Genomic DNA, 72,089 nt, shown 5'->3' on the forward strand with positions numbered 1-72,089 from the left:
AGTGCTGAGAAACATCATGCCATGTCTTTCAGGTACAGGGTGAAAGTTTCCACAGCAAGGTGTGAAGAAACTACTGTCATAGCTGAGGAAGTTTATATCTGTAAAAGTGCCCTTATGAATATTTTTCAAGCAAAAAGAAAACGAATTGATCTCATCAATGCTCAGGTGAAGGAAGGCAATGTTACACCAAAGGACGATGGAAGAGGAAAGCACGCAAACAGACCAAACAAAATTGATGATTCACTAAAAGAGAACATTAAAACTCATATTAAACAATTTCCTAGGGTACAATCACACTACAGCCGTAGCCACAACCTGTATCGTGAATACTTGTCACCAACGCTTAGCTTTGCTAAAATGTACCGAGAATACGTCAATAGCTTGCCGCAAAAAGAAAAAGATCCGATGTTTGTAAAGCAAGAGTATTATAACAAGGTGTTCTCCGAGGACTTCAACTTGGGTTTTGGTTCACCAAAGTCTGACACATGTAGTGTCTGTGACATGATTGATAACATAACGAGCCATCTCGAAGATGTGAAACAAGCAGGCATTGAAATGAAAGCTGACCGGGAAGAAGCTAGGAGCAGAAAAGGAACGACTTTTATGTGTTTTGACCTGCAGCAAACCATGTCTTTGCCCAAGTTATCTACGTCCATTGCCTTTTATTTGCGACAAGTCTGATTTTATAACCTGGGAATACATATGGTTCAAATGAAAGATGATGGTGATGTGGAGGAAAATGGTTTCATGTTTTCCTGGGTGGAGAATGAAGGTGGACGGGGGCCTGATGAAATATTGTCATCGTTGCATGCCTTCTTTTTAGAAGCTGATATTAGAGGTGATAAACTTTTAGCGTGGTCTGATTCGCGTGGAGGGCAGAATAAAAGTTTTTTACCATCACGTTCTGGCAAAAATTGCTCCTTTCTGGAAGATTCAAGGAGATTTATCACAAATTCCCTGTTGTGGGACATACATACATGGACTGCGATTGAGATTTTGGATCGATAGAGAAGCAACTTCGACGACACCAGACTGTTTATTTACCATCCAGTACAAGGAAATTATTCGTGACACGAAGCACAGAAACAAGTACATTGTTTATGATATGTCAAACAACTTCTACCGCTTCAAAGATCTTCCTTCACGCCTTGGGTTGGTGCGGCAAAAGAAAAATGAGAAGGAGGATTTCTCTATTCAGAAGGTTTGCGCTTTGCGCATTTTAGCATTTGGCAAGATTAATTAGAAATACAGCTTCAACGAAACAACTTGGAAAACGGTAAATATCCAACACAAACGAAAAAGCCAGAATCTCTTGGACACCATTGACATGGCAGCTCTTAAAAAGAAACAAGATTTCTCATACCGGATTGCTGCGAAAAAATTAGCAGATATACAAAAACAAATGCCTTATATCCCAGAACAACACCGCTGGTTCTACGAACGCTTGGTGGAGCGTGACAGCCATGAGGATCGTGAAGATTGCTAAGCAGTTTCTGTTATATTACTTCGATTACTTTTGCTGTATCATGCAGTGTTTTTTAAACAAATCACGTTTTTCAATAAACAACACTTTTTTCAAAGTTTGTGAAACACTGTGGATAAAGGTGATATGTCAATTTATGTTCAAATAAACAAACAGTAATTTAACCAAGATGTCATATCGATGTGAAAGATAGTTCTAATCATCACCAGCTATCGAAAGATTAGAAAAATATAAGGAATTGGGCAGATGCGTGAACAGGGTAACTTTGCAAAGTTACGAAACTTCAAAAGGCTTTTTCTCGAAAACAACTTTTTTGACGTATCACCTTTTTACACTAAGGGCTTCAATTGCAGGCTTGCTCTTCACCATTCAACTGCGAACAATAAGTGTTGGACTTTGCCCTTTTTCTTGGACTTTGTTCCGTTGTGGGATTTCACGTCTCGTAGCACTATTGCGAAACTCAAGGTGGATCGAATATCACGCCACTTGCTTTGAAAAGAAAACGTGGTCAAACCCAGATGTTCTCTAAATTGTCCAATTTTCGGGTGCTTTTATTTTTTGAAAAAAATTTCTTACCGACTTCTTAAACACTTTTAAATTAGCAGTGACTTTAAATTATGGTGTAAGAATTTAGTCACGTGCCTCTTCAAAACCGAGAAAATGCAACATTCCGAAGCAATAAATTTATTTATTCAACATTGGCCCTGCCTGAATAAGGCGTCAGCTACCGTGATTCTCCACAACGATCGATCGTCCATTGTTCCTAATTTACAAAATCCTGGTTTATCCTTTCTAAGGATTTCCAGACTTGGACGCCTCCTCGTGTTTCTGATCAAAAAGTAGCCCCATCATTATCGAATGTTCGGTTCCGCGCTTGCCATAGAGATGCCCAATTCAACTACAAGATAATTGAATTAACTGCTTGGTGATGATATCATGTTGATTTATGGTCGTTAACAAAAACGTTTGTCAATCTTCGAGCTTATCTGCTGATCAATGACTGCGAACAGATTGATGACCTCACTTTGAACATGCACAAGATTTGTGTGGCAAAAATATTACGTGATCTAAGCTTAGTCAAAACTTAAAAATTTCTAAAAGAGAAAAGGCCAACTTTTTTTCTTTGTTGGGAGTACCGGTAGGCAAATCATGATGAATAGTGTTCACTATTCAATTAGATAGTGCTCATTTATGTGAGATTGTGTAATACAGTAGACTACTTCTACTTACGCTCGAAAATAATATTTGCAATCCTGTCACTCTCTGGAGCCTACTTTATGAGCAGTAAAATGCATTCACGCTTTTCTTTTGTACATTCATAGAACTTCAGCTTGACCCTATCCCAGGGGTCACCAACTGGCGGCCCGCGGGCCGCATGCGGCCTGCCACGCTGTTATGTGCGACCCGCGGAAGGTATCAGCGTACAAGTATAACCAAAAATACTTTTCTTAAGGAGTTAAAGAGCATGAAGGCAAAAAATACTTTCCGGGAAACGTATTTTCGCTTTGCATACGATTCCACCGACTGACCAATCAGATGGTAGTTTTGGGTGGGGGTCGCTTAAAGTTATTCCAATGCGATGTCCAGCCACACTGTCCCAGTGGTTGATAAAAACGTCTGTTTTCGAAATTGTCTGTGAGCATAGAGTTGCTTATTTTAAGTTTGTAAATGTCATGTAAACACTAGCGTGCGTTTCACCGTTATTGTGTTTCACGAGCAGTGTTCCCTTTTTGCAAGTTTTGTTGGCAAAATAGGCCGGTGTGCCAACTCAATTTATAATAAATTGGCAAAATATTATATATAAATTTAAAGACTTTTTTTGGTTGTAGGCTATTATGAAAATATTTATCTCAGTGGCCTACTGCAAAATGTTGTTAATCAACAATTCTTGACATGCTGATAAGCACCGCAAGTGACAGTTGTCTAATAGTAATCAAAGAAAGACGGTTTTATAGACTCTCACAAAAAGGATGAAAAACCAAATCATTGCTTTTTTAGAGGGAACACTGTTCATGAGTTACGATAGAAACGTTTTTTCGGTGATTATTTCCACAAGCGTTTGTTTCATGATGCCTAGTTTCTTTTTTTCTTTTATTGGAGCCTACTTTTCGCTGATATGTTTGCAGGTCACTATTGTTGCCTGTATTGCGATGTGTCAAACATTTCCTTTTTTACTGAAACTATTAATTGCAAGATATCTTTTGTAAAGCGTTGTGACAACACCACTCTTGCTTTGGCGATGAATATTCTAATGAAACCACTCGCCTAGTAGGCCTATAAGTGCTCAAAATAAGTGGCCTCGTTTATTAGGTATTGTAAAAAAAGTCAAAAGTGTTGTTAAAGTAGCTTGGCCTGGCAGTAGCGTTGTTCGACTAATTTTGTTGCTGCGGTATTCTAGGATAAATATTAACAATATGTAACTCTGGATACTGGGTACGAAATGCGTTCTTTTCTTGCATAAGAGTCAACCTGCCTAAAATTTTATTAGTGCGGCTCGCCACAGCTCTCCTCAGTGACAAAGTGGCCCGCATGCAAAAAAGGTTGGTGACCCCTGCCCTATCCTATACCCACAGACGCACATTTTAAACCTTGTTTTATAATTAATTCAAAGTAGGCGATTGTCATCACTAACTTACAAACAGTAAGCTTATTCCACGGCATGTCCTACAGCGGACATTGAACTGTTCACAGTGTCTAAAATTAATTTGTGATACAACATACAACATTTTTCAAGACAGTTAAACGGCTGAAATTTTTTAAAATTTTCCACCGTAAAAATTTCCATGGTGCTTAAAGTTATTTTCTGTCCAAAAGTAGGCTATTTGTATTGTGGGAGAAAGGCGAATCAGGCAACTATAGAAACATATTTCAGGAGGGATTTTAACGTACATTCTTAGGTGACTAATTACAGAACTATTTATGCAATTCACTACACCAGATAGAGGTCAGCCTGTGGAAGTTTCGAAATGGATTTCAGATGGATGTGGTTATATTTACGTCGGTGTAAATTTAGCCAGCGTAATAGAAAACTCCAAAATACAACTTTGTAGCTGAACTTTCATTAAAAATATTGCTTTGACTCTACCAATAATCTAAAATCTAAATGGATGTGTAGTGAGATAAATAATAATAAATCAAAGAAACAGAGAGTAGGCTATCACACTTAATTGATGAATTCAAGTGTCTTTTGTCATGGATCACTAATTCCGTGATCCATGGTTGTGTAGAGCTTTGGCAGCACAAGTGTGGCTATGATAGTAGCTACAAAGAAGAACGTAAAAAGTTTTACATTGTTAAGAATAATATGCATTGACGAAGCCAAACTTGTGTGACGAAAGCTCCGAGTTACCATTGAATTTACCAATTTAATGTGAAACTCTCTATTTTTTCAATACAAAATACCAGTACCACGTCACATCCTTACGCATACGCGTAGACATGCGCACAAATCTTAATGATAACTTTTTCCTCTTTCTGCGAAAAGCCCCAAACGAGATAAAAACAAGCTTACGTAAACTCAAAAGGTAATATTTGAACTTTAAACGCTATAAACAAAATGTGACGTAAGCACAACAAAAGGCAACTTTTACGCGAAGTAATGTCTTTTTATTGGGTAATTTTCTGAGTAGGAGGGAATAAAATTTTCAAAACATTACACCAGAAGTGTAGAAGTGCGGTGGGATGGCGCAACGGATAAGGCGTTGGCTTTCCAATAATGCAAACCTGGTTCGACTCCCGGCTTCAGTTGGTTGTTGAAAACACCGCTCACCTCTACCCAGGCTGTAATAAATTGGGTGGGCGTAGTCAGGCTCGGATTTATGGGGGGGCCCGGGCCCGCCCCCCAAAATTTTGTGAAAAATTGTATGTTTCCGCATCAAATGGTTTGATATGCTTCTAAACAGCTGATATTAGTCCCTCGGCATCACAATTGATGAAAATGGTTGTTTTAATGTCTATTTTCTAGCATATCGTATATGTCGTAGTATCATTGTTCATATCTGTTTAGCTTTTTCTTTCTTTTTAATTGATTTTCAAATTTTCTGGCCCCCCCCTCGAAAAAAACTCTTAGATTCGCGCCTGGGCGTAGTTGCTGAAGTAAAGGCGGCCGAGAGAAAGGAACTGGCCACCCTACTCTCTTTAGTGCCAAAGGCTTAGTACAATGAATCTTATCTTATGTACAATAAACCTTATCTTAACCTTATCTTCTCATATACCCGACACTTGAATCAAGTATGGGACCCCCCTTTACCTTTTTACACCAGAAAGGTTAGAATATCTTGTTGTAGCCTAGTAAAGGTCCCATACTCTGTTATTGAACTTTGGGAAATGAGAAGATAAGGTTCTTATTGAACTTAGCCTTCGCCACTAACGAGAGTAGGGCGGTTAGTTTCTCTCTCGGCCGCCTTTCCTTCAGCAACTACGCCCACCCAATTTATTACACCCTGGGTAGAGGTGAGCGGTGTTTTTCAACAACCAGCTTAAGCCGGGTATCGAACCTGGTTCGCATAATTGAAAAGCCAACGCCTTATCCTCTGCGTGACCCACCGCGTTCCAAGTACCATGGATGCAATTGAAGTTGAAACAGTTGACACGAATTTTCCCAATTTAACGGGTGCTACGTAAAACTCATGAAAGGTGGGTCATGTGTGAGTCCATTACAGATATAGTTTGTGTTCACTGGGTTGCAAAATCATTGTAAAGAATAAAAAGGAAATGAGCAAGACGTTTCCCTTACAAATCTTTTAAAAGAGATTTAAATGACACTTTTATATATTTCCACATCAAGCATTTGCTTTATCTCGCTAATGAATATCGCATTGACAGGTGTGGTTCAAACGGCCACGTGGCTAAAGATGTTATCACGCTATTGGGTGTCGAGGGTGGATTTATGAAGCACGTTACATAACCGGACAGTCTAAATATCATGACTGGCAAAATTAATGATCAAGCCTACACCTAAAGTTCATTAATAAACAAACAAGATTTAATCGGCAATTTTAATATATTGGAAACCTCAATATCCTGTTGCAGATATTTATTGCTTAGTCTTAGCCTAATGGGTCTGCCCGCTTATATACAACCGCAACATATTTCACTCCAAATTAAAAGCGCTCAAAAAGCTTACTGCAGTTTGTGAAACACTGTGATGTGGACTACTAAACTAACAGGCCATCATTAGCAAGACTTTTTAATAAGCTTATCTCACACGTTCAATGTAAGGTCATAGCGTCTGTTACAAAAAGGTAAAAATATCACAATCTTGTTACCGCGATAGTTGCATGCGCTCCATAAGTTTGTTCGTTTAGCTTTGCGTTGATTTCAATATTAGAAATTAAATGTTGGCTTAAAAAAAAATTAAATAGTTTACTTAAACTATAGCCTACTAATTTAAGCGATTTTTTTAATTTGTTTGTCTGCCTCATTAGATCTAAACCTTCTTTTACAAAAAAGTATGCATTATACCTTTCCAAACAGCAAATCAACCCTCTGCAGACGTAAATCAATGTAAAAAACGGTTAATTTGTTGTTTAGGTTATGTGCCATACCGTACGGGGTTTAGACTTCGTAACTTGACAGTAAATTGATGTACAAACGAAGTTGTAGCAATTAAGGACACTGGAAAAGTATGTCAAAGAAATTGATTAATAGCCTACAACTTACAAAAACAATCTTCAAACACTTTCAGCTCAAAAGGTCATTGCCTCATATTAATCGGAGAAACTTTGAAACTTACCTACATTGTTTTCATATTCTGTTGAGGTCGAGTATAGGAAACGAGTTCTAGAATGCATTTTCAAATACGTGAAATGCGTAAAGCAGGGTTTCCCAAACTTTTTTGGGCCACGGACCACTATTTGTGAAATTTTTTGGGTCACGGACCACTAATTTTTCGTAAACAACTTTTTAACTGCAACGAAGGTGCAACAAGTAAGATTTACGATATTGGATAGCAAAAGCTTTCGAAATCATTTAAGTTGTAAAGAACTGCGGCAATTATCTTTGACAGGGTACGTACTGTAGGCTACAACGTATATGTGTGACGACTTTTTAATTTCTTGTCATATCGCCACGGATTACCTGTGCAGTCGTCGCGGACCATCAATGGTCCGCGGACCACAGTTTGGGAATGCCTGGCGTAAAGCATCTAATCGTTGTGTATGTGTTGCTTTGTGTTGTTCAGCATGATTGTATTAGCATTTGATCACAAACAGAAAAGGGTCCCACATTTCACCTAGCATCTAGCAATGATACACTATTTTAAACGTTTTATACACGGGATCAATTTTGATGTTAGTACGAACACTCCAGCTTATAACTAACTAGTTTTCGAAGAATGTGATGTAAGACCATGATGGATTATTGGTTCAAAAACTGGCAGAGCTTTAAATGGTTTCTCTTCTGGTATGTGATCTTATCGTAAAAAAAAACTAATTCAGTGTGTAGTCTCATTTGTTGACTGTATTCATACCTAGCTTTATCCCTACTACTGTAGTCTCCATTGTAAGAATATTAGCAGCCAAACCCAACGTTAATATAGCTTGTGTAGATACTAAAGTACCAAATTGGCAATAGCTAGTCTACCAAGTCCACCCAGATAGCCTCAGTTGGTTAAGCACCCGACGTTATGCACGAAGAAACCTCAATATCAAGCAGCATTCATTCGATTCTCGGGGTGTGCGCTAGAGCAACGCTTTTAGGGGTCTGCTCTTCATTCAGCGGCATTTAGTGGATGGAATAATTTACAGACAACAACATTTCAACAATAGGAATCTTCCCTCTGCCAATCTTAATAGTTTGGACTGCGTCAGTGATTCAAAGACTCTGCAAGTATGCGAAACTGTTACAGTCCATTAGTAATTTCCTATCAGAGACTTTCTCAGTCTGAGGATAAAGATTCAAACCAACCAATCAAACCGAATTTTTTTTATTTACTGATTTTATATAGAGCTATTGTGAAAACGTAATTTTTGTTATACTGATTTCAACGTAGCTGCAAATTGCAAATCAACCATTTTTCAAATTGTAGAATTAAGCTAGGCCTACTTGTGAAAGAGCAATCATCACGTAAACACTTGCGTGGCAATCAAACAACCAGCAGTAATCCGCAGCAGTAACTTTCATGATGTCTCGCTAAGCTATAAAACTTCAACTAAGTGGCTGATGGAAATAAACTTGAATGACTCAAATGAGCTATTGTGGCAACCAGCTACAAAGTTGTTTTTCATTTTATAGTGGTACATATTTCGTTTATTTTAAAACATATTCATGTCATGCTGCCGTGCTGAGTAATGTTGAATAATTGCACTTTTTAAATATGATTGCAGTATTTTCATACAAGTTTTCTGCTCAAGTGCTTAGTTGTGGAAGCTACGCCTCGGAACGTATTTTAGGTGCTATGCAAATTTTCTATAAAAATACGAAACATAAATTCATTTTTTCATTTCTGATTTTTCTTTATTATGAACACATAATCGATTTTAAATCGCCTACGAACAAATCTGATTGAGAAAAGGAAAAAATAGAAGGAAATAAAGCAAAGTTGAAAAATAGGAAAAATTAACAAGCTCTTACTTCATGTCAATGCAATTGCCTCTACCAAATGGTGATCTCTCGTATTGTCACTTTAAGCAGTGATCCATGCTTTAAGTCAGAGTACTTTAACGCTTTAAGTAAGCCCAACATCAATGAGCAATCGGTTACACCTTGATGGGGAAAGTCTGGAGAAGCCATGACCTAATTGACTCTCAAATGGAGATTTGATGCAGTGCGAGCTGGCATTTTAACGTGGGTATGTTTGTAGAAGGCTGATTTATCATGTTGTTGTTAATTTGCCTGACAACGAAATCAGCTGCCAAGGCTTAGATGTGTTTGAATCCTCAGCAAAAATACTGAGATCAAATAACAAGGAAAAGCTTTTCTTGATCTCATCAAGTGATACCACCAACGACATTTTCAATATTTAGTTTAATACAAATTTAAAATGTCTTAAACTGTGCCCTGAATAAGCTTGCTCCTATAGCATAAAACGTGATGTATTTTAATGAAACACCGAGGTTAACGAACAAAAGTAATCTATATGTGACGAGTTACAGTAGGCTATTGGCTTAAAGCGGAACAATCTGTAGACCGATTCCCTAATCCAATCGAAAGGCCAGTCTCGACTTATCGTTTTGTTGCAAAAGTTTTAACGCATTCTGTTGTGAGACCTTTGTTCACACTCAGGATTAATGAGTAAATATTCTGACCACGCTGCCTCACCTCAGACAAGTAAAGTGGTTTTTGATGGATTACAATGAATTTTTTTCACGCAGCCACTGCTCGCTGCAGAACATCAAGTTTCTTGCAATTTATGGGCTGAGTCATATTTGGACTGATTTCAAGATTGGACGTTCAAATAAGTTGTGAGTGCCATTGGACACAGGCATGACGCTCTCTTGTTTGATTGCATGCACTTTGATTTAAAGAAGCCGGACTGGTTGTGTTAGCAATATGTGGTCTACGTGATGCTGGTCCATAGGTCATGAAAAGCTGTCCATCAAGAAGGCAGCAGAGGATAAAAAACGCCGGTGTCGCCGGTATGACTAATCTTAACGTGTTACTTACATGGAAGTCAAAACGTTTTACCACTGGATTTCGCAATCTTGAACATAAAGTTTGTTTTGCAATGCAGAGCACGAACCCAAGGCACTTCCCAAAGTAAACATATCAACATTGTTTTGACATTTAACTACAAGATGTCAAAGAAAATAGGGAAAGTTCCATGAATAAAAATACATTTTTATCCGATTCTGAGTAATGAGAGACTATCAAGTTAATGTTGACTTTGTCATTTTGTTAACAGTTCAGAAACAGCTATTTGTGCGCTAATCTATAACAGCTTTAATTGCAGCTCATTGCTCAAATTGGGTTATGTCTTATTTATACGAGTCGTATTAGTGGATGGTGCAATGGTGTTGGGATATGATAACAAAGTGTTTTATCGGCTGTGCGAAAGACGGCTTGATTTGACTGAGCTGGTGTATACTTTTTCGGATCATTAGGAAAAAACGCTTTCAAAATAGCCAGGAATTGCACAAAACTTGTATAGAATGTCTTCTGCCCGTTTTGTTTAAGAAACCGAAAAAAAGTATGCCTCTACACGGAAAAACAGTAACAGATGTTAAGTTACAAGTTTCGTATAAACCATATAAACCAACCTAGACACCTAACGACTGAAAATGAGTCTTGTACCTTTTCGGTTTTTGATTAAAAGATTCAAAAACAAAATATTATTGTGTAAAGGTTGTCAAGGATTTTGGGTATAGATATGCATAGCCTACATGGAGTAATACAAGTATAGGTTACAAAATGCGTAGCCTAGCATTGCTTTCGGATGTTGAAACTTTCTTGGACGAAATAACGTTTGCTCTGTGATGATGGAACGAAATAAAGGAAACTCAATTTGAAACTGAGAAACAAAAACAAAAAACGAGAAACACCAGAACAAACTTCCAAATGATATCTTTGGACCCCAGCTCGGAATCTTTCAGTGACCGATGTTTCTTGAAAATGCTCCTTTTTTAATCGACAGTAACTTCATTTTCTTTTTTCGAAAATCTCTTTAGGTTTTTCAATTTTTTCTTGGTAGTCTACTTAGCCTGGGACTTATATTTTAGCCTTGTACTTAGTAAATTATTTTGGTTTCGAGCATGCTTAAACGAACGCGTTTTGTCGTTTCTAATTTTTTTCGCATCCGTGCTATTTTATAGCAAACAATATTTGTCAGTTTCGTCGTCGTCGTCCTGTGAGCCTCTGGGGCCAAGGGTCTATCCTTCTACAACGCCCAGATTCATGATGTTTCCCAACTACACTGGAAGGTTAATTAGTAGTAAATAAAACATGAACTGGAATATTAAGCTGAGATTATCCTACAAGAACCTTGCTAATGTGACAATTTTTCAGCATGGATGAGTGAAGTTTTCTAAAGAATTTCCTAAACTGCGTAGAAGTTGCGCAATCAATTTCTTCACTGAGAAATTACGAAATGGCGAACAGAGGACGCACGTGGTAAGGTAACGCTTGGATGATGATCAAAAAGAAGAAAAAAATGACTAATTTAAGTTGTTCTTGCGCAATGAACATTCAGCCATCATTAGTTAATTTTGTTCCAATCTCCATTTTACAGTATGTAAACGGCGTTCTTGATGTTTAGAAAATAGCAGCAATTGAAAATCTGTGGAAAACATAGGAAAAGAAGTTTTACATAAAAGATATGCAACAGGTATTGAAAAATGCAGCGGTAAGAGGAAACATTAAACATTGCAAAAGCATTTGAAATTTACCATTTAAGACTTTTGGTTTATTGCATGCTGAGGCACGTTAAAACAACAGAGTGTCACCTTGTAGGCCTTTTGTTGACAGAGAAAGTTGCAGCATCCAATATCAAACTTTTATTGTTATCTAAATTTGATCACATGCTTGTCAAAGGTCATTGCGTTGCAAAAAGTGATGCTTGATTTTACAACATAGGCCAGCCTACTTCTATGGACATATTTTTTAAAATGATTGATCGAAATCTCTGTTTGCCAATTTAGCATCTTAAATTTGAAGCAAACAATTTTCACCTTTGTTTTTGCAATTTGCAGCAAAGTCATTGTAGAGCGGCAAAATTCTCCACGTTAAAGGAACGCACTGTGCGGTTTGTAATCTTTTGAAGTCACAAACATGGTCATATCAGGCGTGAGTCATGCGTTCACCCACAAGGTTGGGTCTACAAATATCACTCCGACTTCGTGTTCACAAATCACGAATAACAGACTTTTCATCATGTATGTTTTCACTTTCAACCTCCGAGCGTCTTGAGTGGCTTGAGATTCCTGGATGCCATCATTGTCTGTAGGCTACGACTTGGCAACATTGTGTGTGAATAGTCACACTCAACAGAAAATATTTCTCTTTAAGCTATTACGTAAATTAGACTATAAGCTTTATAAAAGCTTTTTTTTAGTTAAACTTAGTGACTTAATACATGCATTATCGCTTGCATGACATAGGCTACTAGCCTACACTAGCTTGAAGGAATGAAGACATTTCGGAAGACGTACCTAAAGTCTGGTTTTCCGGAAAAGGAGCCTACAACTCCAATTCCGACAAGGATTTGTCATTGTGCATAGAAGGCTAGGTAGTTTTTTTAGTTTTCTACTAAACCAATAATACTAGTTTTTTTAGTCTTACTTTTTTCATATCCGTTTTTTCTATTGAGTGCCATTAAATCAGCCTACATTTTTATATTTAAAATTTTTGATAAAGCTGTCTATTGTTACCATGCAAAAACTCGTTATGACTGTAACACTACATCTGAATTTTGCTTTATTTTAATACCTTGTCATAAGATATGCTATATTTATGTAAACTAAAAAAATTTGTGCTAACTAATAAGCTAATCCTACTCGCTTTCTATGGTATAAGAAAAACCTAAATTTCAATAAGTCACAACTGCAAACAATAACTTTGCCAATAGGCCTATGTTACGAATTAAATAGAAAACAAATAAAAAATCATAATTATTATGTCCAAAAGTGCTAGATTGTTCATGTCAAATGACGCGAAATATTTTGACATTTTACGTCACAACTTTGTAAAAGCTGATACTAGTAAGGACTGAGGAGAAACGGGTTGTCGCACCACAAAACAACAACTCGACCATGAGTTGGGCTGGAATAATCCTTACTTGATGTGGCCTACAGCCAAACAACAGCATCCTTCCTTACGTTTTTAAATACACGGTGGTTAGTTGTAACATTTTAAAGTGATTAACTTAGAGACAGGGTAGCTAGTTGATTTAGCGAAGATTCTAACATCTGCTGACACGAAACTTTCGATTAGGCTACTGTTTTTCTTCTGTGCTATGGTACTTGTTGCAAAGATGCTTTTAAGTATAAACTTGCTGTGACTTTCGGGCTTAAAAATAAAAACTTTCAGCTTACGCAGCTGCATGTTTCGGTTTCGCAAGATTTTCGATTTTCAGAATAGCAAGCTAACAATTTTACCTAATAAATTTTGTATGAACAAATTAGTCCATAACTTTTCCCTAACGCATTCTAATTATTTCCATGTTTTCAGTTAGGGGGTGTCGATAAAAGACGTCCTTATAAGAATGCAAAAAAGTACCCTTCTCATTTCTGTAAAATGTCCGCGCTGCGTCAACTCTTCCTTTGTACGTGCGGACAACGTTAGAGATATATCCGAACTGTAAGTGACCATCGCCGTTCGGCAAAGTTGTATTGTTTGCGTAAGAATATACTAGTCTACTTCTACTGGAATGGCGGTTTAGAAACTCTCTATAGTTACAAATCCCCATAAAGTGAATTAAAGCTTTAAAAAGCTTTGTATAAAATTGCGTTGTAACGTGCCACACTTTTCAAGCACTGTCGTCTACACAAAACTCTTTTGCGATAACAACTGCGAAAACAAGCTGCATTAACTTCAAACATATGACATAAATTGAAGGCCTGTCTGTAGATTCAAAAATACCTAGATGTGCCGTAGTCCAAAATAATTTGAAAACCATTGTTACAGACGAACTATAGCAATATATGTCCCAGTTTAACCGAGACAGTCCCAGTTTTAACGCCTTGTCTCTGCGTTCTGTTCTGTCAGCAAAAAGTTCCGATTAAGCAGTTAGCATGTGGTGTTATGGAGGAGGCCTAAACTTGGCCGAACACCATGCACAATTGTCCCTGTTGCAAACCTGCATATTTTTGCATGTTCCTTTTGCATGCTCTTTTTATCACGCTTGATCTACAATAGCTGGTGTAAGTATAGAAAGATTTTCGAGTGCTTGAAGCATTGATTGCTAAAGAGATAGATCTTTCTTATACGATCTTTGCACTGCGGGGTTTTGCAAAGATTGAGATACGCGGCAAGTGTCCTCTCACTTTGCACTGCATCGAATTTTCGCACAAAAAGGTTGTGTGATCAGAGCCAGAACGTGGCGCTGCAGCGGCAAACATTTGCCGCGTATTTTATTCCAGTTCCATAATTTAGACGTAGTTCGAATTGAGATTCGGTTTTATGGGATCCGTTATTCTGAAATGGACATCTTTACTATATTTTTGATTTTTTTAGTTTATTTTTGTGCGTGTCGGAAATGCTTCAGACTTCTCAGTCAGACAAAAAACCTGGTTGTGAAATCAGTATGGAAATTGATTAATGATTAATTGATTAATGATTAATAAAATGATTTTGTTGTTTGTACTATATAAAGGATGTCGAGTAGAAGGTTGCTCACGGTAGCTCGAAGCTGCAGGTTTTCGTCTGCAATTAATTTATAATTAACGAAGAAAGTTTAAGGCATAAACTTAAAACTTCTTAAAGATACCTCTAAAACTTCTTAAAGTTACCTCTAAAACTTCTTCGTTTACTTCGTCTTCGTTACTTCCTTAAAACTTATTCGTTAATTATGACTTATTCTGATCAGCCAAATTTACATTTCGTTTTTCTTCTATTATAAATACCTCGCCACTTTTAGGCTTATTCTGTTCTGACGATAGCTCCTGAAGAGAGTCAGACAATAACCTGCAGCTTTGCGCTATCACGAAAAACCTTCTACTCGCAATCTTCAAGTTCTGTACCACCAATCAACTCTTAAAAAGGAAGTCCGCATCTCAGGAACCCCCATTTTTCTTTGTCCACAAAAGTCCGCAATTTGCAACCCCCTCACCTTTGAATACGAGGGTCTTGCATGGACAGCCCCTTGTTGTTAAAAATATTAAACTCTCCCGAGCAATCAAAACCAATTGTCCTATTTACATGTAGAAAATCTTGTACTCGAGATTACAGTCAATCTTTCTGTGCTTCCAAAGTTTTATGCGTTACTTTCCATGAAATATTTAAGTGGTGATGTCGTTTAATTTTTTGTGATCTACTTTCGGTTTAAACCTGTCAACTGACGCTATAATGTAATTTTCTTTGTTGTTTCGTTAAAAGTTTGACGTTGAACGCTAAATCGGTTTACAACGCTATGTTGTTTATGTTTCCGGTGTTGTCCGAGCTCATTTATGGCTACATACGCTGCTATGATGCTTGTAAAACAAATGACTCAAATCAACAGTGATTGCCGTGGTAAACAAGTTAAAAGCCACCTCGTCCCCACACACGCAGAATTCAGCTTTCTGCCATGTTTGCAACAGTATTGTTATTTTGTAGCAGCCAATTAGTCCCTACCCGGAAAAAGTTATCAAGATTCTTTAAAGTTGAAAAGTAATTTTATTTTATTCCAATAAAAAAATAAAAGGTAAAAGTGTAGATACTAAACTCATGTTCAGCAAACATTCTTTAATTCTACCTCAGCAAAATTGCTAGTTAATGTTCAGCAAGCATTTTATTTATTCTTTTTGAAATCGAGATATGTACTGGCGAAGACACACTTCCGTGGCAAAACTTCTATAGTAAACTTGTTTTCATCAATTTAATGTGATATTCATTGCATTTTTTGTCGCACAACCCATCTTGTTGGATCATTGGTGAATTCAAAAAAAGATTGATAGATGTTCAGTTGTTCTGAAACCCATTCGATTTAAAGTGTTGAAATCAGACAGTTAATGCTTTAAAATCCACTACGATTTTTACATGAAAAAACAAATCAATGCTAGAATAATACAGTAGAATCTAAAATATCGTGGTTTTCAGCGAAATTACAGATTTAATTGTGTGGGCGAGCTTAAATGCAATCCATCCATTTCTCGGTAAGAAATGCAATAATTCGATATAAAATTGATGTGAAGTCAGTTTATTTATCTCCTGATATCCTAAAGCAGCCAACACCGTACTTGTGGTGTTTAAGTACAAAATGAAAGATTTGAAACTTGTGAGCTGACAATCTTAAGCCAGATGGCAAGTATTAGAAGTTCATGTAAAACAACTAATATTTCTTGTATCATTGAATAAATAATCGCATTGTTCTGCATGCAACACGATTACTGGGAAGCACCCTGCAACCAACGAATTTTAAACAAAATATCACAATTTGGCTGTAAACATGTTAGGATGCAGTGACGTACTTAGAATGAAACTTTTTCTGGAGGGTAGACAAATATTTTAAATGGCTAAAGCAAAGCAGTAGGCTATAGGCTATAATAAATATAATAAGTATCTACATGAAAGTTGCTGTCCGTTAAACTGCAACATAATCCAAGTCTTCCACAATTTCCACCCACTTGTCGAAGCAGGGTCAACATTTTGTCTTTAGCAATCGCTGTGCTGTTCCCCACCGATGACGTCAGAATGGTGGATTCCAATACTATAAAGTTCGGTTTTGTCTGACCATGCGACGTGTGAAAAATCTCATACGTATTTGGCAAATGGCAACTTACATGGCCTGCTGTTGAAATTCTTCACGTTTTTTTTTCACTATTAAATTCACTCAGAAAGAAACCCTCAAATTTTTTTTGTAGCCTGCCAGATGAGCTTCACTACAACGACAGAGCAAACATACAACGTTTAAACGGCATATTCATTTAGACTAGAGATACGTCAAAAGGCTTTAAAAAGCTCCAAGGCTCTAACTAATCTACCTAAGAATTGCACCTTTCTTAGTTTTATTCAGCTCTCTTACAAAAGACGTGTTATTTTAAAAAAAAAACTTTCCAGAATTTTTTTGGTGCAATAACCAGCCCCGTTTCGAAATTTTGTTAATATATGTCGTTGCCATGAAGTAAAAATTGCACCAATGAGAAATAAGTTAATGAATAATATACAGTACGTTTCAGGTTACTATCCTTTTTGTCTTTCATATTATTTGAAAAGGCGCTACGGTAATGCAAAATCTCCTTTTTGTGCTATTCAATTTAAGAATTCTTAGGAGAAAACAGTTTCTTTTTATCAGAGATAAGTGCTGTACCCAGACAACAAAATCCGTCATTTTTACATTGATTCAACGTCTGCAGACGTTGAATCAATGTACAAATGACAGATTTTGTTGTCTGGGTAATCAACAGCCTGCCAACGCGGTTTCTGTAAATGTGGCTTGCCACACTCGGATTCTTTGCTACTCAATTCTGACATTAACGAAAGCCTTCGTATTTTGAGGGTCCTTAATCTATATGCATTGATGACAAGGAAAAGTGCAATTGATACGTTTCAATAATTCAGCTACGTGATACAGTTTATCATACTAACGTTTTTAAGCAATGAAATATGTATAACGTATTTATACGGTTTCTTGAAATGAGTCCATTTACTTTAACTAACTCTGTTTGCGTATGCTCCGATAAATTTGTATTAAGACATTGTTTATATAGCAATGCGCTGTATGACAAGTTTCGCAAAACTATAAGATGGATTATAAATGCTCTTCTTGCAAAAATAACTTCTCTAAAACATATGTATCCAACCTATAAATGTAATATTTAGAGTGACAGAAATATATTATGGAGCAGGCAAACGAATTCAAATTCGTTATTCCGCAGTGCGTAGTTTACAAAAAACAATTTTTGTTGTGAAATCTCCACGTAAAATTGATTGGTTGTCTTAAGTTGTTATTGAACAAGTTAACAAATTTGTTTACACGGAGGCTTGATTCTTTTTATTCTGTTTCCTATTTAAAAACAATTACTAATTGTCTCGTTGTCTCCTGGATGTTTATGTCGCGTTGAGAAAACCGAAAATCACTGGAAGTAACTTTTTAAAACAGATTTCACAAATATCTGGATGCGTGGGGAACGACGGCTATTCGTCATCTTGCAGGCCAATCGAAGTTAACAAATCAAATGGTGAGTTTGAAAGTGTCAAAGGTCAGGGGCAATTTGGAGCAAAACCCATGACTTATTCATACAAGGATTTATGTAAGTCTACTGTATGTCCAATATACAGCAATTGTCAAAATTGAAGAAGCTTCTTTGTTTAGAGAAAATGAGCTTTCTAGTTTAAGAATGTTTGTTTGGGCTTTGATATTTCGGTTGAGTTTCGAAAACCCAACTCTTGCACGTGCAAGAAGAAACGTTTAATCATAATTTTTGTTTAGCAAAAGTATTTTCGTAATACAGACCTGAAGTGTTCTCTGTGGGAAAAGTTGTTTGTCGTTTCGTTGTGTATGCGTCATTCTCAGCAATAGAACTGGGAAAAATATCGTCTACCTTTTTTCTGAACATCTTTTTGCAAAAAAAAAGAGAAATTCGAATTTCCAAAAATGCTCTATATAATGGCAACTCAGTAATTCGTAAGCTAGATTTCTGGTCAGCAAGATACGCCAGCTAAAGCGAATTGAATTGCTAAAATTGAGTCGCTACACAGAGCACGAAATGCTTTTGTTTCATATGAGGTCGTATAAAACTATTTATGTTTGTTTTTTCAGGTCTATCAGAAAAATATTTACTAAAAAAAATTAAAATGAAACTTATCACTTTGAGGAAAGTTACGTTACTGACGCTTTGTCTAATAATTTTCTTCAGCGTGCAGAAAAAATCGTTTGCAGCAAGAATACCAACAACTAGATCAGGTAAGTTTACGTGTTTTAAAATGCAACAATTGTATAAATACAGTAGTTTGTTTTACAATTAATAACTTGCGTCCAATATGTTGCTTAGGAAGCTAAAATTAAAACAAAACAACTATAATTATACAAGGTGTAAATTTCAAAATCTAATTTACATGTCAGTGAATACATTTGTTAAAAATATTTTTAATGCTGTTTCGTTGTAACACCATACAGCTATCTATATAATGGCGTGATCATAACTGTATGAATTTCCAATAGACCATGAAAAAATGAAACGTATTAGCTGTAGCCAATGCAAACATATGTAGATAAAAGGTTAGCATAAAATGTAGGCTAATCGAATTATAAATCAAATGTAACAAATTTTGCAATCAAATGCTTTGATGTATAAAAGTGGGTTGCAGTAGCGGATTTTTAGGTTACAACAATCTATTATTTTCTGTGTTTATCAATTTCATTGTATTTTCCTATTTTCAATATAGGCAAATCTTTTAACTGATAGTCAAGGCGCAAAGTTGATAACTTGTGTTTTCTTTCAGACATAATCTGTGGTGCCAAAATTGCTTGCGATAGACTGTACCACACTATTCCATACGGTCTGTGGAAGCATTTATGTGGCGTACAAACAGCAGGTAAGCTACATGCTTTGGACGAAACAACACTACCATTGCTGATTTATATTGTTGTGCAACAACATACAGCTTACATATTTAACATTGTGCATCTTACCTACATTTTGCAATGTTTTGATTTGACCTGTACAGTACGATAAAGACCTTTCTCTGACTATATAGCCTAAACATTTTCAGGTAAACGTTCTGGAAAGTCATCAAGACGAAAAGCTTGTTTGCTGACTGCCACAGAGAAAAAGGTATTGAGGAAGGGGATCAATGCGGCGTGATGCTAATCAGGGAAGTCTGATGGCAATTGCAGACGTAGTAGATCCAACAAGGAATCTAAAAAGCCATTTACTTGAAGATGAACAACTTCTACTGAAAACTGTTTGTGTTTGTCTGCGGCTGCTAAAAAAAAACAAATCTATCTTAAAATTATTTCAAAACTACTGTAAACTGAATTTTTGATGAAAGTTGCTTTGTACTGTTTGGTGTGATTCGACATCAGTTTTACTTTATTACATGCTCAAATACTGTAAAAGCATAAAAGAATCTACAAACACAAAAACCGGCCTAAAATTTACAAACTGTAAATCCGTACCATGTTTTGAAGACATCCTAATTATCAAGATTTACTGATGTTTTAAAAGAAATATGGTACCAACATGTTTTAAAACAAAACAGAGCTTTGTTTATTTAATTTTGTGCTTTTATTTTTTTTGGACAGAAATTTCGTTACCTTCGTTTCGTTTTAGATTGGATTTTTCGATAAAAATTCCCTTTTGATGAAAATAAACTTGGTTCATCATCATCAGTTTTGGTGATCAAGTTAATCAACATTCATTTGATCAACTCAACTTTAGTTCTGGAACATTCTTACAACAAAATCATTGTTTAGCAACTTTTCACTTAGATTTATAAAAACTGTAATTTGAAATCTTACCTTACAAAGGTAATCTGTAAAGTGATTCTAATGTTGAAATTGATCTATGATGAAACATTGACTGGATCTTTTATTAGTCTGTGTTGTATCGACTTTATCTTAGGTATTTATTTGCATTCCTACACAAGAAGTTTACGCACTTTTATTTTTGTTCTTGTTTTCAATATCACCTGTGGTTTTGTTTAAGTGTAGTTCAACTGCACATTCAATACATATCGAGTTACTGTGACCAGGTGTTGAATTTGTGATGAAATTTCAGAACGCGAGTCTTCGGAAAGGCAAGTAGATTTTTTGCTGCCATCAAGATGTAGCTAAGTGACTGCCCAAGCAGGCGCGGATCTATGGGGGGGTCCAAGAGGCCCGGGCCCCCTCCGAAATTTTGTGAGAAATTGTTGAATGGTTTGATATGCTTCTAAACAGCTGATGTTAGTCCCACAGCGGACTTAACTTATCTCGGGAGGGGAGGATTATTTTTTGTTATTATTAAGGTTGAAATTATCCATCGATTATACATTTTAATAGCAACATTTGTTGGAGCTGGCTCAGCTGAAACCAACGCTGAGTCAAATGACGTCAGTTGAAACAATCTGAAACCTGAATTGTTTTATAGTTTTTAGTCTTCATCATAATTTCAATCAATTACCGTAGGCTATATGTCTGCAAACATTCAAATATCCAATTGGTCATGGACACTGCATACAGGGTTTTAAACCAGATTTCAAGTTTACTTTGCATGCTTAGCAATTTTTATTCCAGCAAAATTTATTGATGAACATGGCTGTTTTAATGTCTATTTTATAGCATATCGTATATGTCGTAGTATCATTGTTCACAGTGGCGTAGCCAAGGGAGGGAGGCGGGTGGGGGTTACAACCCCCCCCCCCCGTTTGGCACGCATGTGACGTCACGATATTGAGAATGATGCTTTCAGTCTTTATGTCTCTAAAACAAAGTTTGCCTAATTTTAAGCGAAACTGCATTAAAAGAGCGAGTTTTTCCAATACCAAACATTCAAACATCTCAGCCAGGAATTAGCAACAAGAAAACATAGAGACTTAGCTTTATTACCGAAAAAATGCCGAAGAAAACATGATCTTATCCTTTTGCTATGCCACCGGACAGCACCATTTTACAGAAATATTTATACCCATATTTTTGTTGAAAATGCTCTCAGGATGCACCAAATTCAAAGTAATTTTTCAAAATTTTCTGGGGGAGGCCCCCAGACCCCCCACCGCTGGGTGTCGCCTTTGGCAAACACACCGTCGAGCTTCGCCCGCCGGCGTCAAAACCCCCCAAATTCCTGGCTACGCTACTGATTGTTCCTATCTGTTTTATCTTTTTCTTTCTTTTTAATTCATTTTTAAATTTTCTGGCCCCCCAAAAAAAAACTCCTAGATCCGCGCCTGTGCCCAAGTATAAGTTATAACACTGAACTGATTATGATTTTATACTTAAACAAACATGAAAGTTTTCATACGCATTTTCCCTAAAGCAAAAAATTATTGTGATAGTTTTTTTTCCAAAAAGCTGGATCTTGACCGTAACTAGTTGAAGTTTATTTTCAATGATATTTTCTGCGAGAATGCGAGCAAATACTAACATAAAATAGCAGTTTGTTTTCGGAAACGAGCTGCATCTTTGCTAGTACAACACCGATTTTAAAACAACAATATTTTTTCTATCCATGAAAGTGGAACCCTTACGAGGTTCGATTGAACATCTTTCAGTGATCACGTCAAAAAATGTTTAATGCGCAATGACATAAGACTTCTTGACACGTGATAGAAGAATCAAACAGAGACAAATTTGCAACTTCCATTCATCCACGTGTGATCGATACAAAATGTTTTACAAGAAAAGAGTGAGGTCAAACGTTATATCAATAATTTTCAAGCTGGAATAAGTTTTCAGCATTGCTTTTAGAAAAACACTACCAAAATTTAAGCACTAAAATTCATTTATTTAAACAGTAATTTTGCAATCACTTCACATAATATTTGGTCACGCTTAGAAATTTAGAATATCTCATGCTTGAAACTTCTTTGAATAGATCAGTGGTTCTTAACCAGGGTTCGATCGAACCCCTGGGGTTCGACGAAGCTGCTTCAGGGGTTCGACGCGAACGTCCTCTGAAACATTAACACACGTCCAGGCGTGAATCTAAGAGTTTTTTTCGGGGGGGGCCAGAAAATTTGAAAATCAATTAAAAAGAAAGAAAAAGCTAAACAGATATGAACAATGATACTACGACATATACGATATGCTAGAAAATAGACATTAAAACAACCATTTTCAGCAATTGTGATGCCGAGAGACTAATATCAGCTGTTTAGAAGCATATCAAACCATTTGATGCGGAAACATACAATTTTTTACAAAATTTCGGGGGGGGCCCCCCCCATAAATCCGCGCCTGCACACGTTCTACTGAATGGTATATCAGCGAATATTTTTAGAAAATATTGTCCAGCCAAAACTTAATTGCGGCTTACGTGCAGGGGTGCATTCCTAAAATTTTTTTTTGGGGGGCTCTAACACTTAGCTGTGTTGTCATAGACAAAGTATGTATAAGTAATCGGTGTAGGTTAGCTAACAATGTTTACCTCTTTTGAAAGGAAACACTGTTCAGTTTGGTTTTACTTCTGAACATCATGTCGAAAAACAACCCATGCTAAAACATAGCTTGAAGTACAGAAAAAGGTAAAAGCAACAAAACGTGAAAACGTGGTTGAATCCGATATAAAATTATAAGTTTGAAATTTGGCTTGGTTGCTACACTGCAATCTCCGTTGCTTTTTTTTTTACTGCGTAGGCCTACACTTGAAACTCGATTTGCATGAGCTAATTCCAATCTCTTAACTCAATTGTAAACTTATTTGTATGAGCCAATCCTAAGCACACTTGCAACACATTGACTGAATAGGAAAGTAAGGAAATGCAATTCTTGAAATGAGCGCTTGTGGTTGCAGATTTGCTATATAAGAACCAATAAGCTGCCAATGTGACAGTTACACTAAAATCTCATTTAGTTATAAACGAACAATTTAAAAAACTCCAATTACAGCAAAAGCATATTCCAAGTTGGTGCAAACGAGATTACACAAAACAAATAGCCTGTCTACCAGGTCTTTGGTTTTATGGGCTCCACGACAGTCCTTGATTTTAGCCAGCAAACAGTTTTTGCAGAGATCTGAGTTCATTCAATGTGGGAATATCCAGAGCCGACCGATGAGTCTGCAACCACTTCTGAGTTGCCGCAGTGCCATTCCATAAATGAGAAGGTGGTCCATTGATGCTGATGAACAACAATGCTGAAACGAGTGATATGGTCAGCCGTGATCGTAGCGGTGTGATGACCAAGTTCATTTGTGAAAATCCACGTTCGGCTTCAGCAGAACTTATAGCAATCATGTTTAGTACTACGTTCTTGAGCAACTTTATCGTATCTGGTATATGACAAGGATTGTCAACATACAATCGAAAATCGGAAATAGGAGTGATGACATGAAATCTCTCCTATATTTTTCGTAATCTCTGCTCCCCTTCTTGCCATGGAACTTCGACTGGAGCAGGCCATAACTCTGGTACAGTAATTTCCAAGCTCTTCACAGAATTTTATTTGTTGATGTCCACCATCCTGCTTCCAATGTTGTCAACCAAAGCTTGAATAAACCGATTACGATCAAAAGAAGGGTAGTCTCTACGTCGAGCTTTGAACTGGTCCAATGTTGTGCCTTTAAAGGAGTAGTTTTTTGTACTTCCGGGACTCAAGTTAACAACTTCATCAAACGAATAGTTTCCTTCTTGAATAGCTTTTTTTATTTGAAGTAGAGAATTAACAGTGCATTTGACACGACGATTAGCTACTACGAAGTTGATATTCCCAGTCTGGAGAGTTTCTGACAAAAGTGATAATTGGCGATTGGTATCAACTTATGTTTGTGTTTTTTTGCAGTTCTGTTGTGAGAAAGCTGTTAAAGTGTTACTTGTTCAGTCGAGAAGTTGTTGTTCAGCCAGAAAAGCTGAAAAATTGGAAGCTTGAACGAGCCCCCCCTGAGCCCCCCCTACATCAAGCCTTTTCGTTTTTCGGGGGGCTCAGCCCCCCCATGAAGGCAACCCTGCTTACGTGATGGTTAATAAACATCTGTGTGTTTGACGCGTGATGTAATGGCGCCTCTGCGATCTGCATGCAACACAGAATGCAAAAATATATAGCCTATTATTACGTAACATTGTAAAAACGTTCGGTAGGAAAAACTTGATTTTCTCAAAACATGAACTTCCTCATGAACTTGCTTTTTGCATGTTAGTTCTATTTTTAATTCTTTTTTGTAAAGAAATCGAAGAAAATTTTTAGCCTATGCGCTTAGGCCTACTTTACTGTATTTGTACTTTTTTGTAGGCAGGTTTGCTTGAGGCTTTGTCTTGACTGGCGGTAGTGTTCAGTAGTCAGCTATCAGTCAGCATCGGACCGGTAGGCCTACTTTTTTTTTCACTGTATTAACAGATACAGATAGTATATACTTCACAGATATTTATAGTAGAAAAAAGAAATGCTCGTGATTGCCACCCCTTTTTAAATGTAACCTTTTTTAATGTAACATATCTAATAACAAAGAATGATAAAAATAAGCACGAAGACAGCACACTTCTAACAGTGTTCATTTCATGCTCCAGGCATAATATGTTGTTTATTATGTTCATCTGTTGTTCAACTTTAGTCTAATATGCTTGCCAAAAAAAGAAAGTGGTCAGAGAATTAGGTGCTGTACGGTTTTGCTAACTTTCAAGGTTTTGCCACCTTTTCCCCGTTTATTAACGTGCTGGTAGGCATGGGCGCCAGAACGTTTTTTGACTGGGGGGGGGGGGCAGGATTACTAATCTCCCCCCTGCCTCCCGATTCCGGCACCCCTGCTGGTAGGTCTATACTCTATATCGACTACTGTATTGTAGTTAGTAGTATTGCTTTGGTCCCGGACGCGTTAATGACGAAAAATAAAATGATTGATTCATAGAAGTGGAACTCAGTGGCCTACTACTTTCCTGAACAAACGCAATATCCAGCATGGGTACTGGATAAGCCTACGTCAACCATTTGCTTATGATACTGCAACAGCAGATATAAACAGTCCATACTTGGCTGACATTATCGAGCTTCAAGAAAGCGAGGTGCAAAAAAGAAACTTCAATCAAACAAATCTTCAAACGTTTGGTGCCAACAAATTGAAAGCTATCCTCTTTTTTTTTCGCGCAACGCTCAGAGTTCAAGATGGATACCACTACATCTTGCAGGTTTACAATTTTTCATATGAAATGGATTTGTTTCCTGTCTCATCATTAGTGCGTCCGCTCCGGGAGCCGTCCACACACCCAAACACTCAGCAGGCACACCATACTTACATGGAAGGCGAGGGACTACATGGAAGGCGAGATACCTACCAGGGAGGCGAGGGACTCACTACGACCGAAGGGACCCACCGCGGTAGATGGTAATCTATGGATGTAAAGTAAGGGTTATTGGCTGCCTCAAGCTGATCTGCCTGTCTCGACTTTTCTCTTGCTGAACTTGGAGCAGATTAAGAGATGGCGGGTCAAGCATGAGAACTGGCGCGTTTTGGTAGATAATTAATTTTATATGAATTGGGAAGATGCCAGAGAGGAGCGGCCAGAGGGAGGGTAGCTTTCGCTGACCCCAGAGTCATCTTAGAATGGGCGGCGGCAATCCAGTTATCCCAGGGCGAGTGGGACAACGGAGAGGGACGGTTAAAGATCTCCCGCTGCAATCACTCTTCCGGCATCAGGCTGTTGCAGATGAGTGAGAGGGACGGGTTAAAGGTGGGTTGTTACGCCCTTGGCTGTCTGAACTTCTTCAAAGATGATCTACGACCGTACTGTGCTAGTGAGACCCACCGCTGCAATCAGTCATCCCTACCACCGAGGACGACTGAGAGGGCGGTTGAAGAGAGGGTCTCGACTGTTTCTTCTTTCTTCTGATTGTAGGAGGAGGTTTAGAAAGAGTAAAAATGTCAGATGACAAAGGAATGTTGTGTTTTTGTGTTATGTCTTTTGTTTTTAATAAGCTATCCTCTTATTACAAAAGTAGCCCTTGAAATTCTCATGCCATTCGTAACCATTTATTTATGCGAGCTTGCGTTTTCTATTCTTGTGGATGCTAAAACAAAAAAACGAAACCGGCTTGCATACGAAAGTGACATGAGAACTGCTGTTTCCGAGACAAAGCCTCGAATCTCACCATTGGTCTCAGAAAAACAAGAACAGAAGTCTTATTAATAATACAGTAATGTATTACTACTAAATATGGTAGATTCTTGTTTTTGTGATTCGGCGAAAATTGGGGTTCAACGAAACCTTGCAGATTAGCGTAAGGGTTTGGCAGGTTAGTAAAGGTTAAGAACCACTGGAATAGATGATCGGTAACCACAGAAATGATGAAAAATACCGTTTTAAAGGTGCACAAGAGTGAGAAAATTATTTACGGCAATGCTTATTGAAGTTGCGGAAGATTTGTGGTAATACAAGTAAAGTGGTTTGATTTGTGAAGAAAGATTTCAAAATTACTCCTTTGGACTTACCGGTGTGATGTGGATGGATGGTCATTTATTTTTGTTTGGATGCGAAACTAAATGTATGTAGCCTACTGTAAAAAAAGAAAAAAAGTCCGGAGTGCATCCAATGAGAGAGTGCGAAGGGCCGTAGCACTAAAATGCTTTGATTAAATGTGAATATTTTAATTTAAGCTAATTGCCAACACTTAACGTAATCAAAAATAAGCCGCTGCTGCCTACACCAACCATCACATTCAAAAAATATAAACACTTGCATCTTAAGTTGTTTACGTTGTATTTTTCACATCATATATTTTTGCGCAGTCAAAGTAAGTACCTTTATCAATGTTAATATCATGAAGTTGAGTCAACGGATCTTCCGGTTAATTCCATTACAATAAACATAAAAAGTGATAAAAGTATTTTTGATTGATACATATTGAGCAGAATACAGTATAGAAGACTGCAGTTTTCTAACCAGTTTTGTTATAGTACGCTATAACTCAGTGGTTCTCAATCGGGGGTCCGCGCAGTGCCGGTCTTTGGGTTGTGCAAATCGTGCGATCGCACAGGGCCCGCAAATTAGTGGGCCCGCAATTTAATCAGAAAATGCAGTAATTTTTGTCATTTCCAATGGAAAAAAATCAATTCGATTCACAAGCAAGTACCGGTATCCATGAAGTCAGTTGCGGCTTTAGGGTGAGGCAAGTGCTGAGATTGTCGCGTCGGGCCACCTTTACAAGCTTACATGCTTTTAGGCCACCCACGACATTTCACTGTGACAACACAATTTCGTTTTGTGGCAATTGCATTTAAATAGAATATACATGTTACTTTCAATACAAAACCATCGCTATTATGCCATATATAATATATGTAGTTTTAAAACTAAACATTCTAAACACTGAATTGGATCATTGTCATTGGGGCCCGCAAAGCACATTCCGCACAGGGCCCGAAATACCCTAAGACCAGCACTGGTCCGCGGACCCCAAGGGGTCCGTGAAAGTTATTGAGTTTTCAGCATGATGATAAATTGCAAAATTTAATAAAATTTTGTGCTTAATTTGTGTATTAGACTACAGTGATTCTCAAACTGTAAATCGCAACGCGCTGGTGCGTCGCTTGAAATTGCAAAGGACAGTGCGCAAAGGTTTGGTTTCTTAACTAAAAAAATGTCATATAAATGACTTAAACCTTTTAATAAGGCTATGTTCAACTTAATTCTTTTGAGACAGCAGATTGTTGATCAATGATTAACTTGAAAATTCAAACGTTAGTCAGCAGTCTATTACCACTCACAGTTTTGCGATGACAGCGATTATAACGAATTAATATTGATTACAAATGAAAAAGGGAGAAATTCTTTATAACAGTTGCAAGTATTCTATTAACTTTTGAAAAAATTTATAGAAAAACATCAAATGAACATAATTATAGAGTACTGATATTTGACCCTGTGTGCCAACATATAGCTCAAAAAAAAAGAGAAATTCGAATTTCCAGAAATGCTCTACTGCAGGGGTCGCCAACCTTTTTTGCATGCGGGCCACTTTAGCACTAAGGAGAGCTGTGGCGGGCCGCACTAATAGAATGTTAGGTAGGTTGACTCTTACGCTAGAAAAAAACGCATTTCGTATACCCAGTATCCAGCGTTACATGTTGTTCATGTTTATGTTAGAATACCGCAGCAACAAAATTAATCGAACAACGCTACTGCCAGGCCAAGCTCCCTTTATAACACTTTTGATTTTTTTAACAATGCCTAATAAACGAGGCCACTTGCTTTGTGCGCTTATAGCGAGGCGAGCGGTTTCAACAGAATATTCATCGCCAAACAAGAGTGGTGTTGTCACTTCGCTTCACAAAATATATCTTGCAATTAACAGCTTCAGTAAACAAGGAAATGTTTGACACATCGCAATACAGGCAACAATAGTGACCTGCAAACATATCAGCGATAAATAGGCTTCAATAACAGGGAAAAAGAAATCAGGCACTATGAAACAAACGCTTGTGGAAATCAACGAAAAAACGTTTCTATCGTAATTCATGAACAGTCTTCCCTCTAAAAAAGCAATGAGTTGGTTTTTCATCCTTTTTGTGAGAGTCTATAAAACCGTCTTTCTTTGATTATTAAACAACTGTCACTTGCGGTGCTTATCAGCATGGCAATAATTGTTGATTAACAACATTTTGCAGTACTAAGCTAAATATTTTCATAATACAACCAGAAAAAGTCCTTAAATTTATATATAATATTTTGCCAATTTATTATAAATTGAGTTGGCACACCGACCTATTTTGCCAACGAAAACTTGCATAAAGGAACACTGCTCGTGAAACACAATAACGGTGAAACGCACGCTAGCGTTTACATAACATTTACAAACTTAAAATAAGCAACCCTATGCTCACAGACAATTTCCAAATTCGAAAACAAACGTTTTTATCAACCACTGGGACAGTGTGGCTGGACATCGCATTGGAATAACTTTAAGCGACCCCCACCAAGAACTACAATCTGATTGGTCGGTCGGTGGAATCGTATGAAAAGCGAAAATATGCTTCCCGGAAAGTATTTTTTGCCTTCATGCTCTGTCTTCAAGAAACGCATTTTTGGTTATACTTGTACGCTGATACCTTCCGCGGGCCGCCAGTTGGTGACCCCTGCTCTACTGTATATAATGGCAACTCAGTAATTCGTAAGCTAGATTTCTGGTCAGCAAGATACGCCAGCTAAAGCGAGTTGAATTGCTAAAATTGAGCCGCTACAAAGAGTACGAAATGCTTCTGTTTGATATGATGTCGTATATAACTACTTATGTTTGTTTTTTCAGGTCTATCAGAAAAATATTCACTAAGAAAAAGGTAAAATGAAACTTATCACTTTGAGGAAAGTTACGTTACTGACGCTTTGTCTAATAATTTTCTTCAGCGTGCAGAAAATATCGTTTGCAGTAAGAATACCAACAACTATAAGATCAGGTAAGTTTACGTGTTTTAAAATGCAACAATTGTATAAATACAGTAGTTTGTTTTACATTTTATAACTTGCGTCCAATATGTTGCTTAGGAACCTAAAATCAAAACAACTATAATTATACAAGGTGTAAATTTCGAAATCTAATTTACATGTCAGTGAATACATTTGTTAAAAATATTTTTAATGCTGTTTCGTTGTACCACCATACAGCTATCTATATAATGGCGTGATCATAACGGTATGAATTTCCAATAGACCATGAAAAAATGAAACGTAGGCTATTAGCTGTAGCCAATGCAAAAATATGCAGATTAAAAGTTAGCATACAATGTAGGCTAATCGAGTTATAAATCAAATCTAACAAATTTTGCAATCAAATGTTTTGATGTATAAAAGTGGGTTGCAGTAGCGGATTTTTAGGTTACAACAATCTATTATTTTTTGTGTTTATCAATTTCATTGTATTTTCCTATTTTCAATATGCAAATCGTTCATCTGATAGTCAAGGCACAAAGTTGATAATATATGTTTTCTTTCAGACAATATCTGTGGTGCCAAAATTGCTTGCGATAGACTGTACTACACTGTTTCATACGGTTTGTGGAAGCATTTATGTGGCGTACAAACAGCAGGTAAGCTACATGTTTTGGACGAAACAACACTACCATTGCTGATTTATTATTGTTGTGCAATAATCTACAGCTTACCTATTTAACATGGTGCATTTTAATTACATTTTGCATTGCTTTAATTAGGCTTTTACAGTACGATAAAGACCTTTCTCTGACTATAGTCTAAAAAATTTCAGGCAAACGTGAAGGCTTTCAGCGTTTTGAAAATTCATCAAGACGAAAATACTTGAAGATGAACAACTTCTACTAAAACTGTTTGTGTTTGTTTGCGGCTGCTAAAAAAAAAAAAATACTGTATATCTTATAATTATTTCAAAACTACTGTAAAGTAAATTTTTGATGAAAGTTGTTTTGTACTGTTTGATGTGATTCGACATCAGTTTTACTTTATTACATGCTCAAAAACTGTAAAAGCATAAAAGAATCTACAAACACAAAAACCGGCCTAAAATTTTCAAACTGTAAATCCGTACCATGTTTTGAAGACATCCTAATTATCAAGGTTTACTGGTGTTTTAAAAGAAATATGTTACCAACATGTTTTAAAACAAAACAGAGCTTTGTTTATTTAATTTTGTGCTTTTATTTTTTTTGGACAGAAATTTCGTTACCTTGGTTTCGTTTTAGATTGGATTTTTCGATAAAAATTCCCTTTTGATGAAAATAAACTTGGTTCATCATCATCAGTTTTGGTGATCAAGTTAATCAACATTCATTTGATCAACTCAACTTTAGTTCTGTAACATTCTTACAGCAAAATCATTGTTTAGCAACTTTTCACTTAGATTTATAAAAACTGTAGCCTAATCTGAAATCTTACCTTACAAAGGTAATCTGTAAAGTGATTCTAATGTTGAAATGGATCTATGATGAAACATTGGCTGGATCTTTTATTAGTCTGTGTTGTATCGACTTTATCTTAGGTATTTATTTGCATTCCTACACGAGAAGTTTACGCACTTTTTATTTTTGTTCTTGTTTTCAATATCCCCTGTGGTTTTTGTTTAAGTGCAGTTCAACTGCACATTCAATACATATCGAGTTACTGTGACCAGGTGATGAATTTGTGATGAGATTTCAGAACGCAAGATGGTGAAATGTCTTCGGAAAGGCAAGTAGATTTTTTGCTGCCATCAAGATTAGCTAAGTGACTGCGCAAGTATAAGTTATAGCCTAACATTGAACTGATTATGATTTTATACTTAAACAAACAGGAAAGTTTTCATACTCATTTTTCCTAAAGCAACAATTTATTGAGATAGTTTTTTTCCAAAAAGCTGGATCTTGACCGTAATTAGTTGAAGTTTATTTCAATGATATTTTCTGCGAGAATGCGAGCAAATACTAACATAAATTAGCATTTTTTTCACGAAAACGAGCTGTAACTTTGCTAGTGCTAACACCGATTTTAAACAGCAATATTTTGTCTATCCATGAAAGTGGTACACACTTACGAGGTTCGATTGAACATCTTTCGGTTGATCACGTCTAAAATGTTTCAATACGCAATGATGTAAGACTTCTTGACACGTAATAAAAGAATCAAACAGAGACAAATTTGCAACTTCGATTCATCCACGTGTGATCGATACAAAATGTTTTACAAGAAAAGAGTGAGGTCAAACGTTATCTCAATAATTTTCAAGCTGGAATAAGTTTTCAACATTGCTTTTAGAAAAACACTACCAAAATTTAAGCACTAAAATTCATTTATTTAAACAGTAATTTCGCAATCACTTCACATAATATTTGGTCACGCTTAGAAATTTAGAATATCTCATGCTTGAAAATTCCTTGAAAAGATGATCGGTAACCACAGAAATGATGAAAAACACCGGTTTAAACGTGTACAAGAGTGAAGAAATTTGTTCATTGCAATGCTTATTGAAGTTGCAGTAGATTGGTGGTAAGTTAATACAAGTAAAGTGGTTTGATTTGTAAAGACAAGATTTAAGAATTCCTTTTAGACTTACCGGTATGATATGATGGATGGATGGACGGTCATTTATTTTTGTTTGGATGCGAAGTAAAATGTAGCCTACAGTATATAAAAAACAACAAAAACGTACAGTGTACATCCAATGAGAGAGTGCGAAAGACCGTAGCACTAAAATGCTTTGATTAAATGTAAATACTTTAATTTTGGCTAATTGCAAAGTAATCAAAAATCAGCAGCTGCTGACCCGTAGCCTATGGTAGGCCTACACCAACCGTCCATCACATTTAAAAAAAATAAACACTTGATTCTTAAGTTGTTTACGCAGTATTTTCCGCATCATATGTTTTTGCGCACTCAAAGTAAGTATATTTATAAATGTTATTATCATGAAGTTGAGTCAACGGACCTTCCGATTATTTCAACTGCAATAAACATAAAAAGTGATAAAAGTATTTTTTAATCGATAGGCCTACATATTGAGCAGAATATAGAAGACTCCAGTTTTCTAACCAGTTTTGTTATAGCATGCTATAATTGATGAAAAATTTTGTTTTCACTGTGAATAGTTGATTGCTTCTTCAAAAAACTCTATTAACAATGGCACGCCAAAACAAAGTTCAGGATTGTGTTAAAAAGCAACGCCTGTGCAGTTTTAATTGATGTATTTTAATAGCCACAATGTAACGGCTCTTGCGGTTATTGGCAATTTCGTGGATGAGCTTGTGCCAGTGCTGAAAGTGTTGATAGATTTTCAAAATTGTTGCAACACCAAAGGCATTGAAAGTGCAAAACGGAGGAAGCATCAAACATTTATGAAGCCATAACTAAAACACACGCTAACCTACGGAAATCCCAGTTTTGGCTTGACTTGTGAATACTAATGCCATAAAGTAAAAGCAAAGATGAGGGTGAAATGAAAAAAATATGTAGGCCTACCGTGTATATAAACTAAAGACAGGCAAGACACAACAATGCAACAAGGTTGAGCATTATAACAATATATTTTACATATTTACAAATAGTTTAGCAGTCGAACGTTTTCGGCTTAACTTAAGCTCTCATCAAGAATCTAAAAATCTTCATAAAAAATGCAATAAATTTCAATTTCTTGAAGGTAGTTGAATAAGCAGCAAGAAATACGCCGTGGTTGAAGTTATCTTCAAGATGTTGAAATTTATTGCATTTTTATAAATATTTTCTGATTCCTGATGAGTAAATATGTAAAAATATTGTTATAATGCTCAACCTTGTTATATTGTTGTGTCTTGCTTGTCTTTGATACAACAAAACCAATTCTTTCTCGAAACTAGTATATAGCCTACCCTACATAAACTAACTTAGAAAACTCGCACAATTTCGAATTAGCATTGTATTTGACCTAAAATTGTACTTTTTCTTAGTGGAAACAAAGTCCAGATTTTGTGAGCAACGGCCATACGTCATAGATGAGTCAACAGAACGTTCGAGAAGCTTTTGCTCTGGCTATTTTTGAAACGTGCAAACTTTGTTTTTTGATTGGTAACCACAAAAGTTGTTTTGTTTGAGTATTATTTTAGTTTCTTAAAATTGACTTTCTCGAATGAACGTAAAGAATATGTACCGTACCAACGATAACTCATATCAGCTTTTCTTGGTTTTATGTTCACAACACTGAAGGCAAAACTGGAGATTTACCCAAAATTCAGTCATAATTCAATGAGATATTTATTTTCCGCGGCTTCTTTTGCAATGCAAAGGCCGTGGACGAGAAATTTGAGCTTTTTCTCATGCGTTTGGCAGGCTATTTTGACTTTGGCATTTTGATATATTTTTGTCGTTTTTTTTAATTTATTTCAGCATCGTAGCGAAGTAGTTAAAGAAAAACTCCGTTTTATCTATGCGCAGTAGCCTATTCACAAAACAGCAAGTTTGAAAAGGAAACTTTTTCCGAATCTTGACGGTGCTTTTCATAATATTGTATTTTGGGCTGATTTTGTCAACAGCATGATTGCTGCCATAGCCTTCTAAAGTGTTGCGACCGTGCCATATTTTTTACCTGACAATCCATTGAAAAAACGTCAAATTTCTAAAAGTTGGCCTTGACTCGGCCAATATGGCAATCCTGTTTGCTGCTAAGATGAGGCATAGCGTTTGACTTTCTGTCCAGATGCTATTATAGCAACGTCCACACATAGGCGTACTTGTTTTGGATGTACTTGTTTTGGAATGTTTTCTATTTAGACGCCGCGTTTGAATCAGATCTAATCGGGTTTGGTAAACTATCAGGCAATACGCATTCACAAGACCAAACCATAACGACCGAAACTTGAATAGGATTTCTAGGCCAAAACAGAAACCGGACTGAGCTCTATCTATTTGTATATGGTACAATTATTGGCTTCTAACTGTTAATATTTTAACTGCAGCAGGTAAATAACTTATATACAGACACAATACAGTAAAAACAATGAAAACTCTTAATACTACAAAAAGTGCTCAATGCTAAGCAAAAAAGCCAAGCACAATACAGTATATTTTATTTAAATAAAAACCTCCTAAAAGTCCGACTTTAGTATTAAACAAATTAGATTACTAAGGTCAATTTGATAAACACATGATAATTAGTTATCAACACATAACAGGACCGTGTGAATACCATCTCCCCCCCCCCTCCCCCTAAATCCACTAGTGGGACCCTACGTTTAGTGATAGTGCTAAAAAATAGGACAGAAAAGCATTGAGTTAGGATTCTAACTCAACGCTTTTGTTTTCTTTTCCAAGTGCTTCGCGTGCCTACAGCAAATTCTTTCAAGTTAGGAAAAAATCTCACTCCTGATTTCAGTAAAAAGCAAAGAACTCTCAATTTTCTAGAAAACAAAAGTTGATATGCCGACAGCCCGACAATGTAGTAGCGGGTCTAAAAACAAGTTGGAAAAGGACCAGAGTTTTAACTAATAAAGTATGTAAGATAAACGGACAATGCAAAACTTGGGCTAATGTCCGAATAAGCAAAGTCTGAAAGGGGTGTGAGAGCCTTGAAAAAATATTACGTAAATACGTAAAACTATAAGCCAAAAAACGCTATTTTAACTAAAAATGCGTGGGCTTCTATATGAAAGTGGGCCCTCAGCCGAGGTTTGGGAAACAGTAAATACGGCCGTGCATGGTTCAAGCTTTTGACAATCGAGCTTCTCTAGCAGCTTTTATTAAACAGCCAAAAAAATGACACATACTAAAAGGAGTGGGCCTCCCTAAACAGCCGTTGTCCCCCGGATGGGGGTACGAGAGGCGGTTAATACGGCCCTGCATATATATAGGTACACATAATACCAAATTTAAAGCTTATTCCAATTGAATTAGCTAAATAGAAAGTGATATTATAAATTGGCATCAATTTCTAGCAGAACACAATCAAACTGCCGTTGAAACAAATCGATTATTTGTATAGCTAATGCATTCAGGCAAGTCATTTTAGGTTGCTTTGTGGTGGGTTGGACACATAAAATACTTTTCCTTGTGCTCGTGAATAAATAATGTGCAATTTACTTATACATATTATCAAAATAACACAGTACTGTAACCAAACACACAAAATCATTAAAACTCATTGCTTTGAAGATATAACTATATAAGTACGGTACAAAAATGTTCCGTGAACCAAACCCACCAAGTTTATCGATCTATCTCACAATCTTCTTTTGGTAAAGTCCGTGTTGCTAATAAATTTGTCAGTGAGGTTATTTGAGACCTGAATTTTTCTAAAGTAATTTGATTGAAGGAATCAATCTCCTTGAGCTAAGAAAGCTCCTTTGAGAGCTTAATTCTGACAGTTCCCCATACTAGAGGCTTGAAACAACCGGTTATCTTCTTGAAATATGATTATTTTCCATACTTCGGAAATTGAAAACTACTTGTGGAATATTTAGATGGTATCATACAACATAAACTAAAACATCCATTTGTCTCATACAAACCTATTATTGTGAAAATTTCAAGAACAAAAGATAAGTAAATTAACCTAGGCCTACGGTACTTCTTAAAAATGTTTTAATACTCAATTTACAATAAATCAATATCGCTTGCTTCTGGAAAAATCTAAATTACTTTTAATGGAAAATTTCATATTTTGAAGGTGCAAGTTGCGCATTACAACACTCCAGAATACGTATGTCGTTGATTTATTTTTGTACGGTATTGTATTATGTGGTATTTTTAAAAGTTGTCTTCACGGCATAAAGTGCAACCTATATATTACAAAAGACATCATCTAAGAATGCTTATTTTCTCAAGTTTAATTAATCATGAATTGCAAATTGCGGTTTGAATTTTCCCGGTACTTCATGGCCAATTGAATATTGAGTGGGCTGAACGTTGACAGTTGTTTCCTTTGCCAACGTTTTATACACGAAAGATTATTTTGACACACTTCATATTTCATCATTTCATGAGCTTAGTATTTCCGTTAAATTTTATTTTTTACTGAGAAGATTTTTGAATGCATATCGGTGTGAATAATTTATAAGACTACCATTGTAATGCAAATGAACATGTTCAATATTAATTTCGCCAACTGCTAATCAAACGCACTTTAACCAATGAATCCTATGTAGTGAAACCGTGTCATGACATTCAGCGGCAATTGAATAATTTTGTGTAGCTTAAAACCCCTCTAAAATACTGTAAAATGTCCAATCAACCTATGTAACCGAGACACTCTCACTACGGGAAATCTTGGTGAAGATGAAGAATTGCGCATGAGGCTATCGTCAAGCATGGGGAAGCACAATCAGAAAGTAACAGGAAAGGCGTCGAAATAGACAAGCCGATCGAAATTCTCTGTCATCATCTCTGGGAGGCTTTAGGCTATACGTTAACGATGATGCCACATCTGCCAGTCACGCATAGGACTTTTAGCCATAGAATAGCTTGCAATTGACTTGATTCTGAACTACTAGCATAAAATTGTTGTTTTAAAGTGTTACAGAAACTATATATATTTAAACTCCACGAAAGTAGCTCATTTTATTGCATAAAACTAATAGGTTTCATATTTTTCTGTTGCCTCAAATCAGATGTTTTTGTGATTGAGGAAAGCATAATAGTCTTTCCAAACTGGCAACAAATTGACTTTTCAGTATTTAAATAAGCTTTTCATTTGGTACATAAAGTTTGCTATCGGACCTGCATGCCGTAAAAACCTGCAACCTTGACAAAGCATGAAGCGTCTGAGCTTCCGAGACAAACATGTTTGGAGTAAACACGATGGAAAAAGTTAATCCTCACGAGTTTCTTAGCGGTGTTTGATTAGCAACGTATTTGTGACACGTCTAGCAACAGCTTATACTTTTGATAAGCTACCTAAGCAAGCTGCAAACCGCAAAAGCAACAAAAAAACAAATTGCTGTGACAATCTAAACACCAAAGTCCAAACAATCCAAAAATAGCTTGTAAAGAAGCTTCTTGAACAATTTCGTGGCTCATCGATGACTTACGCCGACAAGCTTTTAACTTTACCTTTACTCAGAAAAAACTTTTATTTTACGTCAAATACAACCTTACATCGGATATCTTCGGCATTAGCTCTGCTTGTTCAAACAAAATGCACGATTTTATGCGAAATTTATCTACAATGACTCATTTTGCAATGCATATTTTGTTGTACAAAGATTTCTGCCTTGACAAGACAACAAACTTAAAGTGAACCCACTCTTTGCATTGCAACGCAGTGCGGCTTCTTTCGCAACCTTCAGTTGGCCTCAATTAAGATAAGTACAAAACGAAAGTATAAGGATATTTTTGCATGTCGAGTATGAGCAACATCTGTGACTAAACCATTACTACTTTGTAGGCCTACGATGCAAAAAACAATCTATTTTGGAAATTACAATGTAATTTATTATTGAAAATATTCTACTAAAATACTTTTTTGATTGCGCGATTTTACGAGCCTATATTAGCCTATTCCACACACTTTAGTTTGGCACATTGCTATCTGCTATGCATAAAAATCGATGCAATTGGCAATGGATAGTTTTTGTAGTGTATTTGATATTCAATTTTACAACTTTTTTAGACTATTTTTTACACTTATATTTTCAATTCTATCATCGTTTTCTTCTACTGTTAGGCTATACAAGTAAGTGTCATGCGGTTCCAAAGAAAGTCTTTACAAAACTAAATCAGGTCTTGAAAAAGATTGAAACACTTTGTCGTGTACCAAAACAAAAACGTTGGTGGGATGAATAATTAAATAATTATAAAATAAATTTCCGACATCAAGTTTTTGTGTCTTCGTGTATTACAAAAGCGTATCTTTTCATTTTACGAAGGGACAGATCCAGCAAGTAGCCTCAGGGGGGATTTTAACAAAATACAATGACGTGTCTACATTAATCCGACCGTGCAAATTCTTTGTGAATAAAGTTAACTTTCTGTGTTTTAACGAAAGCGATTACTCCAATCACCTCCCTCCGTATGGGTCCGCTATTGTCTTTACGGCTATTTACTTGATATGCTTTTGTCACGCTATGCAGAGAACTGCCACTCCCATCTGACATTGACGCTTCAGTCCCAGCCCTATGGCGATATTAACAATTCGCACCACACCAACATTTCTTGTTTTATTGCACAACAATAACAACCTACACATAACAAACACGAAGAGGTAACAACACAGACATTGTAGATATCAGCATATCACCGAGGTGTAAGCTAATTAAAGATTACCAACTCATGTTAGCTTTTTTTAAGTTTCCATGCTTTACGCAATCACCCGCTCTGATTGCTGGGTTTCTTTGAGCATCTAGATAAACTGAAAAAACTATTGGATTAACCTTGGCATATATAACCACTTCACAGGGTGCATAAACGTAATCAATTTCACAAACAACAACTTGCAGTTCCAAATAGAATTAAGTAACCACTTAATTAAGTAGGCCTATAAGAAGGTATTTCAGTTTTGCTGATAAGTTTATCCAACAAAAACATCTTCCCAATGTAAGGCCTATGATGTAATGTAACATTGGCAAAATAAATCAAAAGCGTTCTCGGTAGAGCGGTGGCTACTGCTACTTATGCACAAATGTTGCTCTCTTTTGAGCAGACGCATCATTTGGTCAAAATGCCTCTGAGGTTCAGCTTCATTTGGAATGCTTCCAGTGTACTTTGCTCTCTAGCGTACTTTAGTGTAAAATCTTGCAAATATTTTCCTACAGCGTGGAGTTTGAATATCGCCTATCCGGGCATTGTGCTGTAATCTTTTTTGCTGTTTTTAAAGAACGTAATTGCGTTGAGGTTGGGATTGAATGAGGCCAGTGCCGTGTGATCAGGGCCGGATTTACCAATAGGCTAGGCAGGCTGAAGCCTAGGGCCTCAACGTCCAGGGGCCTCGAAATTCGGTTTTGAAGTTTGTAGTTCATTTAAAAACTTGACAAGTTTAAACGCTACCTAAAGTATATATACATCAAGCTTTTCAAAGTAGAAAATTCTATACACAACTGGTTTGACAGACTTTCTAAGCAAAATTAGAGATGAGTTTGATCAGCAAGCAAAAGCAACCTTGCCGAATATCAACTACAGAGCTGTCACTCGAAGACAAAGAAATGCACCTGACGCTGTAAGTAAACTCTCTTTAAAGGAAAGGTTTAAAATAAATTCCTTTATCTCTATGCTCGACGCACTTGAAGCCAATGAAAAAGAGCTAATGCGTACAGTGACATTGCAGAAATGTTCCTCTTTCTAGGTAATCTGAAAGCAACTAAGGTAGAAATTGTACGAGGCGTAGAGCTTTTAAAGGAATTAGCGTATCCGGAAGATGTTGACCCGAAACTTGCTGATGAACTTCTACATTTTCATTTGTACGTGAGACAAACACAAAACCAAGGGCTTACCGGTACAAAAGAGCAATCTATTCCTTGTCTCATGGAGACCTTTATGAAATTATGTGCAAGGAAACAATTAACACTAGCTTTCTTAATGTGGAAGCAATATTAAGACTGTTTCTATAAGCTTAATCGTCACTAACTGCTTAGGAGAGAGATCTTTCTCGAGGTTCAAAAGCATCAAAAATAAACTGAGATCGACAATGTCTCAAGAAAGGTTGTCCGCACTGAGTATTCTGTGCATTGACAGTAACAAACTTAAACAGATAAATTTTGATGAACTTTTGCATGATTTTGCTGAAGCTAGAAAAAAAATTTGATAGCCTAGTCTTACTCTATTTGATGGCTGTAACCATTTCTTATGTCCTCGTAAATAAGCTTTACAGTTATTGTAACAGTTGTTTGATCAAGGAAATTAAAATTAAAAGGAAAACTGCCTTAACAAAATTTTTATTCTTTTAATTAAAAATTCGCACCCATGAATGTGGAAAATGAAAAGAACAAAGAGTTTAATGCACTCATATTTTTAACATTAAACGACGACATGTGATGTTGTTTAGAGAGAAATTCTGAGCTCGAAAATAGGGAGGGGCCTCATAAATGGAATAGCCTAGGGCCTCTCATGGTCTAAATCCGGCCCTGCGTGTGATCATCATCTTGTCCCCCTCCAAAATCTACCAGCGGGCCCTTATTTTTAGTAATTGCGTGTAACATGTCTTGCAGTGAGGTTTTTGGAACCATAAACCTGTTGAAAGGTGATGGGTGAGAAGCAATAGGTTTGGGCACAGTTTTTTAATAAAAAAGAAATAAAAAATTCACTTCCATCACCATAGCAAGGAATAAACCCATACATTCTCTGGAAAGCAAAGTTAAACTGAATACTGAAAAGTTTGGGTGTTAATCAGGACAATTATCGCTTCTAGCACTAGTTGCAACGTTTATCTGATGAAATTAAAAGTAAAATTAACAACAAACAAGATGGTTTATTGCTTCACTGACGTTTCGCGCACAATGCGCATCCTCAGAGCGAATAACATACAAAATAAAATTTCACCAGGTTATATGCTGCAGTGCGATTGAATTGAAAAAATAAAAAATAAAACACGCAATATTTAAAAAAATTGGCCAATGATGTGTGAGCGGTTACTTTCCACGTTAAATTACGTGAAAACTTCCAACAATAAACATAAAAATTCGAAGCAGTGACGACCAACAGAAAAAAAGTGCGATTGAAGGCAAGAGAAATAGAACACAATGTTTTAAAGATTGGCTAATGATGTGTGGTTACTTTCGACGTTAAATTACGTAAAAAACTTCCAACAATAAACATAAATTCGAAGCACTGAAGACCACTAGAAATTCGAGACAAAATTAGATTGCAATAACGTTCCCAACTGTGTTTAAGTAGGCTTGAAGCCTGCACGTCGAGACAATAATGATTTATAAGATTTTGATAAAAGGTTTCCGTCGTTCCGGTTGAGTACATTGCAATGTTTGGATGTGATGTTGATGAAGCAACTTTCTGCGGTGGTGCGTTGATAATAATTACTTTCATTTTTTTTAATTTTTGTTTCTTACCAGTTGTGAAAAATGAAAGTAATTATTCTTTCCAAGTTATCTTAATTCCCACAAAGATTATGTACCGATTAGAGTTAAAGTTTAGAGTGCAAATCCGATAGCTCAATTGGTTAACGCGTCACTTCTGGAACGAAGAAGCTTCAAGATCAAGCGGCGCTGGTTCGACTCTCGGGGTGTGCGCTTGAGCAACGCACGTTAAGGACTGCTCTCCATTCAGCGGCATCTAATGGATGGAATAGTTCCCCGGCAACAAGACTTCAACAATCGGAAACTTCACTCTGTCAATCTCGGTGACCGGGCCGCGAAATATTTTTTCCCACGAGATTTTTGTCTCATTTGCATATTTTGGTAAAAGTTTGTATTAAAACCGTGTGAATTCAGCGTTTTCTCGTTGGCACGGTTGGTTGAGTGGTTTCATCCTTGCCTAGTGATCGTGAGAACGAGGGTTCGACGCCCGTCGAAGTCAAACTTTTTTTTTTCTTTAAAATAATTTTTGCGGTGCACAAGAGCTTTTCAAAAAAGTAGGGTTAGGGAAAGCTTATATTTTATTATCATTGCAGAATTTCATTGGCAAATAGTTATTTCGCAATCTGAATCAACCAATCTCTCAAAACACTTTCGGAAAATCTTACTTTTAGAGTGACTAGAATCAATGAGACAAAAATCTCGTGGGAAAAAAAATTTCGCGACCGGGCCTGCGTCAGTGATTCAAAGCCTCTACAAGTATGCGAAACCGCCAGGATTAAGCTCTGCAAGAAGCTTTCCCAGTCCGAGGATAAAGATTCAATCAATCGTTGACAGTGATACCAATCTAAACTGACCAAGCCTCTGCTAAATGTGTCTACTGAGCGCCACCTGCCGGATGTGTCACGTGAGCAATGATTGTAAAAGTTCGAACTTGATTGGTTGAGAGAAAACACGTTGCCTATAAGATACAGTATTCCTAGCACTTTAATCACAACTACTTCTAATTTATTTCAAATATGTGTCATTTTATGCTAAATGGGAAGATGATGCATCGGCCTACAGCTTTTTAGAAATCAGTTAGATTTATCGATATGTTGGCCAACAAAGAATGTATGAGCTTACAAATGTCGTCAATAAATGAGGGACTTTGTGCAACAAGGTGATATGTCAAAAACGCCGTAAACAGTAATTCTTTAATAACCTTTAAAAAATATATTGTGACATAACTCCTTTGAACTGCTTCAACTCTTCTTGTAATGAGGTAATGACGATCTACGTTCATGCAGAAAATCGGTAAGATAAATAGGAGTGCTAAAATGTGAGGAATTTGAAAGTCCAATTTTTTAAAGTGAGATATCACCTTTTTCACCAAGAGCTTCACTTATGATTTATGTAGTGAAAAACAAAAAAAAAACGATCAAACTACCTACTAAAACCAACTTTTGGAGTAAACTAAAATTAAGTTTGCGATTGATCGTTTCATGGCTGAACCCCAGTACTGGCGCCGGAACTATTTTTCTCTATGGGGGCTGAAGCTGCCGTAGTGTTGTCAGATTCTGGGGGGCGAAGCCCCCCAGACCCATCTTATGTGGGAGAACATTTAAAACTGGTAGTAGGAATTCGGTCCCCTCCTGTGTAAAAAAAACGACGCCAAAACACACACATTGTAAATTGTAGCAAATGAAGAACGGCAACAGCAAAGCAGCTGTTCAGGAAATTCCAATGAAAACGAACAAATTTGAAAGTAATATGAAAACGACAGTTTGTGAAAATGAGTTCTCACACACTTTCGAAGATTGGTTTTCGCTCAGGTTGTTCAGGAAATTCCAATGAAAAGGAACAAATTTGAAAGTACAGTAATACAGTAGCGCACCCAGAAAAAAATTTAGGGGAGGGCTAATTCAGAAATGCAGGCCGAGTGATTTGCGACAATAGTGACAGTGACAATAGGTCAATACCCTTCCCTTTGATTAATACGGTATTTAAAAGCACTTACAATCCACCGGTTGCCGATACATCAGGATGCGTTCTCTCAATCAGAATAGAAGTCGGCCTAGTGAACCCCATGCTCAGGCGCGGATCTAGGAGTTTTTTTCGGGAGGGGGGGGGCAGAAAATTTAAAACTCAATTAAAAGGAAAGAAAAAGATAAAACAGATATGAACAATGATACTACCACATATACGATATGCTATAAAATAGACATTAAAACAGCTATTTTCATCAATTGTGAATGTTTAAAAAATAAATTTTGCTTGAATAAAAACTGCTAAGCATGCAAAGTAAACTTGAAATTTGGTTTAAAACCCTGTATACAGTGTCCATGATCAATTGGATATTTGTATGTTTGCAGGCATATACGGTAATTGATTGAAATTATAATGAAGACTAAAAACTGTAAAACAGCCATTCAAGGTTTCAGATTGTTTCCACTGACGTCATTTGGTTCAACGTTGGTAGCTCAGTCAGCTGAGTCAGCTTCAACAAATGTTGCCATTAAAATGTATTTGAAGTTGTATCAAAGAAAATTACGAAGTCTGATCGATGGATAGTTCAACCATATTAATAACAAAAAATTATCCCCCCTCCCCTCCCCGGGATTAGTTAAGTCCGCCGTGGGACTAAGATCAGCTGTTTAGAAGCATATCAAACCATTTGATGCGGAAACATACAATTTCAACAATTCCTCACAAAATTTCGGGGGGCGGGGGCCTTGGACCCCCTCCATAAATCCGCGCCTGTCCATGCTAATAGCACCATCAGCATCCTCATCCCTACGTCCATTCTCGCAATCTTCTATAGATCTCAATTTTTTTGTCATGTATGACAAAATAGAATTAGCTTTCCGTTTGCCAACACAAATAAGTGCAAAAACAACAATTAGTACGAAAACAGTTTGAAACAAAATATTAATTTTGTAAACAATTAATTTGATGTGGACGTTTTTCCTACTTACAAAACATTCAAATTTAGTTCGTATTTTCAACTAAAGTCCCAGACGCCTTCGTCTCTCTGCTCAAATGTCGTACACAGTTTTACAGGCCCGTGTGATTCGGCATTGACGTACGGTAGCCTACATCGGTATGTCCTCCAGACATTTGACCACAAGAGTACGGGAGCATCTGAACTTTAGGGAGTTAAAGAAAAGTGTCATCAAAGACCATATCATGGAGTGTTCTTTTTGCACTGGTCGAAAATTCTCTGCTGACTCATTTAAAATTTTACTCAAAAGCAAATCCCAATTTGATACCAAAATTCACTGTTATGGTAGGAAGCACTGTTAATCAAACGCTACAACCAAATTTAAACAAACAATCATTTGCTGGAGGCGCGTCCATTCTCTTTAACATTTATTTGGTGTAGCCTATCATGTTCCCTGTGGTGCAAATTTTTTTGTAGCTATTTTATGTAGTTGCCTTTTCCCAATGTAATTTTACCTTCAAGAACTTGAACTTTATTGCATTTTTATAAATATTTTCAGATTTCTGATGAGGGCTTAAGTTAAACCGAAAACGTTCGACTGTTAAAACGGCATCCAGGCCGGATAGCGACTGTCAAAACAGCGACTGTCATAATGGCGACTTCATAATAGCGACTTCATAATAGCGACTTCATAATTTTTGGATTTATATCATGCCAGTCAGCAGGTTTTGACTTGGAGGCCAAATTTCGAGGTCGCTGTTTTTAATTAATCGAGTTCTTGATGAATCGCTGTGGTGTAGTCGCTCTATTGACAGTCGCTGTTTTTAATTAATCGCTGTCGTGTGGTCGCTCTATTGACAGTCGCTGTTCTGACAGTCGCTATTTGGAACCCGAGCCGTTAAAACTATTTGTAAATATGTAAAATATATTGTTGTAATGCTCAGCTCTGTTGTATTGTTGTGTCTTATGTATCTAACCTGTAAGCAAAAGGTATAAATGGGGAACATACAAAAAATTCATTTTTGGTGGTGGGTTTGGGGGGGCTTCAGCCCCCTTAGCCCCATGCTGGGAGCGCTACTGCAGTAATATGAAAACGACAGTTTGTAAAAATGAGTTCTCACACGCTTTCGAAGATTGGTTTTCGCTCAGGTGTTTTCTCTATGGACTGTGCCATGAGTTCTTTGACATCGACAGTGTCCAAAATGTTTTAGTGGACATGCATCAACGCAAGATGAGTAGGCCAAAGTCTTTTTTGTGTAATTGAGCTTCTCAACCACGTATCCAGGCGTCTTAGAGCAGAAAAAGAACGTTATCATGACGCAACTGAAACCGGGAGGCAAAGGTAGAGCTCCACGAATTTTATCGTTTCTTTGAAAATATCTAGTGTTTGAGGGTTTAGTTGCGATCAGTAGCGTAGCCAGGAATTTTGAAAGGGGGGGTTTTGACCACCCAACGGCGGGGGGTCTGGGGGGCCTCCCCCAGAAAATTTTGAAAAATTACTTTGAATTTGGTGCATTCTGAGAGCATTTTCAAGAAAAATGTGGGTACGAATATTCCTGTAAAATGGTGCTGTCCGGTAGCATAGCAAAATGATAAGATCATGTTTTCTTCGTCATTTTTCGGAAAAAAAAGCTAAGTCTCTGTGTTTTCTTGTTGCTAATTCCTGGCTGAGATGTTTGAATGTTTGGTATTGGCAAAACTCGCTCTTTTAATGCAATTTTGTTTAAAATTAGGCAATTTTTTTTAGACTGAAAGCATCATTCTCAATATCGTGACGTCACACGCGTGCCAAAGGGGGGGGGGGGGTGTAACCCCCAAAACCCCCCCTTGGCTACGCCACTGGTTGCCATGGTATCTCAGCAACCTTTTGAACGGAGTTTGCGGTTTTTTTCACTTACAATATCGCTTAGCAAGGTAAGTTCCGTTTTTAGGCGATCTTTACTGATGGCATCGGGTAAGCTGATTCAGTATCAGATCTTTTCTCACCGTTTGCACAGCTCAGAGTCAAAGGGGCCTTCTCGTTGTTGGCAGCTTTAAGCAGATCCGCATGGTAGAATCTTCGAGCAAGCTCAGCTTGAACCAAATCAAGGGCTCCGATGTATTGCCGTTTCCACGATTTCCTCTTCTCCCGCAGACGACAAAGAATCCGATTCCTCTCATCATCATCATCAACCAATTTGATGATGATGATGATGAGAGGAATCGTGTTTCGAAATCAACCTCTGTGTTTCGAAATCTTGCTGGAGTTTTGCTCACTCGGGAATTCTTTGGCTTCGTTAAATTATTGGTAGAAGTACCTTACATATTCAGAATTTTCTAGGAGGGGCTGAAGCAATTATCGAAAACTTCAGGGGGGTGAATTAGCTCTAGGGGGGCTACAGCCCCATGAGCACCCCTACTTCCCGCGCCCCTGCTGAACCCTGTTATTTTAAAGCCTTATTTTGAGATATTGATCGTTTTGCCGCAAAAAAGGCTGCTACATAAAACTTTCGACGTTAACACAACGGGAGATGGTAAAATTTAAAAATCGCAAATAACGGAGTTTGATCGTTATGTACCTGGACTCTTCAAACTGTTGTTGTCCAAGAAAACACAGCAGTCTGCCTCACTCTTAGTGACATCTTAAAAAGATTGAATTATGGGAAACTCGACATAGTATTGACAATACTTTAGATTCCTTACCAATTAAAGAGGTATTTATGCGTGGCGTAGATGTTTGAAAGTGTGTGCGTGTGTGTGTGCGTGTGTGCGTGTGTGCGTGTGTGCGTGTGTGCGTGTGTGTGTGTGTGTGTGTGTGTGTGTGTGTGTATGTGTGTGTGTGTGTGTGTGTGTATGAAAGTGCTTGGTATGGAATAGAAAGTAGGCCAAGGTTTTTTTTCTTTTTAGTTTTTGCTGTTACTATGTATAAGCTAGTATGTTTGTACGATTGTAATCGCATGTTTATTTAAAATCACAAGTAATACGTTCGCCAATGAATGTGAAACTTCAAACCATTGCGAAAACTATGCGTCCAAACTGAAGGAACAAGTTGCGAAAAAGAATTTATCTGAAAACCATTTCCTCAAGCTCTTGTGAGAGTCCTTATCATTTCTGTTCAATAAAAAATATGCAATAATTTGCAATTAATTCATAGTACATTTTTAAAAATTTATAGCTTAAAATATCAAAAATATTTCTACAGCGGTCAAATCGGCGAAAGCTGTTTTACAACGCAACGCTTTTGTGGAAACTTTGGCACTTTGACTTGATCAGCATAGCGTATGTATCCTCATAGTGGATGTCAAAATCATCCGCAAAGCGGCGCTGGTTGGCTTTACTGAAAATGTTTGTTATCCAAAAACTTTCAGTTGAGTTTGACTCTATATATGACTATCTTGCTAGCTACATGACTGTAATCTGACAAAACAAAGGCTTCAGAGAAATCTGCTTCTTTTAAATGGTGTCTAGCTTTGGATTTGTTTCCTTAAAGAAAGTGTTGAGATACTTTTCTTGTGCGCTGTCAAAAAGGTTAGAACAAGACAAAAGGTTTATAAAACTGATAAACAACTTGCCGAATCTGGTTAGTTTTGATTATTGACTCACAACTTATCTATTGTTTATGTTAAGAATTCTTTAAGTTAGCCAGTGATAAGGCAGCATTTGTTTGTAGGTCAAGCTTGTTTTTCCTTACAATAAAGATCTTCTTGTTTTCAACCTTTTAGTGCACTCATCTTGCCTTTAGCACTGCATGGTAAAATCACGCAGCATAAATATTTGTTCACGAAGCTATGAAAAACTAGTTAGAGGTAGGCTATTGACCGATCATGTAAGTGTAAAGTTGTAAACGGTGATGAACTTTTTTGGCTGGAACACAGCAAAGCATGTTTTAACAGTGTCTAAACTTGGTAGTAGGCAGTGTGATAAATGATAGACGATTCTTTTGGCTAAGATCTACAGCAGTTTAAACATTAAGATTAGTTGATTATAATCCAAAGTTTCTTATCACTGAATAATGAATAATTTGTAACAGCAACGATGAAACACGGCGCACCCCAAGGCACAAGTACAGTTTTCCTAGAAAATGAAAGGCTAGATACTGTATTTGTCTTTAAAAAACTAATTCAAGATAAAAACTGAAGCTTTAATGAAGTGTGGAAGTTTTTCAGTTAGTGGACACTGAAAAGCCATGAAAGCGCAATAAAGTAAAAATAAATGTAGCCTATAAATATACTCGAAAGTTGATGAAGTTGTGTTGTCTGGACGTAAGACAGTTACTTCAAAGAAAAAACACCAATTTAAAAAAATTACATTTGTATATACTGTATAAAAGCATGATCGCTTTGTCCCAAATCAATGAATGTATGGGAGTCGCGGAAAATCGTCCCTCGCTCAATAGGCCCATCCGCTTAATAATCCCAAAATCGTCAGGTCCCGAAGTGCGCGCTTAAAAATCGGGGCCTATTTGCTGAGACGAGATTAGCAACAATTGATGTTTCACAGTGATGGCTTCCTACGTAACTGACAAACTAGTTTGAAACAACCTATTTTTGAAACATCATACGAAGCAAGCTCCAGAAGATTTTTAAAGTTAGCTTGTTTTGAGTAGGCCTATAAGAAAAATGAACAATCATTCAGACTTCAATCAGATCTACTAGACCAACTTGCACTATTACCTACATAGCAAATAAAGGACGGATGCATGTATGCTTATATTGTTACAGTAAGGGCTCCCATCTCATCACAAATTAACGCAGGAATTAGTGGAGTGGATTTTTGGATTTTTTTTTTCAAAACGATCATATTGATTTTATCCTACTTGCTGTCTGCAATTACACCGCTGCAATTTTGTTTTGCTAATTTAAAGAAGGTAGCTGTTAGGCTAATATATTATCTAAGATCGTGTTCAAACATGTTAAAAGCTGCCTGTGCAAATTGCACTGTACAAATGGATTCAGTTGTGTAGGGGAGACCGGGGCAAATTGAGCTTTTTTTTTTTAAATCTATATTTTTTTTTTTTTACTAACTTTTTCGAATACTCAAGTATTGCATTTCAAAAACATGCTAATAAGCCAAGTTTTAAGACAAAAACTGGTTGGTTTTATTTATTATTTTGCACTGTATTCAAGTTTAAGTAACGATTGCGCAACTTGCCCCGGATTATTTTCCGGGGCAAGTTGTGCAACACCATGGTGGGCAAGCTGTGTAGCACCATGGGGTAAGTTGAGCAACATTAGTGCCAGGGGCAAGTTGAGCAACATATTACGACCATATTACAGTTGCACAACTTGCCCCGTTATCAATTGCACAACTTGCCCCATTCACACTTTTTTAAAGAACAAAAAATTTCAAGAAAACTAACAAATGTACAAAAAAATTTTACCTGCGAAAATACAACTACATCACATGTCTACTGACCCCTGCTGCTAAAGTGTGACTAGTTCTATTGTGCATCCAAAAAATCAAAATTTCGTTTGCATCCAAATTTAGATCTTAAGACCTAAACATCTTATATCGTTGATCAAGCCTAACCTGCCCAAAAAACTGATAACTGCGATTCACGTGCTTCAAAGGCATTATAAGTAAAATATAATAATGGCGTTAAAGATTCATTACGCTATTTATTTCCTTTCAAACGGGGACTTGCACAACTTGCCCCGTTGCACAACTTGCCCCGGTCTCCCTTACTTTTCAAAAATAAACTGTGCAGTTACTGAGAAAGCTTTAAATCAGTCGGCCAATTAAACATAACATATTTTTGTGTTTTAAATATATCTTTGCATTTTGTTTCATAGAGTGTGAAGTGTATTGTGGGTACCCGGTCATTTGGTCGACAGGACGTTTGGTCGACAGACATTTGGTCGACAGGACGTTTGGTCGACAGGACGTTAGGTCGACAGAACGATTTATTTTAGGGTTAGGGTTAGTTAACTAACCATAACCCTAATCTAACCCTGACTCTAACCCTAACCCTAACCCAAAAATGAATCGTTCTGTCGACCTAACGTCCTGTCGACCAAACGTCCTGTCGACCAAACGTCCTGTCGACCAAATGTCTGTCGACCAAACGACCGTGCACCGTATTGTGACAGGTGATTAATTACCGCTCGCAATGTTGGAAATAACTTAGTCTACTGATCCTAGAAAACCTGGGTGAGAAATTCTTACCCAGGTTTGTATCTCAGTATGCTAGAACTCCAAGAAGGACTTGAAAATACTCATCATGAGAAAATTACTGTTGATCAAAGCGCCGCGAAAGAGAATGTAGATGAATGCAAAACCACCGCTTTGTCAGATACTAGAACTTCTTCTTCATCTGATTCAGGGTTCCGACCTCTTGCTCTTACCAGCTTGTTCCATCAATCGTCTATATTTTTTGACCAAAAATGCACAGCGGTTGAAGAAGCTCCAACAAGGGTTTTGTATGTTCCGAATAATTACCAAGATGATGGAATTGACGAAGGAGGAGATTTTCAAAATTTTGAGGAAAATGCATCATTTTATAACGGATCGTCTCGTTCTGATTCCGCTATTGATTTGAGTAATTTTTGTTTCGAAAGAACTTCTTCAATTGGTAGCAGAAATCCATTCCAAAGTTGTAGTTGTAAATGTCAATACCACCTGCCAAATCACGAATTGTCTTCATCGCATCCACCGCAATTGCAGCACAAAAAGCTTCAAACTTCAATAAGCTTGCCTATTTATTCTAACGGCGGTTATAATGATCCAATTAATTCTTGTAGAAAAGAACCTTGGATGGTACTTCAGGCACTCCCTAAATCTTCAACCAATCCTTCTCGTGTTCAAGGTGTTACTTGCGTTGAAAATAATATTGCCACGACAGCTGTTGAAATCCCTTCCCACAATATCGACAACCACAATACAGTTATAAGGACAGACAGTGATTATGACAGCAGGGTGGTTGAATGCAGTCAAACAGAAAATTTGGTGGAGGATGAAGACAAAAGTGTGCGATGGTGTTGTCACCAAAACAAAGGATTGTTGGCCGCGATATTAGTTTTTGCATTCATTTCGTTGGGGGCTGTTGGCTTTCTGGTTTACTTCGGTAAGAAATACTATGCATCTACTATGCTTTATTTTAACTCCTTTTCTGATTTGTTTGTAATATTACTGGCCTCCCGATAAATCATGTCATCACCAGCAAGGTCATTGATTCAAACTTCTTTTACAAGATGTTTTATTCTCTTAGTGCTACAGGTTAATCAAAAACAAACTTCCATCTATATAACAGGTTCTTTAAGTGAGAGGCGCGAAGTTTCTCCTAAGGGGGGCGAAGGTGGTAGGCTGTTGCACTAGTGTAGTACTATATTGTACAAAGGGTAAACAAAAATCTGGGTAACATACCTTACCTTGCGTTACGAGTATTGACGTAAATGTGACCCAGTTTTGAATATTTTTTTCCATCGCCTGCTCTTGCGGTTGTTGTTTAGTCCATTGTTTGGTAAAAATGGTTGTCTATTACGTTTTTTGTGTGAAAGTTGCTTTTCTGCACTCGCAAGTGGGAAGACACAAGCTCGAGACAAACTTAACTGTGAATATGACATGCGATGTGCGCACAGCGTTGTCTTCAACTACGCCACAAATTAAGCTGCTGGCTTCGAAAAAGCAGCTACTTCTCCATCTCTTTTTTGCGAGAAAAAGTAGATTGTGCTCCTCTTAATATTTAGATTTATGTATGGTTACAAGAGTAGGGGCTCAATGCTTTCCTACTATTCCTCCTCTTCCTGCCTCAACATGCTTGCAATCATTTCTTGTATTTTTATTTGTTGCGTATGACTTGATTTAGTGAGTTTGGGATAAAAGCTGAAATTTTGTACAAACCTATAATTCTTAACGATTTAACTTAAATCCGAAATCACACATTCCTCTAGCTTGCTTTACCAAATACTGAACCCAATACAAAGGCAAATGGTGTCCAGAAGCAACGGCTCCCGGCACGCGGCAAAAAGCGACAATCAGTTGTGAAATGCCCAGGCAGCCAGGCAGTCAGTCAGGCAAGCCACGTCACGCAGAACACAAAAACAACGCAAATTCAACGTTTACAAATTAATCACAATTATAATCTAGAAGGCAATTGACCCGCCGGTGTAGCAGTCCAAGAGTTACTGCATGCCAAAAGTTACAAGAGTTGCCAAATATTTCATTTAAATTTTATTTAATTTTGTTTTGAAAAGTAAATAAATTTTTAACCTCTCAAAAGGTCAGATTAATAATTATAAGTATTTTGTAATGTTGATTGAAAAGCTTGCATTAGTTTGAGAGCAAGGAATTCATTACACTTAGTTGAAACAATTTTCGCTTTTCTATCGATTGCGAAAACGCCGGGCACCGCTGGTAACTTTTGGACTGGCAGTAACTTCCAGACTGCAACGCCGCAGAAGCAGTCCAAAAGTTACTGCTATTGTAAGTGGGTGTGCTTTTTTGAAATTCTTTTGGGAAAACTTGTAAATGGACTGAAACTTCACTTGGTCAGTAGATTAAACCCTCTGCAAGTGTGCGAAAGATGAATCCCAAGGATAAACATTCTCACCACGAAACCATAATTCTAGACTTTAAGTTTCGTGCCACGTGTTTTCGATGGGAGTCCAACAGAAATTCATTGGAATCTCAAAGTGTTCAACACTTTCGTAAAAGCTAAAGCCTTCCCGCGTGTGAGACTGTGATAGCCTACTCACTGAAGGTTGATGGCGTTTTGACTACCCGTTGGCCTACATGTAGCCTAAGTTACTTTATATTTCTTCAAAACGGTAGTTATGAAAAACCAGACCAAAAATAGGCTTAGTGCTTCATTCACATGAAAACTTTGGTTTTAACTTTCATGAAATAGGCCTACATAAAATTTAGTCAAAGACTATGTTCGTCAACTACAACTCAAGACCAGCGGCTAACAAGTCAGCCTTCAAATGCAAACTTTGCACGATATATTAAGGCCTGTAGCTTATTAAATGCCACCGATTCACGTATAGCCACGATTTAAACTTTGAAATGTTTGGAGCGATGATCAGTTAAATTATTTGTTTCAACAGAACCATATACAGTAGAATTCGCCTATAGTGACTTTGGCTATAGTGACACTTCGCCTATAGTGACACCTGTTGCAAAGTCCCGTTTGCATACGCAACAGTTGAGTAGAATTCGGCTATAGTGACACTTCGGTTATGGTGACACTTTTTCCGCGGTCCCTTCAGGTGTCACTATAGGCGAATTATACTGTAGCCTACAATGAGTCAATAAAACACTCATAATAGGCTACTAGCCTACATTGTGAATCGTAGCTTGCATTATAGCACAATCAGGATGACAGCAAAAGACTATAGGCTAAGTGGTCATCTAGTCAATCACCTCCCCATGCAAATTTATTTGCCAACGCACGTAAGGCACGGACACGACTTCAAATGGTATAATAAAAACAAATCAGGTTAAAATGATAGCCTACGTAAATTGTTAGGTTACAAATTCAAATTTCATTCCAATACAGCAAAAATTTCTGGTACAAAACTCATCTTTTAACTTTCATCTTATTTTCGCTTCATTTCCAATTACGTTTCTGCTGTAAATCATGCTGTTAAGATGCAATGGTGGACAAGTCTTCAAGTTCAACATGTTTCCAATGTTGAAATCATTTATACAAATCTGCTGCAGGCGTCAAATCTGAAAACCCTGTTTTAGTAACTTCTGGACTGGCAGTAACTTTCAGACCGCGTATACGCGGTCCAGAAGTTACGGTAACTTTCAGACCGCAGTAACTCCTGGACCGTTACACCGGAACAATGTATGATAGAAAATAGAAAACAACTTTGATTTAAAATCCAAAACATGTGAAATATTATGTAGTTTAACTTTGATTTATAACTTAAACAAGAAAAGGGAGGCACAAAGTTTTACAGGTGACGCCAAGTGGGGCACAGCCCAAAAAGTTTGAGAACTCCAAACCTAGAGTGTAATAAACTGAGTGGGCATAACTGCTGAATGAAACACGGCCTGGAGAAGGAAACTGGCCACCCTACTGTCCTTGGTGTCGAAGCTGTAATAGGCTACAATGAGAACCTTATCTACTCATCCCCGACACTTGCAATCAAGTATGGGACCCCTTTTACTTTAAGTAAAGAAAATCGTAGGCGTAGTTATAATGTATTCATGTTTGATGAACTTAGTTGGTGAAAATGCACACTCATTAATTCGTCATGGAAGCTCAATGACAGCGATATTTGCACACTACGCTACAATAATGACATGCTTGTTCACACCACACAGGAAATTCCTTTGTAAACGTGGGCTACAGTTTACCAGAGTGCAAATAGAGATTATTTTGTTGAATACTTTAAAATTACAAAAAAAGGGAATTTGAAAGTCATAACAATTGGCAAAAAGTTTAAAGATACGACTTTAATCACGCAGAAAATACAACTTGGTTTAAAGTCTTTGGTCTCAAGCCCAAAGGTAATCCCATTCTATTGCTTTGTCCTAGTGTTGAGCACGTTTACAAAGACAGAAGCAATAGCGAACGGTCGTATCTTGATTGCTGTAAAGCGAAGTTAACACCCGAGGCATATTAGTCGAAGTTGGTAAATAAACGACTTTTATCTGTAAAAATCTCGAAAGTATCCCAACTATTAAACATTGGCTGTCGATAAGTCAGCATCTTGGCTGCTACCTAATCCAATATGGTAATAAGGTTCTGTAAATATCAGTTACATAATAATATGAGTAATATTTGCCAAAATTTATAGAGTAGATGTAGATTGTTCATACTTTCCTGAGCTATAATTACAAGCAATAGCCTCAATCCTTGATTAATTCAATTCAACTCACATAATTCTAACACTTAAATAATTTTATTTGAAAGTTTGTTGAAGTTTTATGTCTAAACTTTACTGGTTACAATACAATTCTTTGTATTTTTTAACGGCACATATAAAGCAAATTGTCAGTCCGACTGTCAAACACAAGAAATGTTCTTTCTTGGACTTCAGGTGCATTTGAATAACGTGATGTTGAGACATTGGGTGATAAAACCACCGCTTGGAAAAAGTGTGCAATAATTACATTAGTTCCACTCACACGCACTCTAGCAAACTTCAACAGTCAGGTAATAAAATAGAACTTGCCGTATACGCTATCGGTTAAGTCGTCATTTTACATAACTCGTCACATTTTTAAAACTCCAGAACGAAACGGTTAAATTTTGTATGGAAGTCAATTAGCTTGTTGTCCTCGGCTAGCTCGACACTCTGCATCACTTGTCGTGCCAGTTTAGCTCCCCTTTGAGAATTTTTTTTGTATATTTTGTTGATCATCAATTAGATTATATGAAGATTTCAGTCAGCCCTGCAGTCAATAGATACAAGCGCAATCTACTTTCTGAATGCTACCCACACGATTAAAAGCTTTTTTAATCAGTGAAGGCAAAACAAAGTTCTTTTTTGATTTTTTTATGTTGTTCTGACATCTGTCATATAGCAAATATATCTATGTCGCAAAGCATCTGTCGTAGCCTATAGCATCTACTGTCTGTACGTTGGCCACAGTCATATTGTACAATCCTTCAAGAGGAGCAAAGATTTTTTATTTACAATCAACAAATCATAGAGAAATAAAACATAATAACTTTAGCGGGTTTAGCATACTTTATTTCACACAAAATATAACATAATTAAAATAATATTTATATATTTTTTATTTTAATTATGTTATATTTGTGTGAAATAAAGTATGCTAAACCCGCTAAAGTTACTATGTTTTATTTCTCTATGGTTCAACAAAGCAAACTCTCTACCAAAGCTTTAATCAACAAATCCTTGATGACAAGTTGAAGTGAGTCACAACTCAACTTCAAGTTGTAACTCACAGGTCATGACCCGCTACCTTAGAAATAAACTTGATTCCATCCTTGGCCGCGCAACGTCTTTAGCATTCTTGCCCATAGTGTGCCAATTATCCATGAAAATTGCATTTCTCAAGTTTTCTTGTTTCATCCATTGTGGTTATCCTTGAGACATAGAGATGATTATCCCCTGCGTTTGATAATGATGGTTTTGGCATAAAAGCTAAAGGAGAGATTGTGAAAGAAAACGATCCTTTATTCTCGAAATAAGGCATTGCTAAATCCATGCTTGATGGCAAAACAAATTATGTTTCTTTATATGCCATTTTAGCAGTAATATTGCTAATTACAATTATTACTGCTGTTTTGAACCTTGAGGTACCACCGACAAGTTCTGACAGATAACTTTACTGATGGGGCCATGATGAAAAACTTGCATGTGTGTTATTTTTATACGTGTATAAAATTGACAAGACTCTTTCGGTGAATAATCTTAGGTTTTTATATCAAAAGACTGGCTTATAAATTATGGCCACAGCGCGAAAATCTGCTTGGACGTTTTCATTGCAAAGCGCATTATCGAAAATTTTGCTGCAGGTAGCTTTAGACAACGCCCTATGCAGTACTTCTGACTTCAAAGAGTTTTATCAATATTAAGCACTACTTTTAAAACCGCAAGGCATCATATAAGGAGCATAACCACATTTTGTAAGTTGTAGTTTTGATGGAAGGTTTCATGATATCCGTTTATTTTCTGCTTGCACAAGCAAATTTCTGCAAAACCATGTTGTTAGTGGAAAAATACGACATTCTGCGGGTAACCGATAGCCCACGTGTTTAAGCCACTTGATCATTCAAGATATCAAAACTAAATCCATTTTCTGATCGAATGTTCTTTACTTCAACTCCACCTATGGACATGCAGCCTTGACAAGTAATTTATTAAAACAAAAGCACAAATCTGTAAATTCTTTTATTGTCTCAGGTTGATACAACCACACAGATTCAACGGATAATTAATGAGTTTTACTTAAATCAAATATAGTTATTACTATCTAACTAAACCCTTGACAGCCTGTTTCACCTAAAAGGAGGATCATTAGAAGATCCTTATTCAAATAGAATCTTTATATTTCAAAACAAAGCTTCGTTCCTAAACTTTTCATCAAATTTTCCTATAATTCAACTGATGATCCACTGGGATGCACTTATAGAATCTTTATCTTATAGAATCTTTATTTTATAGAATCTTTATCTTTATCAGAATCTTTATAGTTTGAGTTTTATTTATATACAACCGACATGAATGCAAGAAGATTCATTTTTGTTGTTACCGTAAGATTGGTTGCGAAGTGTAAACTTACGATTATTTTTTATGCTTACTTATAGGCCTGTTGCAGTTAGAACATTTCCTCACGTTATTTCATCATACCACATTCATACCAATCAAGACTACAATCCTTTCCACGTCAAGTGTTTATTTCTGCTTTTAATTCTGATTTTATTTTGTTTCAGTTGTTCATGGAAAATCAGCAAACTTCAGTAAGCACCTTTTTTCTATTTGATTTAACTTAATGTGTATTCCCGACATGAATCATCTGATTGACACATTTACAATCCGGGTTGTGTCGATCGCCTGCATCGAACTGCGTGTGTCGTCTCACAATGGCGAGGGCGTGCTGCTTAGGCGAGTGGTGGGTGCACCTGCTGGCCTTTTGAAAAGACGTCGGCTCGGTACCCAGCGATAAGACGCGGTACTGTGTTTAGAAAAACTCTAAACCCAGACAGCAAATCATTCGCATTTTGTCTGCAGTCTGCAGACGTTGAATCAATGTAAAAAGTGACTGATTTTTTTGTCTGGAAATAACATGTTTGAATAGGGAAAGAAAGATTGGCTTCCTTATCCTCTCACTCACTTTTGTCTAAAACATTCCAACTTTGGATTTTTGTCTAAGCAATGAGATGATTAACCTCGATTTTCAGAAAGATTAATATTACCTTACAGTTCTTTTGACGTGTTAAACGATAAAAACTTTAAAGTTTATTTCAGTTTCAATTTTGAAACTTGGATTTCGACAAGTATGAGTAATGAGTATGCAAACGCATTTCGTTGGCAATTTTTATTTTTTATCCTATATGTACTTTTTTTTTCCATAAAATTGAGATGTTAAAAAAAGTTAAGCAGGTAACAGTTTTTGCTTCGGTACTCAATTTTTTATTCACTTGGCCTTTATTATTTAGACGTGACGTCATCAACTGAACAACCTACTGCCCAACCATTCATCACAAACCAGAGTAAGAATGAATGTTCGAGAAAAACTTTTCTGACAATAATCTTCATTTTGACAATCCAGTTTTTAAATTTGGTTTAGGTCTACATGGGTCTACTAGTTTTCAAAATATTTAAAATTTTATATTTCTTAAATTCAGTCACTTGCTATGATTTTAGCGAAATATAAGACAATGATGTCTACATACTGTGCATACAGAAAATTGAATAAATTAGAAAAATATATTTCTTGGGAAGGCAGTCATGATTAGTTTCAGAAGTTTACTTGCTTCAATATTGATCAGACAGGTCAACCGGCTACGTATTCTTCAGTGTAACTTTCACTTTGACTAGAAATAGACACGTGGTTTTTAATAAATAAGCTATTGGCTTTTAAGGTTGTGATTCAATACTACATTATTTTTGAAACCCATGGAGATGTCACAACAGTTTACTATTTAAATGAGCAAAGCAGTCAAGTAATCAAGAAACTGTTTTGGGAGAGATGGAAAAGTTGAGATACAAAATATTAGCTGAGACCAAGTTTTTGCTCCTGAACGTTTGAGTCAATGTTTCTTGGCATCTTAAGAACGTAAACAAAGCTTTGTTTAAAAGCTGATAAGGCGTATTGATAAATAAAGGCTCAAAAATCAAGGCTGAATTAAATCCGAGATTTAACCGAAGTCCTTCACGGGAAAACTAGTGATTACATTTCTTTGCACACAATCACGGTATTTGTATCAAAATAACTACGAATAACGTTGAAAGAAAGTCGGTTGTCTTACATGAGTCACTGCAAAAGAACAGATTTAAAACGAGATAATGTATTGAAGCAACATGTTTTTTAAATTTTTTTCCAGTTCTTGTTAAGCGTTTGGTTGGAGAGTTCTGGGGAATTCGTCAAGAAAGGTTGGGCGAGATAAGAATTATAGACTCAGGCCAAATACACTTGCAAACCTTGACTTCTGCGAAAAGCTCCCAAAAAATTTCAAGAAATTAATTGTGTTTACATTTATACTAAAGGCAGCTCAGGTGGAACTTTTTATGCATCATCAAAATAGATTTGACGCCTTTCAACGTTGAATAAACACAAAGAATTGTTTTTCATTGTCCTAGCCGATTTGTTCAGTTGTTAAAAGTACCTCAGTGATCGCATTGGTACAGTTCACCTCAAGTACATGAGTACAAGATACTAAGACACAATTATGGGCATATTTGTCAGTGCAAAATTTACAGTTGTTATGTGCAAGGTAAAATGTCATGAAGGTATGAAAAAGAGATTAAAATACTCCCCTGATATGTATTAAAGACGCTTCAGCTACCTGCTCATGAAAATTTGTAGCACAGAAAAGGTATCATTTGTCATTAATCAAATTCTTTCCACTCATTTGGCCAAGGTCAAAAATGTTTGAAAATACATGAACTTAAATGTACTGTAATTGATATCATCTATTCTGCAGCATTGCGTTGTGGCATTTACCCATCTTATATACTCTCGTTGGGACGTTCTTACGACGAAGAAGATCAACATCCTTCCTACCAATTCAATGAAAGTTTTCACAACAGTGGTAGATTACTTGAAGAAGGATTTATGGAAGATCCTACTGCAAACATGTTGGAATTTGTAAACAAGGTTTGAGTTTGTTAATTCATGTTGTTCTTTGTCATTTTTTTTAAGTTGTTGATATGGATGTTTCAGTTCAAAGATAGGGTTTTATTTGATTTTTGATTTGCTTTACGTTATGTCCTAGAGATAAGAAGAAGGTGAGAGTCAAACTTTGCGCCCACCGTTTAAGATATAATTATGTGTCTGGCCAAGACATAAAGCTAAGCGCCAACATTATGTGTTCAAACATAGAACCGATATACTATAATCTTTCAAACGTCGATCAAACGCTTTTATAACTCTGCCAATAGTTTCAATAAAAACCGATTTTTAGCCTTTTTTTTTCTCAGCTACAGACAATGGAAGGAAATTGAGTCTTCACATTTGTTCAACTATGTAGAAAAACAATCAATTTGCCAGACTAAAAGGTTGCTACAAATTCTGCAACCAAGTACCATTACTTAGACAGCAGCCTATAGTTTCAATTGGAGGGTATCGGCCTCAAGTAAAATCTATCGTGATAAAACGAATATTTCTTGTTATTCAAGGAAAACCTTTCAGCTTACATTAACACAAGTCTGTGGTGGGAAATGAGCGAACACTTTCTAAAGGTCCCAGATGAATCCATCTTGATTCGTCACCCCAGAGTAGTTGGTGGCGAGAACGTTTCAGTTGCAAAGATACCTTGGCAGGTAAGTTGGACTTTTTGCTGTCACTTTTCAATTGCACTCTGGTGAGACTAAAGTGAGTTTTGTTGCAATGTCGTCCATTTTTGCTCAAATTTTAAACTGGTAAAGGCCTAATTTTTTCAACTGAACTTATTCATTTTATAACATAGCATTGGAAAAATCTATTACTTGCCAAAATAGCTTTTAATACTATAGGAGACATACAGTATAATGGATGACTTGACGATATGTAGTTCTACTGTAAAGAGATGTCTGCATTCTTAAATAGCAGCTTCAGTCTCATCATCCTCATTATCTCAAGGAACAAAGAAGTGTGAAAACCACCGCACAATCAGCTTGACGTCACATATTACAAAAATTCTACTACACATTATTATGAATCGAATCAAGAACAAAATCAACGATAAAATTGCTGAAAAAGAGTGCGAATTCATGCCAGACCCTTAATCTAAGGTTTCACTTTTTAAAATATGTTATATATGACAAAATGTGCTATGGGATAAAAATGTCCTATCGGTTCAAAGGGGTTAAACCAACAAACCGACAAAACCAACACCAACATACATCTAATACACACAGCAAACAACATAGAATCTTGGAAACTTTTCATGCAAGAGGCAGTCAATGCTTGGAATCAAGTGCGACAATAAAAGAAGAAGACCTCAGTCCTGCACTACAACGTGCAATGAAACTACCGACCTAGCTTAATATTTTCATTTTCATGTGCGGATTTTGCCTACTCAGTTTTTATCATCAGCGCATAAAATTATGAGCAATAAACAAACCTGATTCGTTCTCATGCTCCCACTAAACAAATCGAAGTTATTTTTGATAAGCTTGCTGATTGCATAACTTATCCACTCAATCATCATCCTTTTAATGAATCGTCTTGTTTTTTTCACGAGATTAATGTTGAAACTGCATCTGATAACGATGTTTTAAAAGTTTAAAAGTTATAAAGTTCGTACGAGCAAAGACGTTATCTTGGCGTGGCTTTTGTGTTCCAAAAACATTAAAACGGAATTTTTCTCCGTCTGATAATCGGAAACTTTCAGCACAGAAATTATAATTTGGATTCTTCAATCTGACTGTTATATAATTTAAATCCGGAGTGTTTACATTTAATATGTTGACTGTGATGCGTCATTGGTGAATGAAGAACCTTCGTTACGATAAACAAACATTTTAACTTAACCAAACTTGAAAAATTCAAATGTTTTTTAGTTAAAGTGTTTCCCCATTACTTCGAGTCTTGTTTTGACAACCATATACAGGCTCCCATCTTTGCAGGATGTTTTTGGTGGACTCTTTTCTTGAAGTTTGGTACTATCGATGCACACCAAAACATGTTAATGGTTTTGTAACCTAGAATAAAATCACTTTCGTGTAGCATAGACAATCCTTCAATGACGGGTTATACTACTTCGACCAAATCCATTAATTTTAAAACCATGCTGCAAATTTTCAAGCTTTATTTCAACTTGACAAACTCAAACTAACTTGCAAAACGCAGAGAACAAACTCCTGCATTGAGCCTTCATGTTGCATTTTAGGAATGGTTATGCTTAAACATCTAAAAAAACGTAATTCTATTCAACAATTTTGTATTATTCACTCCAACATTAGTTTTACATGACAGCAGTAGTGAAGGCTTGGATCTACCTTTTCCATTTAGAACTGACAGATTATAAATGTGGTCTAACTTAGAAAGAAAAACATTATGATCTCAACTTTTTTTTACAACGGAAACACGTTTTTATGTCCAGAGAACACTATTTTGTCTGTTTCAAAACAGATTATACGCATATACGTAATCTGCAGTACCTTTTTACTTCAAATTTTTTAGCAAAACCAATTTTCGCCTGATGTTTGTGGTGTAAATTCTGACCTTGTCATAGTTCAAGATAGTTTAATAGGGTTTGCCTTTAGTGACACCTGAAGGCACCTTTCAAACAGGGCCGCCACAGCAAAATTTCACTATAGCCGAAGTCACTAGGCTGCAATCAAATTGTACTGCACCGCTAGTTTAAAAACAGAACTTTGCAACAAATGCAATTAAAGTGGAGTGGCGTTAAAACCAAATTATATTGTATATTTATAAAGCAAAACAATATCGCTCTCCTTACCAAACATGGACGTCATTTTTTATTCATACCTCCAATGCCGGCACGATTATTTTCTTTCCAAGCAACTTTCTGCTATTTTCAAATCCTAGCATGCCTTTGTCACCATATTATGCCTTTCTGCCTTTTACCATCCATCTTGTACAATACTTTTACACCAGGGACGTAGACACGAAGGGGGGAAATCTTCCCTTAAAAATTCAATTTTGCCCCCAAAAATATCTCGCCTATTATAACATTTATTACGACTTTAATTCACGTTGAATGACGTTTACCTTACCCAACAGCTACAGTCGTTTTTCTCTGCAAAACTTCTTTCTAGTTACGTTACTTGATGCACAAATGATGCTTACTTTTCCAGGTGGTTGTCTTGAGAACAAATTACAGTTCCATGTGCGGTGGATCAATTCTTACCACGCGGTGGGTTCTCTCAGCGGCACATTGCTTCAGGACAGTGCTGTATGGTTCTGGGTAAGTTTTATGTACTTTCTACCATGTATTGAGTGCACATTAATAACAATGAATGATTACTAGTAGGCTACTGAAAATAGCTTAGCATAAAAGCTAACAATATCGGTGATAGGCTAATAGTAGTAAAGGCTTTTTCTTTTGTATTTCCTCTAACACTTGTTCATAGCTGCATTGCAAAAGGAAAAATTACAAGTTTTAACTGACATTGTAATATCTAATTGCAGAGAGTTAAACCAGTTTGTGCTTTATATGGGCATGACCAAGATGTCACAGCGACACCATCTCCCTGCCCAAACAAGAAAAATCGACGATGCGATCATTCATGACAAATACATGACCAACCGGCATCACCCTTTTGATTACGACTTCATTATTTTAAAGGTTAGAACAAACACGCAATTTTTTGTGGTTACTTTTTTTCAAACGTACAAAACGGTTTCTATTCTACTAGACTTTGAATCGATTAGCCCGTTTGTCGACGATGATCCACGACTGTTAAAAAGGGAAGATCAAAAGACTTTTTTTCATTCTTTACTTTGTATGTGTTGCTTTGTAACCTTAAACTGTTGCAGTTGATAATTTCATCTCTGGAAAATTTGTCATGGTTTTATCAAATAAACTATTACAATATTTTTTAACGGAAAAAAAAACAAAAAAAACACAATTTTATTACAAATTTGAATATATATTTATTCTTTTATTTCACTACTTGCCATATGGGCCTGATAAATTTTAAAAACTCTAAACTGTCAAATCCGTTGTATATCGTGAAGTTATGAAATTAGTGAAGGCAACTTTGAGTGATGAAGATTGTTTACTGATTTGCACACAAAAGCAAATAAATCGGGTCGGTGCGCACGATTCAGAGCATGAAAATGTAATCGCGTTTTTTCGCAAATAAACATAAACTGCAAAGGGTAAACAAGCAAAAATCAAGAAAAAATACTTATTTAAAATTCGACATTTTTTCAGAAGGACTGACGCCTTTATAAATAAACACGGTTTTAACTTCGACTAAACTAGAGCAAAACATACTTCTGCAATCAACTAATTTTTTTTTTGTAACCTTTGATGGCTTTCCTTCAGCTAAATGCGGAGTTGGAGTTTTCGGAATTCATTCAGCCGATTTGCCTCCCACCACAGGGCTACGTTTACCCAGTTGAAACCCCATGCTACGTCAGTGGATGGGGGGTAGTCATCCTCGGTAGTAAGTTATTTTTTTGTTTGTCAACTTTGAAATGTCAAAAATAAAAATTTGCTGGTAGACCGTTGAAGCTTTTGTATCACTTGATAGTTATAAACAAACAATCCAAGCTTAACTTCGTAACCGTAAAGTGTTGATTAACCAAGTCATCATTTTTCACAATCCAGAAACGAAAGAGCACCAGAACGAAAGGTTAAACTCTGTACTTATTTCTCAATTAATCTTTATGGCTCAGATAAGCACAGAATGTCAGTTACGTGGCTAACCGCATACTTTAAATTTGGTCTTCACAAGTAATATGTTGTATTTTAAGCAGGAGTTTACCGTAATGCGGTATACAAAACTCCAACTACACTTTGCCAGCATGCAGCAAATGCAGGTTTTCCTTCTCCCGTTCACCACACGTCATCTTCGCAACTCAGCAAAAGTCAAATTTGGTTTTGAAAACCATGTTAGCTCACAGGCGGTAGTGATGTTTCACAATTTGGAATGTTTATTGTATTCCAAAACAAAAATGTACGACCAAACATCGGAAATACCTCAAACTTAGATCAAAAGTTGAAATTTGTCGAGTAGACAGAAAGACAGAATTCTTTACACGTTTTTAGCTTCTCGAAACATATTTCATTGATCGTCTTAAGCATTTTGAAACATGTTTTTTTTACTTAACAGTGGATCCGCCTGATGTACTTCATCAAGCCCAGGTGGATATATTATCAACTAAAACATGTAACAATTGGTTTCACTCTACCAATACGGTGACAGAAAGAATGTACTGCGCAGGAAAACCAGAAGGTGTTCAAGACGCTTGTTATGTAAGCTGAAAGAAAGTAATTTGTCTTCAAAGCTTCAACAAATCATCTGTTGCTTTTAATTTTATTCCAACTTGATACTTTCATGAAATGGAATTTTTTTCTGATAAAGGTTTCACACATCTCTTCATAAACAGAAAACACATTCTGAATTAAACTTCCGTGTATACTTTCGTAAAAAAATACAGGCTATGGGTGTTCGTAAACTGAGTTCTGTGAGTCATTGCTAAATGTGCGCACGAAACTGTGACCGCAACACCCATTTTTTAATTCTTCTTGTTATATTTTAAAGTTTAGCTATTTTTACCTTACCAGTACACAGTTTTAGGTTGAATCAGATTGGTGATTGCACTCGTTAAAACAAGCACAAATACAATATCTCTGATTATAGCACAAGTATCCCAGTAAAATAATCATAAACATTTTGATATTGCCCATAAATTTGCGAATACAAGGATTAAAATTTTGGTAGAAAAGTGCCACTATATTTTAAAAGTGAATAGACGTGCTGTGTGAAAATAGGTTACGTAGCATTGGAGTAAAAAAAAGGTAACCTATTTGTACCCAATAATCTTTTAGTAAAATTTCTAAAGAATAATTTTTTTATTTCTGGTTTCGAATCAGTTTTAATCCATAACATGAATCAACTGTGAGTGGGTTTTTATAAACTTTGTCAAATGGACCCTCAGCAACTAATGCGGTACGGTACTTTATAGGGAGATTCCGGTGGCCCCCTGTCATGTTTTGATTCTGAAAGAGGGGTTTGGAATTTGGCTGGAATCGTAAGCTGGGGGCGTAAATGTGGAGCGCGACATCTACCTGGCATCTACACAAAGATGAGCATTTTTACAGATTGGATCTGGAAAGAAATTGGTTAGTGCAATCAGCATAACTTCATACAAATATCCAACACAACAGTCATGGTTTAAATGTAACTTTTATACAACTTATCAATATTTTTTTACCTATTCAGGAAGATTTACCCTATAAAAAAGTTACTTCATATTTGAAAAATTTACAAATTTCTGCATTCACACATTTGATTCTTTTATCTGGAAAGCATGTCAATTTCTTTTTATGGGTAATTACAGGTGGTTCTGTTTAAATAAGTTTACCAACAAAACTGACTTCACCAAATCATAAACGTTAATTTTATTACTTACAAAGCTTCGTCTTGAACAGTGAGATAACCTATACGAAGTTATTTCCTTATATAGTAATCTTTCTTTACTTGCATTCTGATCATCGATAAGAAATTTAGGTGAAGTTTGTACACTCAGCAATTTTTATTTTGACGCGTGTATTTTGTTTGTTTAAACTGGTTCAAACAAGCACTTTCGCTCAAGTCTAAAACTGGAGTTTAAAGAGCTTACCTTTAATTGCCCTCAACTGCGATATATGATATAAAATATATTCCAAAACTAAGATCAGCAGCACTAACGGATACCAAAATCTTAAGCGCTAAACTGGACTTTTTGCAAGCACACCATGAAACGAAATATCCCAAACATAAACGTATTATTCATTAACAATAATACTACTTTTCTCGTTCAGTAAAGGCTCTTCGTATTTTTTTCTCAGTTCAGCCTACTTATGATGATGGTTGCTTTGGCTAGAAACCCAGGGTAGCTTTTATCTTCGATGTGTAAATTCTTATTTGTCAATTTTGTGAAAGTAAAAATAGGCTTCTATGTATCAATAAAAACAAATGGCGCTTGGTTTTGGTAACACTCTGCTTCATTTTAAAATCATCTACCACTGCCACAATATTACAAACTACAGCTTCATGTATATGCAGCTGCATGTTGTTTTGATGTGCTGTTGCTGCTTCGAGCTGACCGTCTTGGCTTGTTCAGTGCATTGCCATGTTAGCTGACTTCGCTGTAGATTCCTGGTAGAGTAAATGGTTTGTTGTTGCCAGAAGAAGTATCTGCTGGGACTCCTGAGTCTTTTACTGGTTCTGAATTTAACGTTTTAAGCAACATTCCTTTGCACTCTGTTGCTTTTTCTCTTTTGCACAGTCGATGCATCGCTTCGAAAGCTCGAGAGCATAATGCTGGCGTTGAATTTTCTCCCATTATTTCTATATGGGAAGGGTTTATGGATATAATGCTCTGAGATGGATTCTGTTCTTGGTTGCGTGCCCACAAAGGAATCAAGAATAACACAAAAGCGGATGCTATCATAGGAATACCAGCAAAATAAAATGCCCAAGTGTATTTTCCCGTGCTGTCCCAAATAGCTCCTGCCACTGGTGGTCCCATGGAGCTGATAGAAATTACAGCAAGTATGGAGCCCCATGCAATAGATAAGTGTTCTGCTCCTACAAGATCTAAAGTCATAACAGGGAGAAGAATTTCTACTCCACCATCAAGTAATCCAAGCAATACAGAGTACATTATCAATCCTGTATATGACATTGTGTGTGCTTGAACGATATTAACAACGCCCATCATGCATGCACTAAATTGAGAAAGAAGTAATCTGTTGATATGAGGAGAATCTGCGAGTTTTCCTACAAGCAATCGACTCACAGTTGCAGCTACTCCCATGTACTGAAGAAGTCGTGTCCCAAATATAGGTTTTTGACTGACAGGCTCACCAGTGGCAAATTTTACCATATGTACCCAAGGAACTAGGTAACCGATCTTACACAAACCTACTGCAATGGCCCATACTACAAAAGCTTTGTTTTTCCATAGCGATAGGTCAAGAACAAATTTTCTGGCTGGAGAAGATTTGACTCGCTCTTCATGAGTTGAGGTTCCGGGCTTTCGTAAAGGTCTATAAGTTGCAGCGCCAAACAAGCATGTTGTTGTCAGTCCTGCAATTACTTGAAGAGCGACTTTCCAACCCAGAGTATGCATCATAAGATTGTAAAAAGGAGCCATAATCAAAGCTCCAAGGGTACTTCCTGCCAAACCCATACCACTTGCAAGAGCTCGTTTTGTTGTGAAGTATCGGGCAACCATTACTGCTCCTTGCATGTAACATAAACTTGTTCCAATACCGTATCCAAACCCATACGTAAAATATAACATTGTGATTGACGTGGCATAAGAAGATAGAAATAAGCTACCAGCTGCAATAGCAATTCCTAAGAAAGATATCCTTCGGCAGCCAAATCTGTTAGACAAACATGCACTGAGTGGGGCAAATATTAATATACATCCAAATGCAATGGAACCTACCCAAGCAGTTTTTGACAGAGATTGTTTGAATTCTATGACTAAGTTATAGTACAAAATACCAAAGCAATTATGAGTTCCCATTATGACAGTGTTTATATAAAATGCAGAGAATGTTACCACCCAGCCCCATCCACCATCAGGGGGCTCATCTTCGTGCTCGATTATTTCTGTTTGTTCATTTTGGTCAATTTCTTTCTTGGTGTCTAAATCTATAGAATAAAAACCATCAATGGGCTGTTGACTTTGTGATGACGTCTCCATTATATGTTTTTCTTGCTTACTATTTTCTTAGATTTGCTTGATTTTCTGGTGGTTTGTTGATTACTTCCATGCAGCACTAATTGTACCTATCTACTTTTACTACTAGTACATTTACTTACGTATATCGTTTTCTAACGCGTCACTTACATTAATTTTTTTACATTTTTTTCCCTTTGATTAGGCTTTGTGATGTAATAGTTTGCCATAAACTTTTCTGTGATCAATGAACCAATGCCGGAAGTCATTAAATTTAATTGAACATAATAAATAAGTTGAGACGAGCCAAAGTAGTCGCGATCCCTAAGCCTCATAAGCCACAAGAGGATCCGAAGAGCTATCGACCTATATCTCTTCTCTGTATCCCTTTTAAAATCTTCGAACGTCTTATCTACACTAGAGTCGAACCAATTATAGACCCACTCTTGCCCCGGGAACAAGCTGGTTTTCGACGTGGAAGATCTACTGTAGACCAAGTCACTCTCATGACTCAAGACATCGAAGACTGCTTTGAGGCAAAGAAGAAGGCTGGTGCTGTGTTCCTTGACCTCACAGCCGCATACGACACCGTATGGCACCAAGGCCTCACCTGCAAACTCCTCCGTCTGCTCCCGGACAGGCACATGGTCCGCATGATCATGGAGCTCGTTTACAATAGAAGCTTTATCCTCACCACCGGAAGTGGTAAACCAAGCAGGTTACGACGCCTTAAGAATGGCGTCCCTCAGGGATCTGTCCTGGCCCCCCTTCTGTTTAACATCTACATCCACGACTTGCCAATCACGGTATCCGCAAAGTACGCCTACGCCGATGATTTGGCCATTTTACACTTGTCAAATCAATGGGATACATTAGAAGAGACTCTAAACCAGGACATGTCGACACTTTCGGCATACCTCCAGAGATGGAGACTGAAGCTCAGCGAAACCAAAACAGTGACGACAGCCTTCCACTTAAACAACCGGGAAGCGAAGCGTGAGCTCAAGATCAACACCGATGGAAAAACCCTGCCCTTCTGCCCAAACCCTAAATATCTAGGGGTAGTCCTGGACAGGTCGCTCACTTACCGTCAACAGTTGGAGTCACTACGCAAAAAGATCTCAACACGCACAGCTTTGCTAAGGCGTCTGGCCGGCTCAGGCTGGGGAGCCGGAGTCGATACCCTGCGCATTGCCACCATCGCGCTAGTTCACGCTCCAGCAGAATACTGTGCACCTGTCTGGAGCCGCAGTGCCCACTGCCATCAAATCGACACTGCCATAAATGACGCCTTGCGTATCGTGACAGGATGCCTGCGACCTACACCATCGGAAAATCTCCCTGTCCTTGCAGGCATCCAACCAGCTGAGCTTCGTCGCGAAGAAGCTATCCTGTCTCTTTCTCGTCGCGCTACGAACCCCAACCACTTGCTCTACTCAAGTCTCTATGAGTCTGTGAACGAGAAACCTCAGCGACTGAAATCGAGACACCCATTTGTACGTGCCGCACAACTCCTGATGAAAACTGCTGAAGACCAATCCATCAGTGCGGCTACCTGGGCGGACCACCAATGGAGCTCGGAGTGGAAGAAGAACTCCTCAAGACTCCAAAGTTTCATCTCCGACACCAGCAACCACCCAACCGGAATGCATTTGCCAAGGAAGGCCTGGGTGCGGCCCAACCGCCTGCGTACTGGCGTCGGACTATTCCGCTCGAACATGCACAAATGGGGGATGGCTCCATCCGCGATTTGTGAGTGTGGCAAGGAGGAACAAACCGTAGACCACACCATTTGCAATTGCGCCATCTACCATGCGCCAAATGGTGTGCGTGGTCTGCGTGAACTGGATGACAAATCAATTGAATGGCTGCTCGACACCTGCCCAAACATCTAGACCGCGTCGCCGCCACTGCCCAAGGGTGGTAAAAGGCAGAGCCCCTCGACCCTTGGAGTGGCGAAGAAGGTTCAAACGAAGAAGAAGAAGAAGAAGAACATAATAAATACGATTTTTCATTAAAAATATTTAAACTTTTATACAGCTATATATTGGTAAACAAAGGATTCTTTATAAAACCATTTCAAGTTCAGTTTGTTGTCAAGAAAAGAATTATAGCTATAAAAGTAAATATGTATCTATAAAAAATAAAAATCTGATTTCAAAAACTAACCCAAGAAAACTCTCTTGAAATTGCATTTTGAAACTCAGTAACCTCAAACAACAAAATTAACTTATAGATTTGACAAAAACAGTTGAAACTGGTACACTGACGCAGATTATATCGGCAATCCACCAATATGTCAAAGTGTACAAACAATCTCTAGCCTAGAATCATATGTAGTCTAAATGATGATATGATCATTAAATATTAAAGTAACGCAATTGAAATTAAAACTTTTTAATCCTTTTACTTGTGTATTTTTTCCGTGAGATATAAATTTATCAAAGTGCGCAAGACATCGGCTATTTAAAGATATCATTTCTTAATATAACATCTATAAAAAGACGACCTTTCAAATTATACGTCACTTTTTGCGCACTCTACCTGGTACAAGTTTTTATACTTGTAAAAAGATGAAATTGTTTTTGAAACAATTGGCTGATCAATTTACTATTTTGTCTCTTTTGTTTAATCAATATGGTTCAACAAGATCTTGTACAGCCTATCACAAACAATGAATATTGTGCGCATAACCAATGCT

The 72,089-nt window shown here is 36.9% G+C and overlaps 2 protein-coding genes and 1 long non-coding RNA gene across 10 annotated transcripts in view; 2 read left to right on the forward strand and 1 right to left on the reverse strand.

Moving 5' to 3' along the window:
- Positions 1-9,013: 9,013 nt before the first annotated feature.
- LOC145785593 (uncharacterized) lies at positions 9,014-31,050 on the forward strand. Of its 7 annotated transcripts, XR_014291200.1 has the most exons (6): positions 9,014-9,268; positions 13,586-13,714; positions 18,156-18,234; positions 29,925-30,072; positions 30,610-30,702; positions 30,879-31,050. It is a non-coding gene; the product is annotated as an uncharacterized LOC145785593 (long non-coding RNA). The 7 variants fall into 7 exon arrangements; XR_014291197.1 differs by lacking the exon at positions 13,586-13,714 and having other exon boundaries at positions 9,014-9,272; XR_014291194.1 differs by lacking the exons at positions 13,586-13,714; positions 29,925-30,072; positions 30,610-30,702; positions 30,879-31,050 and adding exons at positions 18,816-18,959; positions 19,499-19,591; positions 19,769-20,745 and having other exon boundaries at positions 9,014-9,272.
- A 20,077-nt stretch (positions 31,051-51,127) lies between these two features.
- Positions 51,128-72,089, forward strand: part of LOC145785238 (uncharacterized) — a 21,813-nt gene continuing 851 nt past the window's right edge. Inside the window, exons 1-10 of the mRNA XM_082596922.1 lie at positions 51,128-52,007; positions 58,302-58,328; positions 59,028-59,081; positions 60,516-60,688; positions 61,210-61,353; positions 63,835-63,944; positions 64,169-64,325; positions 65,031-65,151; positions 65,821-65,963; positions 66,677-66,833. Coding sequence (XP_082453048.1) covers positions 51,128-52,007; positions 58,302-58,328; positions 59,028-59,081; positions 60,516-60,688; positions 61,210-61,353; positions 63,835-63,944; positions 64,169-64,325; positions 65,031-65,151; positions 65,821-65,963; positions 66,677-66,833 — 1,966 coding nt within the window. The remainder of the gene's footprint in view (positions 52,008-58,301; positions 58,329-59,027; positions 59,082-60,515; positions 60,689-61,209; positions 61,354-63,834; positions 63,945-64,168; positions 64,326-65,030; positions 65,152-65,820; positions 65,964-66,676; positions 66,834-72,089) is intronic.
- LOC145785660 (monocarboxylate transporter 10-like) lies at positions 67,462-69,532 on the reverse strand. 2 transcript variants are annotated; one of them, XM_082597345.1, is made up of 2 exons: positions 69,433-69,532; positions 67,462-69,360 (listed from the first exon to the last, which is right to left on the reverse strand). In XM_082597345.1, the coding sequence occupies exon 2, from the start codon at positions 69,230-69,232 to the stop codon at positions 67,829-67,831; it is 1,404 nt and encodes a 467-aa protein (XP_082453471.1). In that variant the 5' UTR covers positions 69,233-69,360; positions 69,433-69,532; the 3' UTR covers positions 67,462-67,828. The 2 variants fall into 2 exon arrangements, with proteins under 2 accessions (XP_082453471.1, XP_082453470.1); XM_082597344.1 differs by having other exon boundaries at positions 67,462-69,527.

This window comes from Aplidium turbinatum, chromosome 16 (assembly GCF_918807975.1).
Source record: "Aplidium turbinatum chromosome 16, kaAplTurb1.1, whole genome shotgun sequence".
In the NCBI taxonomy this organism is placed as follows: Eukaryota; Metazoa; Chordata; class Ascidiacea; order Aplousobranchia; family Polyclinidae; genus Aplidium; species Aplidium turbinatum.

What these genes read in the sequence shown, in the direction of transcription:
- LOC145785660 (XM_082597344.1), bottom strand. Translation starts at nt 69,412, where the DNA reads ATGGAGACGTCATCACAAAGTCAACAGCCCATTGATGGTTTTTATTCT.